General features: G+C 36.1%; 2 protein-coding genes across 4 annotated transcripts; both read left to right on the top strand.

Moving 5' to 3' along the window:
- Positions 1–26,930: 26,930 nt before the first annotated feature.
- On the top strand, positions 26,931–29,406 carry LOC149175710 (LEAF RUST 10 DISEASE-RESISTANCE LOCUS RECEPTOR-LIKE PROTEIN KINASE-like 1.2). The gene is made up of 3 exons (XM_089422937.1): positions 26,931–27,720; positions 27,954–27,983; positions 28,109–29,406. The coding sequence occupies exons 1-3, from the start codon at positions 26,997–26,999 to the stop codon at positions 29,212–29,214; spliced, it is 1,860 nt and encodes a 619-aa protein (XP_089279063.1). The 5' UTR covers positions 26,931–26,996; the 3' UTR covers positions 29,215–29,406.
- A 24,437-nt stretch (positions 29,407–53,843) lies between these two features.
- On the top strand, positions 53,844–56,756 carry LOC149175711 (putative receptor-like protein kinase At5g20050). Of its 3 annotated transcripts, none has more exons than XM_089422940.1 (3): positions 53,844–54,672; positions 54,881–54,931; positions 55,202–56,756. In XM_089422940.1, the coding sequence occupies exons 1-3, from the start codon at positions 53,937–53,939 to the stop codon at positions 56,323–56,325; spliced, it is 1,911 nt and encodes a 636-aa protein (XP_089279066.1). In that variant the 5' UTR covers positions 53,844–53,936; the 3' UTR covers positions 56,326–56,756. The 3 variants fall into 3 exon arrangements, with proteins under 3 accessions (XP_089279066.1, XP_089279065.1, XP_089279064.1); XM_089422939.1 differs by having other exon boundaries at positions 53,883–54,672; positions 54,842–54,931; XM_089422938.1 differs by having other exon boundaries at positions 53,887–54,672; positions 54,836–54,931.
- The last annotated feature ends 15,333 nt before the right edge of the window (positions 56,757–72,089 follow it).

Genomic DNA, 72,089 nt, shown 5'->3' on the forward strand with positions numbered 1-72,089 from the left:
ATTTGTGGATGATATTTGGAAATCATCACTAGTTTTGTTCCACTCACATTCCATAATTATTTCCAAAAATTTCCTAGAAATTATGGATCTTTGTCACTTATTACTATTACTTTAGAAAACTTAGAAGGTCTACGAATTTCCTTCATGAACATTTCTGCCACTTAGATTTCTATGTTTGTACTTTTAATTTCACAAAAATGACATCCCAACCTTCAAATTTTGGTAGCCCTCTAATAAAGTCCACACATATCTCTTCCCATATTTTCTTGGGTATGTGTAATGGCTAAAATAGCATTGAATATTTTACTACCCCTCCTTTGTTTATTTGGAAAACCTAATTTTCTCTTACAAATTTTTTAATATCTTTCTTCATTCCTTCTCCAAAAAAATCTTTTTCGATTCCTTGATATATTTTAAGGAACCCTATATGACGTACCATTGGAGATTCATGGGACTTCCTTAATATTTTTAATTCAACTTTGATTAAGGGTATAAAAATATTCTACCATTGTACCAAAGTATATCTCTCTTCCGCTCAAAATTCATTCCTTCCTCTATACATTGTAATTTTTGTTTACTATTTTTGCCACTTTTGCATTGATGGTAAGCTTCTTATAGTCATAAAAAATAAAAGATGTAATATAATATAAACTTCAGGCTTCTTCTAATCTAAAAATATTATCTTGTCTGACATTTTCCTACCACTTTTGTAGATTACTTCAAAATCAAAGCCTTGCATTTTAGCTACCATTTGTTTTCTCTTCAAATGAAAACATTATTTTCCAAAAAGTACTTTATGCTACAATGGTCTATCTTGACTCTAAAGTGGCTCGCAATGAGATATTTTTTCCATTTTTTTATTGCATGTAAAATCTCTTCCATTTCATTTTCATATGATGATCTCACCAAATCATTTCCCTTCAATTTTTTGTATTTCAAAATCCAAGTGTATAAATTCTTGTGTTAATACCACTCTAATACCTTGTCTTGAAGTATCATATTCTATTATGAATGTTTTACCAAATTTAGGTGTTGCCAGTACCAGTGTAGAGGACATGACATCCTTTTAAGAGAGATAATTCCAAAGTATCCTCGTTATTCCATACAAATCGATTTTGTGTCAAGAGAGATGTGTGTGGTCCTGTAATGTTTGCATAATTCTTAACAAATTTTTGAAAGTATCCCATGAGTACAAAAGTCCTCTATGACTATTGATGTTCTTAGGAATAGACCATTTTGTAATATATTCTATTTTCTGAGGGTCCACCTTCATATCTTCCTTTGAAACAATATCACCAAAACATTCTACGTTTTGTTTCCCAAAAGAAAATTTGTATCTTTTTACATATAATTAATTTTTATCGAGAATTTGTAAAGCTTTACGCGCATGTTTAATGCGGTCTTCCGACGTTTTCCTATACATAAGTATATCATCAATTAAAACCAATACACATTTTCTAAGATAGGGTTGAAAATTACTGTTCAGAGGCTTTGAAAAGTGTAAGGATGAACACTCAATCGAAAACGGATGACCAAAAAATCATAGCACCCTTTGTGTGTTATAAAACTAGTTTTTGCAATGTCTTCTTTTCTTAATGATCTAGTGCCATCATGACTTGAGATGAAGATTTGTAAAATAACCCACCTCATGAAGCTCATATAATAGCTCATAAAAATTTTGAATGGAGAACTTATCCTTAATGGTGATTTTGTTTAGATCTCTATGTTCAGGACACAACCTCTAAGAATTTTCTTTATTTCTCACCATCACTATCAAACGTGAAAATAAACTCCTACTAAGGTGAATAATAATTTAGTCTAACATGTCTCGTACCATTTTCTCAATCGCCCCCTTTTGTTGATGAGGTTATCTATAAGGCCTTTTATTAGGAGGAGTACTTCTAGGTATTATTTTTATTTGATGTTCATGACCTTAAATGGAAATAAATCCTTAGGAATTTCTTTGAATACCCTACAATTATTTTACAAGGTGAAATTTAGTTCCTTTAGAATATTTTCATCTTCCCACTTAAATCCCATAAAATACAATTTAACCATAACTACCTTCTAACATTTTTATGATATTTTCCAATCTTTGAGAGTTGATGACTTACGAATATGTATATTTTAATTCTTTACGTTCATATTGAAAGCATTCCAATTCAAATCTCTTGAATAATTCATCATACTTTGTAGAAATTGTACCTCATGTTCTCAACCATTGAATCCTAAAATAACATTTTCACCTACAATGGAATGACATAAATTGGGGTTTCCATATTCTATTATCACATACTCATTTTAATGTTGTGGATTTCTCCCACAAAATGAATACTCCTTTCATTGCAAAAATAACTTGAAAATTGTTACTCGATACACAAAAAATCGAATTTCTTTTCTTCTATTTTATCAATGATGTTATGGGCACCACCTGAGTCAATAATCACCATGCCCTCTTCCTTCTTAATTTAACCATCATTCTTCATGATTTAAGGTGATGGAAAACCTAACAATGCATAAACAAACATTTCACACCTATCTAAATCAATATTGTGCAAAATTTTGGCCTCTATTTCCCACTTTTTTAAGTTTACAAGTTATTCCTAACTTCTTTATGTAGATGGATTTGTTTCCTCTTCAATGTTATCTTCCATGACATACAATTTTATTTCGATAGATTATGTCATTTTGACCATTTGTTGTTACAACTTAAGGATGGTAGTTATTCTCTTTTTTTCTCCATTTCATTCTATGACATTCAAGCAGGCAAAGATAGGGTTTCCTTATGAACCCTAAATTATATTTTCTTCATGTATATTCTCTAATGACAAACTTGTGTATATTCCTATTCATGGCTTGATTATGATGAGAAAATTACATAGCTTTCTTAATATTTTAGGATATTTTAGGAAAATATCATGTTTATTTTCTTATTATAATCCACCCATATACAAGCTTCCAATAAATAAACATCACTTCAGTTAATTACCCTTGTGGCCAATATCTAAAATTATATATTATAATCTTCAATGTCAACAAATTGATTGATTCTTGTCATATGGTTGAACTAGTCATGTTCCCCAATTTTTCCATATTATGCTTCTAAGTCTCTTGTAAATAAACTCCAAAGGTAATTTTAAGAATAGGGTTTCCTTTACCATTAATAGGTTTATATCTAATATTTTTAATTTTCTATGTGAATCCTTTTCTTATCATCCATAATATTATGCAATTCAAAAAAGAAATCTCTATTTGGTTTAGCGAGGTAAATACCTCTATTCCATCAAACATATTTAATTCAACCTTGGGAATTTTCACTTTGTTTGGAAACCATCCATAAGTAACTCCATTATTGGATTTAAATTCCCTCTAAAATATTCTTACTATTGAGAGTTGTTCAAAATTGATATTATCTTTATTTTCATGAGCCCCTTCCTTCATATTATCAATTTTAGGAAGCCTCTCATCTAGGACTTGTATAATATTTTGTTCCAACTATTTCATGTTCTTCTCCATTTCTTACTTATATTTATCCATCTTTTGTTCCATATCCCTTCTAACTAATTCTTGCATCTATGACAATTCAACCTTCACAATATCATTTATTTTCTTAACTTGCTTCTCCAACTCTTGTTTATGATATTGCATGCCCTCTATTTCGTCGATTCATGGAGGAAATTTCTAGAGGTTTGGTTAATGAAGTCAATTTTGGATATTTCTTTAGAGCCATGGTGTTATGCTCTTAACCTGCAAAATGATACCCAAATACAGAATATGCGAAGAAAAGATATCCAGAACACAGAATAGCAATGATTTTATTATTCAGAGAGTAATGTTCACTTGCCTCTTCGAGGGGGCAACCTCCAATAGAGCAGAGCTCGATTACAAAATAAGACACGATGCTCCTCACAGGGAGTCTCTATCCTTTATATATGACTCATACATGCAATACCACGGGCCAATACCGTGGGTTTTATTAATACCATCTATCTAATACTACGGCCCATTTGCAACTAACTGTGGTTCTGCCATTAATTGCAGATTAACCACTTACAATTATTAATATGGGCTTTATTGACTCTTGACTATGACGTGATCCCATTACATAAATAAGGGGGTTAGGGTGGGACCCTAACATGCCCTCCCCCTTAAGACTAGCCTTGTCCTCAAGGCTGAAGCTGCGGAAACTGCTGAAGAATAGTGGCTTGTTCCCAAGTTGCATCTTCAGGAGAGGTGTCTTCCCATTTGACGAGGACTTCCTTAATCATGCGGCCGCGCAGTTGCTTGTCTCGTGTGTCTAGGACCTATTCGAGTTGAAGCCAGATGGACCATTCTTCGTCCAATTCAGGTAGACTGGTCTGAATTCTGCAATTGTTCCCAATCACTTTCTTGAGGCATGAGACATGGAAAACTGGATGGATTTTTGCAGTAGGTGGTAAGGCCAACTTGTAGGCCACTTCTCCAATGCGCTGAAGTACTTGATATGGTCCGTAGAATTTGGGAGAGAGTTTCTGACACCCCTTGTCTTTGAGTGATGTTTTCTTATATGGTTGGAGCCGTAAAAAGACCTGATCCCCTTCTTGAAATTGGCGCTCTGAGCGATGCTGGTCTACCTATTGCTTCATGCGGTTCTGAGCTTGATGAAGATTCTCTCGAAGATGGGCGAGCATGGTTGCGCGGTGTTGTAGGAGTTCATCCACTTCTTGTACTTTTGAGCATCCCTTGAGATATGAAGTAGGTGAAGGCGGGAGTTGACCATATACTGCTTCATAGGGAGTCATTTTGGTGGTGGCATGATAGTTGGTGTTATACCACCATTCAGCCAGAGGTAGCCACTGTACCCAAAGGTGTTGCTTTTCTGAAGTGAAACACCTAAGGTAGGTTTCTAGACATTTGTTGACGGCTTCGATTTGACCATCTGTTTGCGGATGATAGGAAGTACTGAGTTTTAGTTGAGTGCCTTGTATTCTGAAGAGTTCCTGCCAAAAATTACTGGTGAATATCGGGTCGCGGTCAGACACAATAGAAGTGGGCATGCCATGCAATTTGAAGATATGATCCATGAAAGATTGAGCAACCAAAGTTGGTGTAAACGGGTGGGGTAGGGCACAAAAATTAGCATACTTCGACAGTCGGTCCACAACCACCATGATGACTAACTTGTTCCCTGACTTTGGAAGACCTGTAATGAAATCCATAGAAACCTCCGTCCAAATTGATGCCGGAATGGGCAATGGTTGTAATGTGCCTGGTGTGTTAACGTTTTCCGCTTTGTGGCATTGACAGACATCGCATTCTGCTACGAAAGTAAGGATGTCCTTTTTCATGCCTATCCAAAAAAATGATCTTCTAGTGCGAGCATACGTCTTCTGAAAGCCCGAATGTCCTGCAATGGGAGATGAGTGCAATTCTGCCAAAATGCAACTTTTGAGGGTGGATGTTGGTGATATTATGACTCTGTCCTTGTAGCGAAGAATATCATCCTGCCACGAGTAGCCCTTGGTGGAATTTGGATATACCTGCAATTGAGAAATGAGTTGGGAGAGCCCGGGGTGTGAAAACCATTCCCTGCGAGCCTCTTCAATCCATTCTGGAATGGGGAGGGAAATTGCTAGCAGAGTACTTTCCTCCTCAAATTGGCGAGATAATGCATCTGCTACACTATTGTCTTTCCCTTTCTTGTAAATGATCTCATAATCATATCCCAGCATTTTGGCTAGCCATTTATTTTGTTGTGGGGAGGATAGGCGTTGCTCCAAAAAATATTTAAGACTGCGATGATCTGTGCGGATTTGGAAACGTCGCCCCAATAAGTAAGGTCGCCAGGTCTCGACTGCATGTAAGATGGCCATCATTTCCTTCTCGTAGGTAGATTGGCCCAGATTCCTCCCACTGAGTTGTTGGCTTGTGAAGGCCAACGGTCGCCCTTCCTGCATTAAGACTGCCCCAATACCTGTACCTCAAGCATCACATTCAATGACAAAAGATTTGGTGAAGTCAGGTAGTGCTAAGACTGGAGTGGAACACATGGCATTTTTTAGAGCTTTAAAGGCCTATTGTGCTTCCTCATTCCAGAAGAATGAATTTTTCTTTAGGAGTTGGGTGAGGGGCTTCGTTATGCAACCATAGTTGTGGACAAATTTACGATAATAGCCTATGAGACCCAAAAATCCTCTCAAGCTCTTCAAGTTCTTAGGTTGAGGCCATTCCTGCATTGCCTAGATCTTTTTGGGGTCCACCTTCACGCCCCACAATGTGGCCCAAATACTCTACTTCTGCCATGCCAAATGAACACTTGGACATCTTGACAAATAATTTATGCTTGCGGAGTAGTTGCAAGAGTAGATCTACATGCTGAAGATGTGCGGCCCAAGTGCAACTATAGATGAGGATGTCGTCGAAGAAGACAAGGACAAATTTCCTGAGATATGGTTTGAGAATGTGGTTCATAAGGCTCTGAAAAGTAGAGGGGGCATTACAAAGACCAAATGGCATGACCAGGAATTCATAATGGCCTTCATGAGTTCTGAAAGCAGTCTTGGGGATGTCGACTTCCTTCATGCGAATTTGGTGGTAGCCTGAGCGAAGATCCAGCTTAGTGAAGAATTGAGCCCCATTGAGTTCATCCAGCAAATCATCAACCACCGGGATGGGAAATTTATCTTTGACTGTCAACTTATTGAGGGCCCTGAAGTCGGGACACATCCGCCACTCCCCATCTTTCTTGAGCACCATGACCATTGGGGATGAATAAGGACTAATGTTGGGACGAATGACACCTGCTTCCAAAAGTTGATGATTTTTTTCAATTTCATTCTTTTTGGTGAACGGATATCTTTATGGGCGCACATTTGGGGGTTGGGCCCCTGGAACCAAGGTGATGCTATGATCATGTTCCCCTCGCGAGGGTGCAAGCTCATGAGGCTTGTCAAAGACCGACAGATGGTTATTTAAAATCTGTTGCATCTCAGGATGAATTGGCAGAGGCTTGGTTTCGACTGCCTGGATGACATTAAATTGAGCTACAACTCCATGATTGCCCTTTTTTAACAATTTTTTCATCCTATGCGAGCTGATTATAGAGGGGGCTCCCGCCTGGAGTCCACGGAGGGTTTGTGTGTAGTTGTTCTGCTTAAAACTCATATATAACTCCTAGAAATCCATTGTGATTGGCCCAAGAGTGCGGAGCCATTCAGCGCCGAGGACAATGTCGCAACCCCCCATGTGTATGGCAAACATGTGAGTTTTCAACTAATAATCCCCCATTTGATGTTTGACATTTTCACAGCGGCCTTCACATTTCATTGTGCCTCCATCCGCAATTTGAACTTGGAAGTTAGAAACTGCTCGTACAAAACAATGCACTGCACCTGCGACTTTTTGATGGATGAAATTATGTGTAATTCCACTATCAATCAAGACTACTACTGGGCGATGTTTAATAAAACCTCTGATTTTGAGAGTTTGAGGGGAAGAAATCCCTGCCAAAGCATGAAACAAAATAACTGGTTCGTCAGAGACATTGTCCTTTTGGTTGTCTTCTTCTAGCAGCTCATGTTCCTCCAGTGGTGGATCTTCCTCTGTTGAGCTGTAGTCAGTGGCATCAATTTGAAAAAATTTGGGCTCCTTCCATTTATGACCTGGGGAGTATTTTTCATCACAGTAGTAACATAGGCCTTGCTTTCTTCTTTCGGCCATTTTCGCAGGTGACACCTTTTGGACCTTAAGTGTTTGAGTCGTGTTGTGAGCCTGTGGGGGGCGACCTTTAGCGGAGAAATTTGGGCGACTGTATTGGGCTGCTAATGCACGTTCCACGTTACGAGCTACCTTGCAAGCCTCCGTCCATGTGGGAGGGTGGTGCAGTAGGACTTGGGCTTTGATAGCTTCTTTAAGACTGCTGATAAAACATTCCGTGTAGAACACATCTGAGAGACCCCAAGTGCGGAAGGCTAAGGCTTCAAAAGCTGTAATATATTCGTCCACTGTACCAGTCTGTCGGAGCTTAGTAAGACGACCCAAAAACGATGATTCCTGGTCAAAGCGGTCTTGAAGAGCTTTGGCGAATTTGGTCCAAGTCTTAAAAGGTCCAGTGCAACGTTGATGCCATTCCCACCATTTCCACCTCTCATTGTCCAAGTACATGCTCCCCAACATAAGCTGAGTCTCATCATCGAAGATGCGATTCAGTTTGAAACACTGCTCCATTTGTGCTATCCATGACGACGGGTGAGAACCGTCAAATTTATGCATATCCAACTTGGGAGGTCGTTGAATGGGTTGTGGGTGGGTGTGCCAGACGTGAGGAGAGTGGCTAGACTCACCCTCATTGTGTTCATTGCCATTATATGCCTCCTCGTGGGCTTGCTCCTTGCCCTTCGGGCCTATTTTCTCGACCATGCTACATAGTCCGGTAAGCTGAATGTGGAGGTTTTGCAATGATTCTTCAAGTTTGTCCATCCTTTCATTGGCCATCGCTTGAGCTCTAGTTTCTACCATACACCAACCAGATTTTTTGAAAATTGGGACCGCCTAAAAAAAAAAATTCACTAAGAAGTGAATGGTACCACCGTGCTCAGCTCGTCGTCCTGATTTTGATGGGCTAGATCACCAATAAGCGCCCCGAAAGATCTCAATACTGCAGTGGCCAAATCCTCAAAATGTCAATGCGGCCAAAAGTCCTACGAAAATTATACCCCGGTATAGGAACCCTTCACAACGACTCCGATCTGGTGGATCTAAGAGATCTGAATGGCGGATCTGATAGCTCTGGGTGGAGGAACAGACTGGTTCTGCGGATCTGATGGATCTAATAGATCGGAATGGCTGATCTGCGGGACTGATGTCTGCTGCTGTTGCACCCCTTTGCACAAGCGGATCTGGAAGAGATGATGTGTGATCCCCCGATAGAAAAGGGAACTATGGTCTTGAGGAGTGTCAGGTGCTACAGATCGCAATATACATAAGGGTTTGGTAGTAGTACTCGGCCCAATGTTTCAAGGCTCTAACTAAGGAGGATCGACCGTACCCTTAGCCGTACAGCCCGACTACCCTATCGTATGGGCGAGTAATCTCTCCGAGTGCTGTTCTCGGTGTACTGTAGCCGCGAGACGACCGATGGTTTATCTATGGCGAGGTTTCAAGGGAGCCTAGGGGGCTTCTGATATACCCAGAGGGTACGTGGAAGACAGTCCGTGCGCGGTTCTGTCTAATGCGCTACTACTCGAAGGGGTACCCACAGGGGTTACAAGGGAGTCCAACAGACGTGACCACCTCTTGTATTTCCTGCATGCATGCCTCCCCAAATCCGCAGGTTTATGCGCTCAACGACAGATCCCGTGGTTTAAAGACGCCAGAACACGTCTCTAGCCAAAAAAAAAAAATTGCTAAGAAATGGAGATCCCACCGGCCCTGGAAAGTGCTCTGATACCACTTGTTATGCTCTTAACCTGCAAAATGATACCCAAATACAGAATAGCAATGATTTTATTATTCAGAGAGTAATGTTCACTTGCCTCTTCGAGGGGGAAACCTCCAATAGAGCAGAGCTCGATTACAAAATAAGACACGATGCTCCTCGCAGGGAGTCTCTATCCTTTATATATGACTCATACATGCAATACCACGGGCCAATACCGTGGGTTTTATTAATACCATCTATCTAATACTACGGCCCATTTGCAACTAACTGTGGTTCCGTCATTAATTGCGGATTAACCACTTACAATTATTAATATGGGCTTTATTGACTCTTGACTATGACGTGATCCCATTACATAAATAAGGGGGTTAGGGTGGGACCCTAACACATGGAATAAAAATATTGATTCCTTAGCTCAAGGGAGTTCTAGGTTTTATGCATCTATGGTATATGTGTGGGATCCAACAATAGTGCTCGCTCCAATATCTCAGGGAACTAACTAAGAAATATATACCATTACCTTAGCCCTAGCACTCAACTACCTAGGTACTATACTATGGTATCATTGGGTGTTGTTCCCAATGTACTATAGAAAAAATATAGCTAAATTGATTATCTAATGTTGGTTTTATGTATACCTACGGGACTTACTAAATAACCAAAGGTATGTGGAGGTTAAACTCCATGTACAAGTATTATCTAATGCAATACTACTTGAAGGGGTGCCAAAAATTATTTCAAAATCGGTGAAATCATATGTAGTTCCTACGTGTATTATTCCCTAATCATAGTTTTCCCTGCTAAAATAAAAATCCTATTTTATTTAAAGGCATTGAAACACATCATTAAAAAATAAAACAAGAGATTATTAAGCCCCAAAAAGGCTCTTAAAATCATCTAAAGTTGTGGAAGATATACATCATAAATCATAACGATTAAAAATCTAAAATAAATTCCACATGTAATTCGCTACATTTCCTCAAGATCCTAAAAATTTTAGAGTTTGAAACCTCATTGGACAAAAAAAATATAGTGAAAACTCCAAGATCATTGTTTTAAAATAACTCGTCACAAAGTCTACCTTCCGTACAATATATCTATGAAATTATAATGGATCAAAATATAAAATTTTGACCATATTATTTTAATATTTCTACTTATTCTCCATAAAATTTCACTATTTGAAACTTCCTAGAAAGGAAATTGTACTGAAAATAAAAAAATGACTCGTTTGAGACTAATTTCAAGATTAGTCACTAACCTTAATTTCCCTTAGCCATATATCCTAATTTTTAGTGAAATGAAGCTTGAAATTTTGACCTTGTGTAAATAGATATTTATATTAAATTTTCTTAAAACTCTATCTATCTAAAACTTCACAAAAAAATTATAATGAAATTCCAAGATGGCTTGCTTGAAACTAATTTGAGGACCAAACACAAATCCTAACTTCCAATGGATATATATTTGAAAGTATATTGTAACATAATATGAAATTTTTACCACTTATACATATAAATTTTTCCTCAAACTTCTCAAAATTTCTCTAACTTAAGATTATAAAAAAACACTTGTAGTGAAAATACCAACATGACTTTATTGAAGTAGAAAAAACCTACCCTAGGACCATAGTTTTGATACCAAATTTTTTGAACCATGGACCTTAAAAATGATAATAAGTCAATGAATATAATGAAATGTGGTGGGAAAACATTCCTTTACAATGAATTCAATACAAAACTCAAGATACTATCCCCTGAGACTAAGCCAACTTGGTGTGTGTGTGTGTGTGTGTGTGTATATATATATATATATATATAGGAGACAAGTGGTACAATTATAATGAATGGATATAATGATAGGTTTGAGCTAACATACTATCGTAAAAATAAAATAATAATGAATGTTTATTAGGGCCTTAATATATGATAATATCACTAAAATTAAGCCAAACTTTTCCACATACTATAATCAATGATTTCCAACCAATGTGAATCAAATTCAACTACACACTATAGTCAGTCCTAGTTAACAACATTTAACCTAAGTCAATGTATAGTCAATAATAGTTAACCACTAACAATCAACCATAGTTAAACTATAGCAAGATTCAGAGACCAAACGCCACAAAAAAACACACAATACTAAGAAAATGAGAAAGAAAATTAACACCTGCAACCCCTAACACTAGCACAATCCTTATTAGAGACATAGTATAATCCAAATGTGAACAACATCCTTGCTAATGTTTGGAACTCTTAAAACCCCTACAACACTACAAAATCAGCAAGCCCAAGAAGACATCCAAAAGAACAATAATAGAACGCTAATGAACATAAGCTGAATACAAATTGAACAATGTCGAAAATTCAAAGTTGTAGGCCCATTTACCTTAGTGGAAGTCAGACATTTTTATGGACCTCAAAATTAGGCATGTGAGAGACCTCTCTAATCCAAAACAAAATTTGTTGAAAAGAATGCTTCAGATGTGCGAAAAGGGAAAATTGGAGTTTCTCTAGTGGTAAGATGGAAAGGTATACCATTCCAAGGGAAACTGGGATGATTTTTGAACTTCTAAAGAAAGTATATGTTCCACCTCACCAATCCTTTAGATGTCAAGAACTCTTATGCTACCAGGGAATCATTAAGCCCAAACCTTTAGAGATAATATAAATAAAAAAATACAATGGAACCATAGAAGTGAAATCATATCACAACTCTACATTAGCAATATTTGATAAGAATTTTCCACACATGTAGACATATGCACACTAAAGAATAGACAATAAAAAATAAAAGGATGGTAATCTACTTTATTCATTTAATGTATTCAGGTTAGGATTTACGGTGATAATTTAAGTGAAACATCTTCCTAGATAAACCCAAATATGAGATCAAGAAATTCACCAAATGAAGAACAGTTATAGACCACCCACTTGCCTTGTACACCACCTAAACTCATAAACAAGGCCATTTCAACACCACATTCTAGGATCACAAGTCAAACATTAAGTTGATAAATATTACATTCTAATATGATAGGATAAAGACTGTAAAGTTGATAGTATATATCCCTACACTAAGGGACATAATAACAAGATGTAATCATTTCATTTTGTTTTTATATATAAATCAACACAACATATATGTATGAAACTTGTTTATTACTTAGGAAAATCTTATTAGGTGGATAGGCATATCTATTTTGGAAAAGGGATTTCAGAATTTTAATTTAATTAATAATTAATAAATGGATTGTAGGGATTCAAAATATGATTATCCACTTAATAGTGGTAGTCAATATAGTAGGTGGTTCTTTATATCACAAATATTTATGCCCTTTGTGCTTTTCAATTAAAAAAAAAAAAAAAGTTATAAAAACTTTTAATTTAAATTAAATTTACCTTTTTTTTAGTATGTGATATTGATAGATCATGGTATGGCTCATGATCTTGTAATAAAACCTATTTAAGAGGGAATGAATCTTAGTGGTTAAGAATAACAATAATAAGATAATTTAAAATAAAGTTATAATTTAGTCAATTTTTATTAAAAAAAAATAAAAAAAATTAGCAAATACAAGATGTATAGTAAAATAATTATTTTTATATTTATTATAAATTGATGTCTATCTAAACTTACCATTCATTTAATACATATAACTAAACTACTCTCTCAATTTTCATCTATAAACATGAATAAGGTATTTTTTCTCGTGTTTTACCAAAATCTTATTTCTCTCTTTAATCTAATTTGCAAGGGATTCATTGTTTAGTCTTTGGTTTATTTGCATTGTTTTTCGGTACAAACAACAAATTCTTCCCACATACATGTGGTATGCATGTGCTTTTGAAAAAAGAAATATTGGCATAACAGTTAAAATTAGCCTTAATATCAATTCACCCTCCCCCCTCTCGATATTAAACATTGTTTCCAACATGAACGTTGAACAATAGTTTTGGATATCATGCATACATGTCCCAAGAATACAGGACTAACACTATGATGGCCAATAAAAAATTCAATGAAAACACATAATGTGTGACAACTATTATTATTTTCATTCTCAAAACTTTCTAGTTCTATTTACTCTAAAGTTCGAAAATATTATATGTATTAATCTTTTAATGTTGTAAGGAGTGCGGAGATGTGGAAAATGCTTTCTTTGTGCTTCTTCCACACCTATGCAAGATTGCACAAATCCACATAGTGTCCGGGAAACACCACACTCTGCATAATGAAAGCTTATTTTGCACCTTGGTGTTTTCCTTGCTTCGTTTGAATCAAATTACTTAATATGAATTTTAGATGTTAATACTTTGACTAAGTCGTGAAGATTTATTTTTACCGCAATCAATATTCTTCACTACAAGTTTTCATAATGGTAAATAAAAAATCCAATGAAAACATACAATTTACAACAAAATTTATTATTGTGATTATCTAATTAAATGTTTTAATTTTAAGAAAAATGAAATCTTCCTTCATACTCCGCGCAATAACAGCTTCCTCCCCACCTTAGCACTTCATACAAAGGAAATGTTCAGCCTATATAAAAAATTTTGATAAGTTCTTCTAAATTTGCAGTTACATTTAAGCATTGTTTTCTTCATCCAAAATGATTAAAGCCTCGAACGTATATAAAATTGTCTACAAAAAAAGTTTTACCTTTGATGTTTTTATTAAATTTATGCATTTCTAAACCTACTTTTATTCATTTTCTATGTCCTTTTCGATGAAACACAAATTTAAAAAATGATATTTGTTATAACGTTGATACATTGTGCAAAGTGAATTCGGGAAACTGTTGTAATGATTGCAAAGTGAGTATATTTCAGGGTTTGGATTTCATTGTGCAACTCATGGAGGCACAAAAGAAGATTTCATTTTGTTTCTTTTGCACATTCGCATTCCTACATCTCCACACTCTACACAATGAAAGCTTCTTCCAATCCTTGGACTGAAATTGAGATATTAATTTTGTGGAACTTAAATTTCCAAGTATGAACTTGCCCATTTTCTCCATTTAATCTAGTTGCTTAATATGAATTTTAGATGTTAATAGTATGAGTAAGTCTTAATTATTTTTCTAATACCAGGTGTGAAGTCCTCTACATCGCAGTCAATATTTGTCACCAAATTATCGAATTATATGTTTTAATTTTTTATTTTTAATTGAGTTATTCACTGAGTTAAGCTTTTTAAACTTTAGTGTAAGAAATAAAGGATTTGTAGAAGAGGCATATGTGCAGGGAGAAGTAGGTGCAGAAGAATCATAATGAAAGTGTTCTCTGTACTCCGCATAGTAAAAGCTTTTTCCCCACCTTCAGACTTCATACAATGAAAGTGTTTTCCGCACCTTTGAACTCCGCATAATGAAAAATTCCTTTGCATCTCAAAATGAATTTGGAGAAAATGCTATTACAATTGCAAAGTGTGCATATCTCAGGTTTTGGTTTTCATTCTGCTCCTTCTGCACCTGAGTGCTCTTGCATTTCCGTAGTCCGCACAATGAAAGCTTCTTCCTCTCCTTGTAGTGAAATTGATATATTAATTTTGTGGGACTTGAATTTCTACTTACGAACTTGATCCTTGCTTCCATTTAATACAATTTCTTACTATGAATTGTATATGCTAATAGTATGACTAAGCCTTAATTATTTTTTAATTCTAGGTGTGGAAACTATGTTTGAAAAATTTGATTTGTCACTCGAATTATATGTTTTAATCTTTTGTTTTTAATTGAGTTAATTTCGTTGTGTGGAGTGCAGAGGAAGAACAATGAGAGCTTGAGAGCTTCGTCTGCACTCCACACTCTCCACAATAAAAACTTCCTCTCCACCTCTACTTCGTACAATGAAAGCATTGGTCGTAGTTCCACACTTCACACAATGTTAAATTCTCAAAATGAAATTGATATATTAATTTTGTGGGACTTCCATTTCCGCGTATGAACTTGTTCCTCACTTCCATTTAATCTAGTTTCTTAATATGAATTTTAGATGTTAATAGTAGGACTAAGCCTTAATTAATTAAACTTGCTCCTCAACTCCATTTAATATAGTTGCTTAATATGAATTTCAGATGTTAGTAGTATGACTAAACCTTAATAAATTTCTTCATACTAGCTGTGGACATTGATGATCTAATGAGGGATTTTCAAAACTAAGTTCAAATTTGATCTTTTATTTTAGTTGAGTTAATTTCATTCAGCGGAGTGTGGATCAAGGACAATGCAAAGGTGTGAAATGTAGAGGTGCGGAAAAAGCTTTCAGAGTGTGGAAACACAACTTTCTCAAATAATGACATACTCTGGACAAACGAGGTTTAGGTTTCATTGTGTGAAATGTGAAGGTGCAGGGAAAGCTTTCATTATGTGGAGTGTGAAAACAAAATGTTCTTAAATAACAAAAAAACGCAATCCCCACACAAAGAGGCAGGGACTATACGCTATCACCCTTGTTATGTATTGATGTGTATCTACAATCTCAAATTAAAAGAAATCATCTCTAAACATGGAAGAAACAAATAGCATTTTCTAATGTTTAATTTATATAACTAGAGTACCATCTCAAGTTTATAGAGGTTTCATCTAGAAACATGAACAAGGAAGCTTTTGACCAAATCTCAATAATGTGATTAATTGCAAAGACAATTCTTTTATCAATATGGATCAAAAAAGTCTAAGATCTAAGCTTTAATGGTGTTTTACCAAAATACTATTTCTATTATTAATCTTCATATTCGTGTTGTGTTTAATTGTGTCATGTAATTTCTCATAAATTAGTTAGCATATTTTTTTCATTTTCATGTTCTACTTAATTGTGTCATGTAATTGCTCATAAATTAGTTAGCATATTTTGTGTAGATTCATAATTCTATCATCATAATTAGCATTATAAGTTAGTAAGGTAACTTATAATTAAATTAGAAATATGTTGGCCATATAATAATATATTCATTAAGAAATTCCAATAAAAATTAAGCTCATGCATGTAGATCCCCACTTTTCTAGTTTTTATTCATTAGTTTTTTTTTTTTTACATGTTTACCTATAAATTCTCTTGATAGATTTAACATTTCTTTGTTCAGTCTTTGGCTTATTTACTTTGTTTCTCTTGATAGATTAAAACCCACACAATACTAAGCGAGTGAGAAACAAAATTAAAACCCACAACCCCTAACACTACCACAGTCCTTATTAAAGACATAGTATAACCCAAATGTGAACAACATCCTTTCCAGTGTTTGGAACTCTTAAAACCCCTACAACACTATAGAATCACCAAGCCCAAGAACCCATCTAAAAGAAAAATCATAGAAAGGTAACGAACATAAGTTGAATACAAATTGAACAATGTTTCAAATTCAAAGTTGTAGGTCCATTTACCATAGTGGAAGTCAGAGTTTTTTATGGACCTCAAATTTGGGGATGTGAGAGAACTATCTGTCAGGCCAAGCAGTAACTCCTCAAAGCAAAATTGATTTGTATATCATATTCCTTCAGGTGGCCTTTATTATATACATGAGGGAGAGACTGTTCACTTCATCTCCCGATGACTGTTCATATTAATTATTATTTATTTACATTATATTCACCCAATCCCAATTATTAGGTGTCAACATTCCCCCCTTAATCTGAAGGGATGTTGGTGAGTCCAAGCATCATTCTGAATCGTTCAAGCTTTTCTCTTCCAAGTTCTTTGGTGAAGATGTCAGCAATTTGCTCATTAGTGGAACAATGACGGAGATGGATTGTTTTGGCCTCAACATGATGTCGAATCAGATGATATTTGGTATTAATGTGCTTCGTTCGATCATGGAACTTTGGGTTCTTAGCCAAATTTATTGCAGAGGTATTGTCAATAATGAGTGGAGTTGATTGTACTTGTTTTACCTGCAAATCTTCAAGAATTTTCCTGAGCCACACAATTTCTTTTGTTGCTGCAGCTGCTGCCACGTATTTTGCTTCTGTTGTGGAATCTGCTGGAACTGATTGTTTGTGTGATCTCCAGAATACAGCTCCTGATCCAAGACTCATAGCATATCCTAAAGTAGATACCCCAGTTTCTTTGTCTCCATCGAAGTCTGAATTAGAGTATCCAATCAAGCTGAAGTCGTCCACCTATGTATACTTGATTCCAAAGTCTTGAGTTCCCTTCAAGTACCTTAGAACTCTTTTTGCAACAGACCAATGTCCCTCACAAGGCTTTTGCTTAAACCTGGAGAGCATTCCAACAGCAAACGAAATGTTTTTTCTGGTAGTAGTTAGGTATTTGAGACTTCCTACAAGCTGTCTATACTTTGTTGCATCCTCAAATTCCTTACCTTCAATAGATGTGAGCTTTAAGTTTTGTTCCATTGGAGTAGTAAGAGGATTGCATTTTTTCATGCCAAACCTGTTCAACAGATCTCCAATGTATTTCTTTTGAGAAAGAAATATGGACTTCGGATGTTGGGTTACTTCAATACTAAGATAGTAATGAACATAGCCCAAATCAGTCATTTCAAAACTTTTCCCCAATTCCTTTTTTATGGATGCAATGTAGCTTTCATTGTTCCCTGTCATCAAAATATCATCGACATATACCATAAGATATACAATTGTTTTTCCAACTTTCTTGACAAATAAAGTTGCATCATCAAGATCATAATGTTTGAAATTGAGTTTCAGAAGATGATGAGTTAGTTTTTCATACCAGGCTCGCGGTGCTTGTTTGAGGCCATACAAGGACTTCACAAGTTTGCATACTTTATGTTCATGTCCTTTCATAGCAAATCATTCAGCCTGGAACATAAAACATTCTCTTTTAGATCTCCATTCAAGAAAGCAGTTTTTACATCCATTTGATGGACCTTCCAACCATTCTGAGCTGCTGGGGCAAAGAGTGTCCGGATGGTAGCCCATTTTTCTGTGGGGGAAAAAGTCTCCTGATAATCGACCCCTTCCTTCTGTGCAAAACCTTTTGCCACAAGCCTAGCATTGTGCTTGTCAAGTAAGCCATCAACTTTATACTTGTTCTTGTAGACCCACTTGCAGCCAATTGGTTTGTTTCCTAATGGAGGATCAACCAGCTTCCAAGTGCCATTCTTTATGAGGTCATCATACTCCTTTTGCATCGCTTCTTTCCATTCATCATGAGAAGCAGCTTCTTTGAAGGAAGTTGGTTCAAAATCTGTAGACAAGTTCAATTCACAATCATAAGAAACATCCATATAAACAGGTGAATTAGAGTCATCTACATCACCTCCATTTTTCCGGTTTGAGTTTCTAGTTCCTGTCTTTCCAACCTCATCAGGATTAACACTTTCAAGTGTCTTTGTCAGCCACTTTGGGGGACCTTTCTCATATGGTCCAGGGTGCTCCACTGATTGAGTTGGGACTGAATCAAGGTTGAGTCTCCCAATTCTGTCAATCAAATCACTTAAAGCATCACCGTTGTTGGAGTTTCATGCAGGGGAGAGTGCTCTTCAGAAGAAGATTCCACATGTTGATATAGTATAGGAATCCCCCCTTCAAGATGTGGAATCTGATTATCAAATTCTTGAAATGATTTTGCTTTTGTGAATCTATCCAAGCAATCAAGTTGCCGCTCAACAACATTGTCAGTTTTGGATGATTCAAGAAAAATTACATCTCTAGATACAACAAACTTTTTATTTACTTCATCATAGAGACGATATGCTTTGGAGGTGTTTGAATACCCCAGGAAGATACATTTATGACTTCTAGCACAAAGTTTGTTTCTATGTACCTTTGGTATCAAGGCATAACAGGTGGAACCAAAGACCCTGAGATGCTTTACCGAAGGAACATATCCATACCACATTTCATATGGAGTCTTGTTTCTAATAGCATTAGATGGACATCTATTCTTTATATATGCATCACATAGAACAACATCATCCCAAAGCATTATCTTTACATTTTTGAAGAAGAGCATGGATCGTACCATATTTAAGATTGTCCTATTCATTCCTTCAGCTACACCATTCTGTTGGGGACTATAAGGCACAGTTTTTTGATGTTTGATCCCATGTTGGCGAAGATAGTTTTCAAATTCATTTGATGTGTATTCTTTTCCATTATCAGTGGAATCGACCCAATATGAGATTGTGCATCATTTTCAATCCATTTATGAAAGTTATTGAATGTTTGAAAAGCATTAGATTTGTTCTTCAATAAATAAACCCAACACATTCTATTGTAGTCATCAATAAATGTCATCATATATTTGTTTCCATTTGTAGAAGGAACAGGCATTGTACCACATAAATCTGAATGAATGAGTTCAATTTTTCTATGTGCTCTTGAATGTGAATCATGAAAAGACTGTTTGCTATGCTTTCCTAGAATGTAAGCATCACATTACTTAAATTTCCTAGGATTGTAGGAAAACCAGCAACACCATTTTTCATGAACAAGCGGAGGCTATCATAATTCAAATGTCCAAGTCTAGCATGCCATAATAAAATTGATGGAAGTGTACCTTCTTCATGATGAGAATTGTATGAGAAATGTTGTGCATGAGCAGAGGTACCTTGCAGCTTGAGAAGCCTTTCTTCCTCTATTCCCTTCATGACAAGTGAGTGGTCAGATGCTTTTCTTACCTCAAGCTTGCCATCAAACATATGAATGGAGTGACCTTGCTAGCGGATGTGGACCAAGGACAACAAGTTTCTCTTGAGCCGTGGGAGATATAGAACATGATGCAGAAGAAAGTATGGAAGACCAGGCAGTTTAAGCCTGATTGTCCCAAGCCCTGGTGGCTTGATTTTTTATTGGTCTTCAAAGTATACTGCTCCATCAACATTGTCAGTGAATTCTTCAAAAAAATCTTTTCTATGAGTCATGTGGCAAGTTGCTCTTGAATCAAGCAACCAATCATTTTTCCAAGAAGCAAGTGAAGCATTAAATAAATCTTCATTTACTCCAATATTACATTGTGCCACAACATAGTGAGCAGATTCAGGTGCTTTACCTTTGTCTGTATCATCAATTTTACCTTTCTGTTGGTTTCTTTGCTGCTCAATTTTGTCCCATGGTAACTTCCATGTGGAGGCATCATGTGATCCATTTCTTTTGCAGCATATGCAGTGCAAATCTGCCTTTTCTCCTTAAGAGTGTTTGCCCCCCTGCCTCTGAAATATCTTCCTCTTCCTCTTCGACCACCTCTTCCTCTTGAAGAATCTTGAGCAGGATGCTTTTCTTTATGAGAAAGGCACATAGCCTCTTCAGAAGATTCAAGGGCTATCTTCTTTCCAAAAGCTTTCTCTCTTTCAGCAAACTTTTTCACAAGAGAGTCAAAGGTGATATCTTTGAGATTTCCATTTGCTTGCAATGACTCAAGATAATTGGAGTAAGTAGGATAAAGTGCCTTGAGAATACAATGCTAACACCTAATCATCAAGATTGGGTGAATATAATGTAAATAAATAATAAGTAATATGAACTGTCATCGGGAGATGAAGTGAACAGTCTCTCCCTCATGTATATAATAAAGACCACCTGAAGGAATATGATATACGAATCAATTTTTCTTTGAGGAGTTACTGCCTGGCCTGACATGGTATCGAGCCAGCTCCCAAAATTAGTTGTAACTCCCTTCTGCCTACTATGCTTTTTGTCCTCTACCCCTGTGGAGTTTGCGTACTCTCCACTGTCTATTGTGCCCTCTATCCCCTCTATAGTCGCTGCCACTCTGTAGTCACTGCCACTGTCTAACGCATAACCATTCCGCTATTTTTCTTCATAGCTGCTATGTTGAAGAACCCTCTGTTTAAACTAGGACAAAACCAAAACTATTACACCAAATGGTCTCTTGTTGCATGATCCCAAGAGCCATCGTGAGGCTGTAAAATTGAGCTCTGAGAGTATGGTGCGGCTGCTGGGTACATGAGCTCTGTGTGAAGCATTACCTCAGTTAAAGCAAACCTGCGTTAATGATATCAAAGAACACCTGCTTGCATGAATCAGGTTCCATTGTTGGGATGAAAAAGCACTGGTATCTAATCCAAAACAACATTTGTTGAAAAGCATACTTCAGATGTGCGAAAAGGGAAAATTGGAGTTTCTCTAGTGGTAAGATGGAAAAGTATGTCATTCCTAGGGAAACTAGAATGATTTTTGAACTTCTAAAGCAAGTATATGTGCGACCTCACCAATCCTTTAGATGTCAACGACTCTTACACTACTAGGGAGTTATTAAGCCCAAACCTTTAGAGAGAAGATGAATAACAAAAATAAATTGGAACCATAGAAGTAAAATCATATCACAACACTTCATTAACAATATTTGATAAGAATTTTCCACACATGTAGACACATGCACACTAAAGAATGAGGAATAAAAAATAAAAGGATGGTAATCTACTTTATTCATTTAATGTAATCAAGCTAGGATTTACGTTGATAATTTAAGTGAAACATCTTCCCAGATAAATCAAAATATGAGATCAAGCAATTCACCACATGAAGACCAGTTATAGACCACCCACTTGCCTTGAACACCACCTCAACTCATAAACAAGGCCATTTCACAACCACATTCTAGGATCACAAGTCAAACATTAAGTTGATAAATATTACATTCTAATATGATATGATAAAGATTGTAAAGTTGATAGTATATATCCCTACACTAAGGGACATAATAACAAGTTGTAATCATTTCATTTTGTTTTTGTATATAAATCAACACAATGTATATGTGTGAAAGATGTTTATTACTTAGGAATATCTTATTATGTGGATAGGCATATCTATTTTGGAAAAGGGCTTTCAGAATTTTAATTTAATTATCAATAATTATAAGATGGATTGTAGGGATTTAACCTCTGAGTATTCACTCAATAGTGGTAGTCAATATAGTGGGTGGTACTTGATATCACAAATAGTTATGCCCTTTGTGCTTTCAATTAAATTTAAAAATGTTATAAAAACTTTACATTTAAACTAAATTTGCCTTTTTTTTAGTATGTGATATTGATAGATCATGGTATGGCTCATGATCTTATAATAAAATGTATTTAAAAGGGATTGAATCTTGGTGGTTAAGAATAAAAATGATAATGATAATTTAAAATAAAGTTATAATTTAATTAATATATATATATATATATATATATATAATTTTTACAAATATGAGATGTATAATAAAATAATTATTTTTATCTTTATTATAAATTGATGTCTATCTAAACTTACCCGCAATTTAATTCATATAACGAAACTGCAATCTCAAGTTCCATAACTTTCATCTATAAATATGAATAAGAAAATAAAATTCTCATGTTTAATTTATATAACTAACTATCATCTCAATTTTCTAGAGTTTTCATCTATAAACATGAATAAGGAAGTCTCTAATCTAATTTTCATTGTTTTCACTGTTTAGTCTTTGGTTTATTTACTTCTTTTTTTTTCGGTACAAACAACATATTCTTCCTAGATACATGTGGTATGCCCCTGCTTTTGAAAAAATATATAAATTGGCATAACAGTTAAAATTAGCCTTAATATTGATTCACCCTCCCCCTCTCAGTATTAAACATTGTTTCCAGCTTGAACGTTGAACAATAGTTTTGGATATCATGCATACATCTCCCAAGAATATAAGACTAACAAAGTGACGACCAATAAAAAATTCAATGAAAACACATAATGTATGACAACTATTATCATTTTCATTATCGAAGCTTTGTAGCTCTATTTACACTGAAGTTCGAAAGATGTTATATGTATTAATATTTTAATGTTGTACGGAGTGCGGAGATGTGGAAAATGCTTTCTTTGTGCTTCTTCTGCACCTATACAAGACCACAGAAATCTACATAGTGTTCGGGAACCTCCGCACTTTGCACAATGAAAGCTTCTTTTGCACCTTGGTGTTTTCCTTGCTTCCATTTAATCAAATTGCTTAATATGAATTTTAGATGTTAATACTTTGACTAACCACAGTCACTATTCTACACTACAAGTTTTCATAATGGTAAATAAAAAATCCAATGAAAACACATAATGTACAACAAATTTTATTATTGTGATTATCAAATTACAAATTTTAATTTTAAGCAAAATGAAAGCTTCATCCCCACCTCATCACTTCGTACAATGGAAACATTCAGCCAATATAAAAATTTGTGATAAGTTCTTCGGAATCTGTGGTTAAATTTAAGCATTGCTTTCTTCATCCAAAAGGCTTAAAGCCTCGAACCTATATAAAATTGTCTACAATTTATTTTTTTACCTTTGATGTTGTTATTAAATTTATGCATTTTTAAACCTATTTTTGTTCATTTTCTATGTCTTTTTTGATGGAATACAATTAAAAAAAGATCATATTCAGTATAACATTGATAGATTATGCAGAGTGAATTTTGGAAACTGTTGTAATGATTGTAAAGTGTGTATATTTCAGGGTTTGGATTTTATTGTGCAACTCATGGAGGCACAAAAGAAGCTTTCATTTTCCTTCTTTTGCACATGCGCATTTGTGCCTTTTCACAATCTACACGTTGAAAGCTTCTTCCAGTCCTTGGAGTGAAATTGAGATATTAATTTTGTGGGACTTAAATTTCCAAGTATGAACTTACACCTTTTCTCCATTTAATCCAGATGCTTAATATGAATTTTAGATGTTAATAGTATGAGTAAGTCAGAATTAATCTTTTTAATACTAGGTCAGAAGTCCTCTACACTGCAGTTAGTATTTGTCACTGGATTATCGAATTATATGTTTTTACTTTTTATTTTTAATTGATTTAATTTCACCGAGTTAAGCTTTTAAAATTTTAGTGTGCGAAATAAAGGATTTGTAGAAAAGGCATATGTGTAGGGAGAAGTAGGTGCAGAAAAAGAAGAAGGACTTCATGCAATGTAAGCGTTTGGCGCACCTTCACACTCTGAATAATGAAATCTTCCTTTGCATCTCAAAGTGAATTTGGAGAAAATGCTATTCTGATTGCAAAGTGTTCATATCTTAGGTTTTGGCTTTCATTCTACTCTTTCTGCACCAGTGTGCTCTTGCATTTCCGCAGTCCACACAATGAAAGCTTCTTCCACTCCTTATAGTGAGATTGATATATTAATTTTGTGGGACTTAAATTTCTATTTATGTACTTGCTCCTCACTTGCATTTAATCCAATTGTTTAATATGAATTGTAGATGTTAATAGTATGACTAAGCCTTAATTATCTTTTTAATGTTGGGTGTGGAAACTATGTTTGACAACTTTGATCTGTCACTCGATTGTCGAATTATATGTTTTAATATTTTGCTTTTAATTGAGTTAATTTCATTGTGTGGAGTGCGGAGGAAGCACAATGAGAGCTTGAGAGCTTCATCTGCAGTCCACACTATGCACAATAAAAACTTCCTCTCCACCTCAGCACTTCGTACAATGAAAGCATTGGTCATAGTTCCACACTTCAGGCAATGTTAAATTCTCAAAATGAAATTGATATATTAATTTTGTAGGACTTAAATTTCAACACATGAACTTGTTCTTCACCTCCATTTAATCTAGTTTCTTAATATGAATTTTAGATGTTAATAGTAGGACTAAGCCTTATTTAATTAAACTTGCTCCTCACCTCCATTTAATACAGTTGCTTAACATGAATTTTAGATACTAATAGTACGACTAAACCTTAATTAATTTTTTAATACTAGTTGTGGACGTTGATGATCTAATGAGTGATTTTCAAAACTATGTTTGACTTTTATCTTTTATTTTTAATTCAGTTAATTTTATTCAGCGGAGTGCAAGACAAGCACAATGCAAAGGTGTGAAATGCAAAGGTGCATAAAAAGATTTCAAAGTGTGGAAACACAACGTTCTCAAATAACGACACACTATGCACAAACGAGGTTTAACTTCCATTGTGTGAAATGTGGAGGTGCAGGGAAAGCCTTCATTATGTGGAGCGCGAAAACACAACGTTCTTAAATAACAAAAAAATGTGGTCCCCACACAGAGGCAGGGACTATAAGCTATCACCCTTGTTATATATTGATGTGTATCTAACAATCACAAGTTTCTAAATTTTTCATATCTAAACTTGAAAAAATAATAGCTTTTACTAATGTTTAATTTATATAACTAGAGTACCATCTCAAGTTTCTAGAGTTTTCATCTAGAAACATGAACAAGGAAGCTTTTGACCAAATCTCAATAATGTGATTAATCCGAAAGACAATCATTTTATCAATATGGATCACAAAAGTCTAAGATCTAAGTTTTTATGGTGTTTTACCAAAATCTTATTTCTTATTAATTTGTGTGTTAGTGTTGTGTTTAACTTTGTCATGTAATTGCTCATAAATTAGTTAGCAGATTTTGTTCTTGTTGGTGCTCTCTTTAAGTGTTTCATGTAATTGCTCATAAATTAGTTAGCAGATTTTTTGTTTGTAAGTTATCATAATTAGGACAGCAAATTATTAGATGTAGTTAGTATTACAGTGAGTCATCAGAATTATGACAACAAATTATTAGATGTAATTACTATTAAAGTAAGTTATCAGAATTAGGGCAACAAATTATTAGATATAGTTAGTATCCAAATGAATTATCAAAATTAAGACAGCAAATTATTAGATGTATTCAAAATTATTATTTAGCCAATAGTTAGAGGCAATAGATTCATAATCCTGTTATTATCTTAATTAACCTTAGAAACGTAATTAAATTAAAAATATATTGATTATATAATAATATATTGATTTCTTATAAGAGATTTCAATAATAATAAAAATTGAGCTCATTCAATTAGATCCCCACTTATCTAAATTTTGTCCTTTTTTTTTCATGTTTTCTCATAAATGCTAGTGATATATGTTGCCATATAAATGCTCGGGATAGATTTAACATTTCGCTGTTCAGTCTTCGGTTTATTTTCTTTGTTGTTCCGTACGAACAGCACATTCTTTCCACATACCTTTTAACATTTTTATTTTAGACTTGAGGAAACGTGCATCTTACGTCTTGACATGGACTTTTCATATTCTGCTTATTTCTACGCTCCCAAAAGTCATATACATCGTCTTAGATTAATAGTGTGGATGAGATTACCAGTATTTATAGTTCAAATAGTGTAGCTGCAATCCCATTATCCCAGACTCCAGTCATATCTATGACTTGAAGGGCGTATTGGTTATCGTGTCAGACTTCACCTTGCCGTTAATTTTCCATGAGTATTATCAATAAACATTGTCTTCGTGCCGTGTGATGGCATCTGTTACCCCTCCTCTACGGTATGACCATTGATTAATGGGCCACTGACAAAGCCACTCCTATTTCCAACCCCATAAAAATATTGTCACTCCTATTTCCAACCCCATTATTGTCACTCCTATTTCCAATCCCATTAAAAAATCAACTCTATTATTGTCACTCCTATTTCCAACCCCATTAAAAAATCATATAGATAGAAAAGTAAACGCTGCGTGAGATAAAAGGCTAAAGGAATTACTTTTCTATGAGGTTGGAAATAGGAGTTTCCTGAAATATATATTCGGATACTAAATTAAATTATTCTGTTTCACTTATAATCTTTTGTGTTCCCAACGCTTATGCGATGCCTATCATTTCGTTTTGTCCTCATGGAATTATCTGTTCATCTCAACGCCTTCTTCCTTGCCTGCCTCAATACCTCTTCTCCCTTATCGTTACCTCTCTATTCCTCTGCTCCTTAAGCTTTGACGCGCAATATCAGTATTGTCAAAATAACAATAAATGCGGAAATAAGGAGATACAGTACCCTTTTGGTGTAGGAAATCGTGGATGCGGCGTCCCTAGCTTACAGATCAACTGTGTGCAGAACTCAACTTCTGTTATCCCGATTCGTGGCAGGAATTACAGAGTACTAGCGCTTATCCCTCCTGCTACACTACTTATTAGCAGAGGTCAGGATTGTCAATTTTTGAAGAATCATAGCATTAATGATCCAATACAGTCTTCAGAATTTTCAGACACAGTCTTCACATTAAAGGCTGCAGAGAACCTGACTCTATACGTCTACAAATGTAAGGAACATGATCAACTACATCTCCGGAAATGTAATGCTACTGTCTATTACTCGTACGAGAAGGGCAATTTGACTTCGAGGTGTTCTGTGGAACAACCACCAGTGTATGGGGCATTAATACAAGCAGCTTCAGTTCCCACAGATGATAAGAGCTGTAGCTCATGTGCAGCAAGTCATGGAATATGCGGTTACAACGCTTCGGTTTCAACTGAGACTCCTCCGTTCCTTTGCTATTGCAACGATGGACCCCGTACTGACAAATGCCCCCGCCATGGTATGCTTTATCTTAAATTCCAGCAAAACCACTTGGAACCGCTAGTTTAGTTAAGGTGTTATGAATTTAATGTTTGGGACCAAAGAAATGGGGTTGTTATAGGTAACACTATATGGCTCATCTTCATTCACATTAATATCAATAGGTGTATATTCTGAAGTGAAAGCAATCTTATTAGATGTAGATATGAATACTTCCTTTTATTCCTGATACACGTTACGGTTGTCTTACAGGTCCTCGAAAGAAAGGCATTATAATACTAGGTGAATTTATTATTTCTTCCTCCTATGTTTCTCCGTTTTATCGCTACCGTGAATTGGTTTCTGTTATTCCCCTAGGGGTTTGCCGATAATTGCATTGAGAGATCAGTCTCTTCATTCCACCGCAGGTTGCTTCATTGGAGGAGCTGCTCTTACAGCGGGACTGTTCATGGCATATTATCTAAACAAAAGAAAACCTCCTCCTGATGGCGTTCTTCCTAGAGATTTGAGTGAGCTCGAAATGGGCAATTTACCAATATTCTCTTACGAAGAACTTCGTCAGACTACAAATTGCTTCCACAAGGAGAACGAACTTGGCGTTGGAGGGTTCGGGTCGGTCTATCTGGGTAAACTTTGGGGCGGAAGACTTGTGGCCGTAAAGAGACTTTATCAGGATAACTCTAGGAGACTGGAGCAGTTCATCCACGAGGTGAAGATATTTTCGACGTTGAACCATCCACATGTCGTTCGTCTTTATGGCTGCACTCCTCTAGACAGTCCAGAGCTGCTGCTTGTATACGAATTTGTCTCAAATGGCACCCTGGCCGATCATCTTCATGGCGATCGCAAAAATCCCAAGGGATTGCCATGGAATACTCGTTTGAAGATTGCTATTCAAACTGCCGAGACGCTGGCTTTCCTTCACGCCCTTGATCCGCCTATATTACACAGAGATGTGAAAACCTCTAATATTCTCCTGGACGAGAATTCAGATATCAAATTGTGCGATTTTGGGCTTTGCAGGGTTGTGCCTGTAGATGCCTCACATGTCACTACGATCCCACAAGGCACACCAGGATATGTTGACCCAGAGTACTATCAATGCTATCATCTGACGGAGAAATCCGATGTCTACAGCTTCGGGGTTGTTTTGCTGGAGATTATCTCTGCCAAACTAGCAATGGACATAAATCGGAAGAGAGGAGAAATCAACCTTGCTAACTTGGCTATAACGAAGATTCAGGAAGGAGCTTTGGATGAACTAATCGATCCACAGCTAGAAATTGAAGTAAATCAAGAGGTGAGAATAATGGTAAGCGCAGTTGCAGAGCTGGCCTTCAGATGCGTGGCGTCAGAGAGGGATGACCGGCCGGATATGGAGGAAGTTGTTGATCAGCTTGAGGAAATTCGGCGTTCTTGTGGTACAGATCCACAACATCAGTTTGAGTCCTTTTCTAACATGAAGGAGCCAAACATAACGCCATTGCTTCCCGTCTCTGTGCAAGACACGTGACCGAAGATAAGCTCCACTCCCAACATGATCAGTGCATAAATTTTCTTCTCAGTAGAGTATAAATCTGCAACATTCTCTTTGCTTAAAATTCAAGCATAAGGATATAACTCCCAGATTTAATAATCGCACTTAATTATGATTGGTTTTGTATTTCATAATGTATTTTCGATTTTTGGTATATAAAATTGAAAAAAAAACAAACATTTTACATCTGGATTTATTTTTTTCTCATTAAAACAATGAAAAATGAAATAGCCCAACTTTTTCCAATAAAAACTGAAGTTCTTTCTTTTAATGTTTAATCCGTTCTGTATTTTGTAAACCTTTTCAAATAAAACTATTTTTTCTTTTTTATTTTTATTTTTTTATTTATGTTTTATCATGTAATGTTTCCTTTCGTATCTTGTAAACCTTTTGAAATAATTTTTTTTTTTAATGTTTTATCCCGGGTGTATTTTGTAATGTTTAATAGCTTTTAGCATGGCTGTCAGGTAGACAGGTTATATCGTAATGGACCACTAATCTGGAAGTTTATGCGAATTTTGTTTTATTTTAAGTTATACATATAATTATCTTTCATTTATTTTAAAATTAATTTTTTTAACTATAATTTTAAAGTAATAGAATTTTAAGATAATTAAAAAAAAATACTCTCAAGATTATTTGAAATTACCTTAATGGTCAACATCGACAAAGTTATGTTCAATATATGAAATGTTGACCCATTACATGGGACCCTGATGACAGCTCCGGCCGTTCTATTTTCACAACCATCTTTGAATTAAGCAAAAGGAGGTCTTGCAATGAAACGTATAATTACGGACTATGGTAATATTGGATTTGTTGACTCAAGGTATTGGTGTTATTCTTTTAAAGAGATTATTAAAGATATTATGTTAAAGAATATTTAAGAGAGAGGTTTTTTCGGATATTGCTTGTGTGAAAATATTTGTGGCGTTTTAATCTTTTATTTTGGGAAGAGAATTGATTTTCTTAGTTTTTATAGTCCAATCAAACTGTTTAGCAAATATATTAAACAATTTTATTTATAAATTAGTTGAAGGTGTGTTGATTTATACTGAAAGAAATAAATAAATTATTTTAATGTTTAAGAGGTTAAAGATAGTGTATGGGACAGATTGCTTCTTCATTTGATTGTTGTATTCGGCCCTTTTCGTGTGAAGCCTCACAATACATGCTCTCAGCGTCTCGACAAACCCCTCGTTGAATAGATTATCCCAATAGCTAGCTACTAGAATATCTGCATAATTTTCCATGTTGTCTTTGAAAGCCTCACATTCTAATATGAAATGTTTTTATGTTTCCACTTTTCCGGAAGAACAAAAAATACATACTCCTTCCTCCCACACTTCTTTTGCCCTTTTCTAGCGCCCTGTTGCACAATGGAGTTGATGACAATTAGTCCTTAATTGAGAAATAAGAATTTTGGCTCTCCAAGAAATATTGGCCTCTATGTACGCATTTTGTTGATGATTATGAGTGGGATTAAACACTTCAATATGATTATTAAGCTAAAACTAACACGAAAAAATATGTGGGTGAGTGAGGATTGAGTGGAAAAAAGTTGAGATCAATTTTTAATATTGGAGGGAATGCCATAAGACTCTATGATATTTCCATAATGAATTTGTTTTGCAGATGAATTAGATCATTTTCTAGGTACTTTGAAGGTGGTTCCTATAAGGAATAGTGTTAACAATAAAGGAGGAGGAGTTTATCGATTTGGTTAAGAGACTTTGGAGACCATATGACAAGATGGTGGTGGAGTTAGATTAGCTGCTTTATAGTGTTAAGATAATTTGAAAAGAATTAAAAGGAAAATTAATATTTGATATTATGCAAAAACAAAAAAGATGGGCATAATTTAGTAGATGTGAAAGAATCTTTAGCTAGAATCTATGAATCACATGGAGTGGGATTTTTGTTCAAACAAACTAAATTAGAAATTCCGAATTTGGAAAAAAAGCAGTAATTTATGAGACAAAATGTCTACTTGGAGGCTAAAAGCTAGGATTCCTTAGTTGGAAAATTGTGATGAGAACTTTGATTATTTTTATCAACCTACGAAGGGAAGGAGAGATATTAATACTATGTAAGATTTTGAAGTTAGATGGGGGGATTTAATTGAATTTGAAGAATTGGCTACTATAGGGGTGGAACATTTTCACAATATTTTTAATGTGAGAAGAGGATTTCAATTGCAAAGGTTATCAGACTGACACAATACTTCACTACTTTCATCTTCAAAGAGGATATAATGCCATTGATTGAAGAGGTCTCTAGAGGAATTAAAAGCCACTCTTTGTAATTTTTAGAAGGATAAAATTCCAAGTCGAGACAATTTAACTATGGATTTCTCTATGTATTTTCTAGAATTATTTGAAATTAATTTGCTTCTAGTGGTAGAAGATACAAGGTTGCATGGAAGAATGTTCACAATGCTCTTATTCGAAAATCAAATAATCCATCCTCATTTGAGGATATTTGTCTGATATATTTGTGCAATAATATGTATAAGATAGAGGAAAAGGTTTTAGCAAATAGGTGACAAACTTCTATTCAAGACAATTTGTTTTCCTAGCTAGTCCGTATATTCATGAAGTTATTTCGGTTTCTCAAAGCGACATTCACATCATAAGATTACGGCATTTAAAGGCTATGGTGTTAAAACTTGATTTATCAAAGGCTTATGACAAGGCCAATTGGATTTACCTATGGTTAGGGAGGAAACAATTTGGATTTGAGGTATCTTTAATTAATGATATGAAAATGGAGGAGGAGGTTAATTTCCTCTTCCTAAAAGAAGGGATCTTTCTCTAGCGCTTTGCAAGGAAAAATGGGTCTTAACACAAAACGGGTTTTCCAAAAGGTCTCTTCAAGTTATGAGTTAGTTTTTACATCTAAACTTAAGCATAAGCAACACAACATCACATAACTCATACGAGAATTCATGAAGAGTAGAACAAAGGATTTGGTGACAGAGTTCACCCCTCCTGGGTTATATCTTCGAGCTTGCCAGCATAGCTAGAATGCTCCATATATTGACTGGAAAATGAGTACACAAAATTTTATTGATAAAAAATGTGGTTATTTCCCCTTCAGGGAAATATTCTCCTACAAACAACTCTCACATAAACATCATGACAACCTACATTCAGCCTTGAAAGCATCAACAATACAAGCTGTCTCCTACAAAGACCTCGTACCCCATCAGAAAATAAGCATACATGAGCATATAAGCACTTCAATTCCACATTGAAGGATAAATATAAAACTTTCCTCAACCAGACATAGTGAGAAAATAACAAATGAGATGAACACTGTAAGTAAAAACTACTGGAGTAAACATTTGAAGGTAAGAAAACCCCTACAAGGCCTTATCCATTCTCAAACACCTTCAATAACTCCTCCAAAACACTGATTGATCCATAAACCCATAAACTTGAAGCTGCAAAAGCTTCCTTTAGATGTGCTCAAATCATAAAATAGAGGTCACCATTAGATCCAAAATGACCACAAACCCCTATGTAAACTCTTCTTGAGCTCCAAAAGGATAAATAATCACAAGGATATGGCTCTACAAGCTCTCCATGTAGTTTTTATTGTTATCTGTCCTAAAAATCGGACCAAGAGTTTAATTGTCCTAAAATTCCACCTTGTTTTCTGCTACGAAGGCGAAAAATTCGCCCCCCGAAGGTGCAATTTTTTGGATACTTAAATTGCCCAATAAACCTAGTGTGAAATAATCTAGCCACATGGGCCATGCGACTGGGGGTCGAGGCTAATTGCCCACCCCCATCGGAGTAGCTCCCTAACATTACATCGGTGGTTACCCACAGGACCAGGGAAATTCCTTAACTCCTGCACACTCCAATTTAGAACCTACAGTGATCCACCATTGTTTGATGGGATAGTCATAGGACTTGGGGCTAGGGCCTAGAGCCCCGCCCCCCTCTGTTTGCACCAATGCCTAGTATTGTGGGCTCGTATATGGAAATGCTCTAGGGCCTTTATCCCACCCCCCATGCATCGACTTCTACATCCATAAAATAGGGTCTGGTGTAATACATGTGGCCTTGGGTTAGGGTTAGGCCCAAGCTCTCAGTCGCTACTCCTGTTGAGGTTCTATGTGGTGCTGGTGATGAGGGCCAAGGCTATTAGAGTTGATTATCTTTCCTAGTTTCCTTGCAATACACCTTAATTCAACTTCCTTTCCTTCCCAACAAAATTTCAAGAAAAATGCTTGAAAATTAAAAGCTATCGTACCCAAAGATTGTAACCATTAGACTCCTAGTTCAACATCATCACCACCCATTAGAATGGAAAGAATTGGACTATTCAATTCATATTCTCCCATCGATAGCTTGATATTATGGCACTTTCCAGAGAAATTGATGGTTCCTCCATTTGCGATCATCACTTGACAATTTGGTGTTGGATATAGGAAGCAATTTAATTCCTTTGCTATCTTACAATGAATAAAATTATGGGTACCACCTGAATCAATCAACACTATTACCTTTTTCTTCTTGATATGTCCTTCTATCTTGAGATTCTAAGGAGTGGTAATTCCTGCCAATGCAGTACAAGATATGGTCGGATTCATTTCTTCTTTCGTTGGGGTTGATTCCCAGTGTATAACCTCCTCTTTTGATGTTTCTTTCTCCCTTTTCTTCCTCCTCTTCAAAATCTATGTAAAATAATTTCTTCTTAGCACACTTATGACCTTTACTGTATTTTCTATCACAACTGTAACAAAGCCCTTTTTCTCTTTTTTCCTCCAATTTTTGTGGTGTCAACCTTGTAAATTGTGGAAGACTAGTACCAGTAACACTACCATCTTTATCGTTATGATTGGTAGTCTTCCTTATTGCCATAATTTTTCTTTCAACTTTTCTTGCCACCCTGAATGCCCTCTCCAATGAATCAGGTTCCCAAAGGCAAACCTCATGTTGGATTTTATGTTTCACAGTCCCTATGAAGACATCAATCCTATGCTTCTCTGGAATATCGGTTACCCTAATATTCAATTTTTGGAAGTCTTCAATGTGCTCCGCCATTGAACCCTTTTGTTTGATATTTATCAATTGGCTAAAGAAGGTGTTGCTCTTTGTATCTTCATAATGTGCTATCATTTCCTCCGTAAAAATTGATCAGGTGACAAGTGGTTTACGAGAACAAAGCCATCTATACCATATAAATTGATTTTGTTCTAAATATAAATATGCAATACGTACCTTTTGTGAGGGTTGCACATCCTGTAGATCAAAATATTACTCCATCTCTAGTATATAAGTTACAGGATCCTTGTCATCAAACTTCCTCATCTCTATATTTGAAATGTGGTGGTTCTTAAACCCCATATGGGAATCTCTAAAATCGTGATTGATATTTATTTTATCTTCATCATGATTTTCATGGATTTCCTTATCACCAATGAGACGCCTTTCTTCTAGCAACTTTGCTAAACCTTCTTTCAATCCTTCTACCTTGACATTCATCATTGCTTCCATGTCTAATTTTAAACCATCATTCAAAACTACCATGTCCCTTTTTATACCATCTATCTTAACATTCATAATGGCTTCCACATCATTTTTTGTTACTTTTTGAGAGAGCGAAATTTGTTGCAGTTGATCTTGTAATTTTGATATATCATGTTGCATTTCTTCCTCTTCTTCATGTGTCATAGTGGAGCTTGCAGGTTGCTTACTAGGTGTTTCCATTTTCTTTCTTTGGGGCATCAATTAATGATAATTATGCTTCACTATGCCCTCTGAACTCCTTCAAAATAAATTTTCAAACCAAAGTTATGCAAATTTTTAAAAAGACTACACAACGTTTTTTGGCTTCGTAGAAGCTTTATATTAAATCTATTGTATCTCTGTAATTTTGGATTTCTAAGGTCTAAAATTGCGTCTTATGGTAGCCCTCTCATTTCTCTTTCCATCCCCACAGGTATGATAAGTATTGGCATCTTCAAGAAATAGTTAGGCCAAATATCCCTCCATGACCATATTATAGACTTCTTTGGTAGAGCGAATTTCTACGAAGTTCTACGTATCACTGTTTCAACCTTTGGACCTAAAAACATTACACAAAAAACAATATTATGTCCTCTTTCTATGCCTTCTGATGAAACTTCAATATGATACTCAGAGAGAAAGTTATGACGCTTTTCCCAATGTCACATGTTTGGGATGTAATTCAGGATCCTGCAAAAAGCCTAACTTCCTTGGATCATATCTCCAAAATTGTAGCGAGACAAGATCGTACATTCGAACCCGAGGTCCAACTATATTTCTTCTCAAATAGGTTTTTGTTTTTAGATTCTGAAACATCGTAGAAAAAAATTTATAGTGAAAATTCGACGATGACCTATTTGGAGCAGTGAAACCCTGGAATCCAAAGCTCTGATAACAAATGTTATGCAACCAACTCAAGAAATAGAAGAAAAGATAGATAAACAACTTCAAAATCAGCCTCTTCGAGGGGGAAACCTCTTTTAAATTATACAAATGAACAATTTTTGAATGATTCAAATGACACAACCTCATTTCTATATGTAGGCGTCTAATGGGTCACAATATAGTCAAAGATGACATAACAATAATAATGTAAGGGCACCACAATAACAATAGTGGGCTTCTATGGGGCACAACAATAAAAATAAGGGGGCTACACTAATAACAATGAGGGAATATTGAGCTTCTATGGGGCACAACAATAACAATAAGGGGGCTACAATAATAAAAATGAGGGAATACACTAGTATTATAGGGACCTAACATTGGATATGGTTCATTGTGCATGGTATATATATTACAAATATTTTTTTAAATAAAGTTTGGTGGTGGGGTTTACAGACTCGCCACCCCACACCCATATATTCTATGTAGCATCATTGAACATTAAACGAAATTTGTTAAACCATTGCGGATGGATAAGGGGGGCGCCATACTTGGCGGGAAGCCCAACGCTGTGGCAGAGCTCCCAGGTTTACATTTGTAGGAAAGTTGGTTAAGGTGTGCAGTTTACATTTGACAGGTCTTGGGTTTGAATCATGTTAGGTCCACTTATATCTTAACAAATTTTTGACTTATCCAATGAGGCCACATGTCGCCCTCTGATAGGACCACGTGTCGCCTTGGGATTGGTCCCAACACACCCAACTGCAACCTGCGAGTTGTCAAGGTAACATTGGTCCATTAGTGACATAACTTGCCATTTGTAACCTTCTCATGATGCCATGTGGTGGTCACAACTTGACCTTTGAATACCCATTGACCATTACTTTGACTTTAACTTTTTTGAGTTTGCCCTGAAAATTTTGACTTTGAATAACTTCTTCATACGAAGTCAGTTTTTTCACATTCAGGTTGCGTTGGAATCATTTTTGTGAGCTCTACGTGATGGCACTGATTTTGCTCAAATCTGACAGCTTTGAAATTTTTCCTTTTCTGGATCCTTGATCATCCAATGATCAATTTCAGATCATCAAATGACGCATATGGTCAGATATTTTCTCGGAAAAAATTGTAACATCATCTAAATATATGATCACACTCTAGCTTGTAAATCCTCGGAACACAACTTCTATATCCCATTGGAATGTCACACTAGCCTTGATAAGGTTGAACAACATTCACCTAAAAGTGAATGCAACCTATTTTGTTTTGAACGTTGCCTTTAATCTATCAGGTTATGCTACTATAACTTAATTGTACTTTGAAAATCTATCCAATAGCGAGAAGATTTCAGATCTAGATATCGTTTGAAGAATTTTCTCCATGGATGGCATGGGATAGTTATCTTTTTCAAAAGCCCAGTTTAGATTTTGGAAATCTACACATAAGCGTATTTCACCAAATTTCTTTATGACTAGAAATAAGTTAGATACCCTAGTAGAATGATGAACTTTAAATATTATGTGACCATATATCAACTTCTTCAATTTTTTCTATATCAAGGGTTCAAGTGTAGGATGAACCTTTCTTAATTTTTAGTGGAACGACTTAACCCTTTCGCATATTGATATCACATGTTCGATGATTCATGTATCATAAGTTTCCAAATAATCATAATTCCATGAAAATACATCTCAGTACCATTTAAATAAGGAAATAAAATCTTGTCATTCTTGAGGAGAGAAACATGTGCCAAGATTCACATACATTGGATGTTCTTTAGTTACCAAATTAACCTATTCATGCAACAATGTCACGAAAGTTTGGGTCTTTGTGTTCATTGGTTCCCTGAAACGATTTTGTAAGTCATGGAACTTTTACAAATACAAGACACCCTTAGGCGTGGGATTTTGGCTACGCCCTTCATCTCCATCTTGTAATAACTTCTCATTCTCATCCTCATCGATTGCCACATCTTTGAACACATCAACATTAGCCATGAAATCCAGTATCTATTGGTCATCATTGCATGCACATATCCAATAACAGTTATCCATGACCACATCCTCAATGTGGAACACTACATTGGAACTTTGAGAATATTTGGCCAATTGATTAATGTTATTTTTGAAGAATGGCTTAAAGGACTTGTTACTAGTGGATGCCTCGCGTGACTTCCTTTTGAGCTAAAACACTTTGTTGGTCAATAGCATCAAAGACTTAGTCAATCTCTTCATGTCAAAAGAATCCTTCTCTTTGGTTTTAGCGGAAGAGACTTGATATTTCCTTCCAGTATCTTTAGATTAATTTGAATCTTCTTAGTCAATAATGGGTCCGATAAATCCTAAGTCCCTTTCTATATCAGGTGCAGTGGGTCTACATACATATCACAATCAGCGGATTTAACATGTCATCCCTTTTGAACTTTGTGATTCAACGAATGCGATATTACATTAAGTTATGTCATAGTGGTGCAATCGGGTCCACAACAATATCGCAATCGCAGTTTTAACGTGACAAGGCTTTAAACACTTGTGGTATGGCGGATGCGATATCATATTAAGGCATATGTAATGGAACTATCAGGTCCGTATTACATATCGCAATCGGGGATTTCAGTGTAACAACAACTTCAATACTTGCGATGCAACAGATGCGATATTGTATAGGGTTGTTTCCATAACATGTTTCGGGTCCGTAGTACATATCGCATCAGGGGTTTTGGGTAGTGGCACATAATAGATCTGTCAATGAATATTGCCGATATTGATTTCTCTGATGCATTGTGAACTTTTAAAGGGTTTACACGGTTTGTTCCTTCCTTTGATATTTCTCCTTAATTCCTTCGATATGGCTCTTACTCTTGGGTTCTCGCTCCTGTGACTTTTCTTCACTCTTTCGCTCTTCCGATAGCTCTTCTTTCGATGATGTGTTCCTCTTTTTGGCTCTTTCCTCGCTGCGTGTTCCTCTTTGCTCCTTCCGATATTTCATGCAATATCTCTGATATGGCTCTTACTCTTGGCACATGCGATAGATCTGCTTTGTCTTGGCTTGTCACTCCTATGGCTTCTCTTCACTCCTATGACTTCTAATACACTGCTCTGATAGCTCTATTTATGCTCCTTCACTATTTTCTTCCTATCGGTTCTTCTTGGGCATGTATTACATGCGATACTTCCAATATGGCTCCTCCAATGTTTTCTTCTTTACTCCTCTGATATCGTTGTTGCTCTTTGTTCTTCCGATAGCACTTACCCTTGGGCATATGCGATAACCTACTTCCTTGATGGCTTTTGATGAACTCTTCCTCTTATTCTTTGACTGCTCCTGTTCTTGACTTCCAATGGCTTCCAATGTCTTTCCAATGACTTCCTTGATGGCTTTGCTCCTTGTTTTCTTGCTCCTATTTCTTCATGGATCTACTCTGCTTCTTCTTGGCTTCATATCATCATTTAGTATCCTAGAATATTGCCATATTGACACCAACGGAAATCTAGATCAACACGTTTTATAGTATTCAATAAAAATTTCTTTTGAATGGACTTTTTCTCTAACAAAATGAAACTGAGTATCTATGTGTTTCATGTTGTTATGAAACATTAGGTTGTTCGCTAGCTTAATGGAACTCTGGTTGTCACATTTGATGGTGGTCGCTCTTTTTTCTCTTCTCCTGCATCATGGAGAAGCCTCCTTAACCAGATAGGTTCACATGTCATTGCACATGCTACTTGGTACTCGGCTTTACCTAAAGATAAAGACATAGTGCTCTGCTTTCTACTACTCCATGCTATGACCCCAAATCCAACACTAAATGCATAACATGTGATATATCGTTGGTCATCCAGGTTACTTGCCCAATCAAAGTTTGAAAAACTTCCTAAAGTAACATCGTATGTATCAGTGTATAAAATACCATAATCATAGGTAGCATGAAGATACCTCATTACACTTTTTTCTGCTACCCAATGACTTTCAATAGGTTTAGACATAAATTGGGTCAACACACTAACAGAATATGCTAAGTCTGGTCTAGTTGTAGTTAGATATATCAGACTAGCAACTAGTTGCCTGTACAAAGTAGCATCCACCTCCTTAGAGACATTGTCTTTGCACAATTTCAGGTTCTGCTGCAAAGGTACTGATGTCATCTTACACTATTCCATTCTGGAATTTTTAAGAAGACCTCTGACATACTTCCCTTAAGGAAAGTCTTCCCATAGTCTCTCCACACTTCCAAACCTAGACAATAATGTAAACTTTTGTGGTATTTCATTTCAAAAACACGTGACATCTACAATTTGATTTCTTTGATAATGTATCTACATTACCTGTTACAATCATGTCATCCACATACAAGGAAATCAAAATTATCTGCCCCTGTTCATCATACATGGTATATAGATTTGGATAATTCTTACTCCTTTGAAAACTGAGCTATAAGAAAAATGAATCAATCTTCTCGTACAAAGACCTCAGTGCCTGTTTTAAACCATAAAGGGCCTTTTTCAATCTACAAACTAAATGCTCCTGCCCTTGTTTAACAAACCCTTCAGGATGCATTAAGTAAACCTCTTCCTCTAAATCACCATTCAAAAATGCAGACTTAACATCTCTGGTGTAGCTTCCACTTACGTTTTGTAGCTATGACAATTAACATTCTAATAGTATTCAGCTTGGCTACAGAAGCAAAGGTTTCTTCATAGTCAATTCCCTGTTTCTGTGAATAACCCTTTTATACTAGTCTAGCTTTAAACTTTTCTATACTCCCATCTACATTAAATTTAGGTTTGTAAAGCCACTTGTAACCTATGTGTATTTTTCCTTCAGGAAATTCAACTAGTTTGCAAGTATTATTTCTAGTAATAGATTCAAATTCTTCATTCATTGTAGCCCTCCACTCATGAGATTGACTACCTACTTTATAATTTGTGGGCTCTATAACATTTAAAATATTTGACATTAAAGCATAGTCTTTCAATCTATCTCGTAGTTGAGTCTGCCAACTTGATCTTCTCGGTAAGGGATTCACCTCAAATCTTTCTTCTTCAGACCTTAGCGGGCTTGAATTACTGATTGCAACACCTACCTCTTCCGCTTTCTGTTGTTGTTGTTGTTTTTGTTGCTACTGCTGATTGTCCTCACTGTTTTATTCCATCAACAATGGAATGTGCCACTCTTCAAGGTTTTTCTCCTTATTTCCTTCCTCAACCTGCTCATGAAATAACACATCTCGACTTGCAAAAACTTTATGAGTCAAAGGATTAAACAACTTATAAGCTTTAAACTTAGTGCAGTATCCTACAAAGATGCATTTCATGGCCTTATGGTCTAACTTCTTCCTATCATCCTTGGGAATATGGGCAAAGGCTTTTGACCCAAAAACCCTTAAATAATTCACTGCAGGCTTATATCCATAAAATGCTTCAAAATGAGTTTTAAAATTGAGACATTTAGTTGGACTCCTATTTTTCAAGTATACTGTAATGTTGATGGCTTCAGCCCAAAAAAACATTGGATAGACCCTTACCTTGAAGCATACTTTGTGCACACTCCACAAGGGCTCTATTCTTTCGTTATGCAACTCCATTTTGCTGCGGAGTGTGAGGTACTATGAACTGTTGAATAATCCCATGATTCCTGGAAAATTTCATGAACTCTCCAAACTTGTATTCTCCCCTTTGATCAGAGCAGAGAATCTTAATGAATTTCCCTATCTGCTTCTCCACCATATTCTTAAATTATTTAAAGCATTGAAATGTCTGACTCTTTTTTCTGATAAAGTATACCCAGGAGAATCTAGTGCAATCATCAATAAAGAGTAGAAAATAATATGCACCACCTAGCAACCTAGTCTGCATAGGTCTGCATATATCTATATGCACAAGCTCTAGAATATCTCTATTCTTCGTATAAGCATTCAAAGGAAACTGTTCCCTATGAATTTTCCCTAATGCAAATCCATCACAATCTAAATGAACATTTTGAAAAGCAGGAAAGCCATCAACCATAGCTTTTCTTTGTAGCAACATGAAAACTTATAGGTTAAGATGACCGAACCTGTGATGCCAAAGATTCTCGGTTGTAAATCCTGTTGAAGCCAGAGCTTGGTGTGGCATGCTCTTGATGTTCCACCTATACAGGCCTCCCACATGCACTCCTAATGCAACTGGTTCCTTCTTGCTATCCTTTATGGCACAGTATGTTTTGAAGAATTTGACTTGCAGGTCCTGTTAGCTCTGCTACAAACTTCAGTATTTGGAGGACCAATGTTCAGATCGGCCATGTGTTTATGCTCAGAGGGGGAGATTGCAGCAGTATTTTTCTCCATTTTCCTTCATCTTCTCTTTTCCCATAGCTCTGCCATCTTTGTTTTCCTCTTAAAGCCTCCTCATTTCCCGTGTACAACCCCGAAATCCACTAAAGACCCATATTTCCTTAGCCCCAGGCACCAAGTTCAAACGGTCATATGACCGTGACCGTGTGACCGCGCACTCTTCTTGAGCCCCTTTTCCTTCATCGCAATCGCAACTTTCCGCAGGTCTCTCATAAGCCGTGTCCTTAATAATCATCGATTGTCGATCACCGATTGCCCCTTCGGATGCGACATGACTTTAAGTTGCAGCTAATTCTTTTATCGGGTCCGAAGTCTCGTCGCTATCGGCGATCGCATCTGTAAAAAGGCTTTCGCTCCCCTTGTCTTCCCGATGTGATGTTGGAATCATTTCTCTGCCATCCGATCAGTCCTGACAATCCAACGGCCCGCGCCCAATCACTGATCGCAATCACATCTTTGTGTAAAGGTCTCCCCTCTATGACTTCCTCCGATGCGATATTGCGTTAGCCGTCGGATCCGGCTGCCCGAGATCTAACGGCCCATGTCTGTTCGCGCCCACTTCCAAACTGCCGATGTGATATTCATCGGTGATCGCAAGTCGCAGGGTCAGGGCTTGTTGTTAACGTAAACCACTCCACTCCGCCGATGCGATATCAGGTTCCGGACCCGATTCAACTCGCTGCTCCCTTGTATAAAATTTCAAGTCCGCTTTTCCGCCTCCGACAGTGTATTTGCGTGTAACTCAATCTTTCTGCCTTTTGCGCTTCCCGATAGTGTATCCCTTCATCCACCGATCATTCATTTTATCCAACGATAATCGCTGATCCCACTTCCACCTGTTTCCTCCCGCTGAGCTATATCTGTCGTCCGTCTGTTTCATCCAACGGCTCAGTTTCGTTGTTCCCGTTTCTTCCCGGTAGCCATTGCAAAGCGCTCTCCGTCGTCGATCCACGATATTCAACGGTGGATCTTCCTCCATGCTGCCCGTGTCCATAGCCTGTCCTGTGCTCCCGAAGGCGGCCAACGTTTACCACTCAACGCAGTTATTTTGCAACCACCGCATTTAACTAACAGAGTGGCCGAAGATTGAAAAGGATAGCCTCGAGCAGATCACTGCATTTATCAGTTATGGGGCGTCTTTCAGTTAATACTCCAGCTGCCAGAGGGGGTCAAATCCATTTACAACACGGCCATATTTGTATCAGTGGCCCATATCTAATTGTAAATGTGGTTGGTGATCATTTATTGACTCCTCCACGCATAGCTTAGCAGAGCAATTTTGTAAACAAATTGTATATATACCCAGAACAGAGATGTAATCAGATGAGATGAGTGTTAGATGAAGAGAACCCTGTTGTAAGGTTCAACTTCTGGAGACTGTAACTACTTTGTAACCTGCAACGTCTGGTCTTCATTTCCAGCTAATACAAGCTTCTTTTGTTGTTTATTGCTCACTTTCCACTTCTCTTTCTTGTTCCAGGCTGTGCCTGTTTGCATTTGTTCTATTGCTGTGAATGTTTAGCATCAGAGGGGCTGTCATCCCACCTTCGTGTTAGGATTTAGCATGTATCATAGAACATGTGTGCAGGTTTCTGTTGTTTAATGCATAGAGAGCTGTCATCCCGTCTGTGCATTAGAAACTAGATTTACAGACCTCTTAACTGGTTGCAGTCGGCCATCACAGGGTCCTGTGCATCTGCTAGTGTGGTCAGACTTCTCCATTATCACCTTATCCTCAAACTGTGAGTAATACGTGGTTAAAAGCCTTGTAGTCTGGGGGTGTTCACCCATGTCTGGGGTCAATCATAGTAGAAGTGGTTATCTGGCTTGAATATGCAGCATTTGTTCCATTCATCCACCATTTATCCAACTATATTTGGTTGAATTTGTAATGTTCCCGAGCATCACCGATATGCAACCTAGGTGAGTTTCTTGGGGTGATAACATTAAATGGCGTCGTTGCCGGGGAGAGGAGAATCGAAGCTCAGCTTCCCTGGGAGACGACACAGCTTCAAGCTTTGATGACAGAAAAGGCTTGAACACAGATTTTGGTTGTAATCATCTGTCTAGCGACTCCACTGGAGGAAGGCCATCATTTGGCGACTCCACATTGAAGTTCTAGCACAGTTCGTGAAGCTTGCTCGGAGAAATCTTCAGAAATCACTAGCTGGCCAGTGCCTGATCCTGAGAAGATCGTTAATCGAAGAAAATATTGCAGAAGGAGCATCAGGATGAGGTAAGCCTTAAAGAATTTTTATTTGTCTCTGTTAGTGAAGTTCACCTTTAGAGATTCATAGAGCTCCCGTTTATTCATTTCCCTTCGGATCTCTGTCCAAAAAAGAATTCCGTGTTGTTCATCATTTTCCTCTTTCTCTGCTATCCTTTTCATTGATTCACACCACTCCGCCTACCAGTACCCTTTCATTTAGGCTCAGTCATGGCAGGCCAGCAAGCTCTCACAAAGATAGAACGAATAGTTGCTGCCAGGTATGGACCTTTGGTCTTGCCTTCTCCTTTAAATGCCATGCCTGCAGGAGATTATCGAGAATACATGCCTAAGTTTACTGGTGCAGAGGGAATATCAGCTGAAGAACATTTAGAGTCCTTTTATAGCTATGCTGATAACCTGGACATCTATGAAGAGGATGTGTGGATGAGGGTTTTTGTCCAAAGCCTAGATGGGGAGGCTAGAAATTGGTTCAGACAATTACCCCCTAGGTCCATTGCACACATTGAGGCCCTAGATGATGTGTTCCTAAAGCACTGGGGGAATAACTCAGTGATCAGTAAGGGAGAGGAAAGCTCTCCATCATCTTTTGTTTCTTTGTATGCTCAAGTGACAAGCCCTCTAAGTTGCCCCATGAACACTGAGGCAGGAAATAACCCAATGCCCAAGGCTAAGATTGATCACCTTAGTCTTAATATTCTGATGCCTACTAAGGAGGTCTCCACACAGATCGAAGGGGCACCCTGCCAGATGACAGAAGAAGCGGATGTGCAGTCTTGGAATTCCTCCTTGGATGAGGATTGTCCAAGGAAATATTCAGGAGCAGAAGACGTTTCTGTGTCCCCTGCATATGAACATATTGGTACACCATCCATATTTATTGTGCAGGCCACAGAAAACAAATACAGGTACACGGCAGCCATGATTATTCAGCAGGTGTACAGAAGCTCCTGTAAAGAGCATCCAAGGAGGAAAATACACAGAGGGGAAATGAGATTTGATCCCTGTCTACCTGATGAGCTTAAATGTCCTAAGCTGTTTGAGGTGGAGGATCAAATCAATCCTGTCCTGCTGATATATGATGAACCAGGCTGAGAGCAGGAGAAACAATTTTGGTGGCCCAGCAAATGGGCAAATTTTGAAGTTTGCATTTTTAGGCTTTTATGTTTGTAATTAAGTTCTTTTACAGTTTTATGTTGTATGCTTAGTTGACTCCATGCCCAATGGACACTAGGCAAATGTTTTTAAAGCTTGTTTTGTAGGAAGGCATTGGTCTGCAGTTCTTGAGACCTCGCAGGGAGGATCTCATCCCCAGAAGGAGCCAGTGTTAGCTCTGCTACAAACTTCAGTATTTGGAGGACCAATGTTCAGATCGGCCATGTGTTTACGCTCAGAGGGGGAGATCGCAGCAGTCTTTTTCTCCATTTTCCTTCATCTTCTCTTTTCCCATAGCCCTGCCATCTTTGTTTTCCTCTTAAAGCCTCCTCATTTCCCGTGTACAACCCCGAAATCCACTAAAGACCCATATTTCCTTAGCCCCAGGCACCAAGTTCAAACGGTCATATGACCGTGACCGTGTGACCGCGCACTCTTCTTAAGCCCCTTTTCCTTCATCGCAATCGCAACTTTCCGCAGGTCTCTCATAAGCCGTGTCCTTAATAATCATCGATTGCCGATCACCGATTGCCCCTTCGGACGCGACATGACTTTAAGCTGCGGCTAATTCTTTTATCGGGTCCGCAGTCTCGTCGCTATCGGCGATCGCATCTGTAAAAAGGCTTCCGCTCCCCTTGTCTTCCCGATGCGATGTTGGAATCATTTCTCCGCCGTCCGATCAGTCCTGACAATCCAACGGCCCGCGCCCAATCACTGATCGCAATCGCATCTTTGTGTAAAGGGCTCCCCTCTATGACTTCCTCCGATGCGATATTGCGTTAGCCGTCGGATCCGGCTGCCCGAGATCTAACGGCCCATGTCTGTTCGCGCCCGCTTCCGAACTGCCGATGCGATATTCATCGGCGATCGCAAGTCGCAGGGTCAGGGCTTGTTGTTAACGTAAACCACTCCACTCCGCCGATGCGATATCAGGTTCCGGACCCGATTCAACTCGCTGCTCCCTTGTATAAAATTTCAAGTCCGCTTTTCCGCCTCCGATAGTGTATTTGCGTGTAACTCAATCTTTCTGCCTTTTGCGCTTCCCGATAGTGTATCCCTTCATCTGCCGATCATTCATTTTATCCAACGATAATCGCTGATCCCACTTCCACCTGTTTCCTCCCGCTGAGCTATATCTGTCGTCCGTCTGTTTCATCCAACGGCTCAGTTTCGTTGTTCCCGTTTCTTCCCGGTAGCCATTGCAAAGTGCTCTCCGCCGTCGATCCACGATATTCAACGGTGGATCTTCCTCCATGCTGCCCGTGTCCATAGCCTGTCCTGTGCTCCCGAAGGCGGCCAGCGTTTACCACTCAACGCAGTTATTTTGCAACCACCGCATTTAACTAACAGAGTGGCCGAAGATTGAAAAGGATAGCCTCGAGCAGATCACTGCATTTATCAGTTATGGGGCGTCTTTTAGTTAATACTCCAGCTGCCAGAGGGGGTCAAATCCATTTACAACACAGTCATATTTGTATCAGTGGCCCATATCTAATTGTAAATGTGGTTGGTGATCATTTATTGACTCCTCCACGCATAACTTAGCAGAGCAATTTTGTAAACAAATTGTATATATACCCAGAACAGAGATGTAATCAGATGAGATGAGTGTTAGATGAAGAGAACCCTGTTGTAAGGTTCCACTTCTGGAGACTGTAACTACCTTGTAACCTGCAGCGTCGGTCTTCATTTCCAGCTAATACAAGCTTCTTTTGCTGTTTATTGCTCACTTTCCACTTCTCTTTCTTGTTCCAGGCTGTGCCTGTTGCATTTGTTCTATTGTTGTGAATGTTTAGAATCAGAGGGGCTGTCATCCCACCTCTGTGTTAGGATTTAGCATGTATCATAGAACATGTGTGCAGGTTTCTGTTGTTTAATGCATAGAGAGATGTCATCATGTTTGTGCATTAGAAACTAGATTTACAGACCTCTTAACTGGTTGCAGCCGGCCATCACAGGGTCCTGTGCATCTGCTGGTGTGGTCAGACTTCTCCATTATCACCTTATCGTCAAACTGTGAGTAATAGGTGGTTAAAAGCCTTGTAGTCTGGGGGTGTTCACCCATGTCTGGGGTAAATCATAGTAGAAGTGGTTATCTGGCTTGAATATGCAGCATTTGTTCCATTCATCCACCATTTATCCAACTATATTTGGTTGAATTTGTAATGTTCCCGAGCATCACCGATATGCAACCTAGGTGAGTTTCTTGGGGTGATAACAGGTCCTGATCTGCCATCATTGAAACAAAGATCCATTTCTTCTTGATCCCGGGTATGTACATCACATTTTTAATATATATGATACTACCATAAGGAAACATCACCAAAATATCATCATACCCCTTAATCTGATAACCTTTGTCATCACCTAGATAAATTTTAGCTCCACAAGTAGTTTCTTCAAAAAATTTGAACCAATGTCTATTACCTGTCATATGTGATGACGCACCTGAATCTACAAACCATGTTTCGGCCTCATCATCCTCAAGAGCTGAGAGAGCATAATCAACTACAAATAATTAAAGATCGTGACTGTGACCTTCATCGGCAAAGTTCCCTGTGTGATTTCTCTATTTATTTATAGCCTCATTTGTCTCTCTCTTAAAACAAAAATTAGCTAAATGACCCATTTTCCCACAATAAAAATATTTAATGTTAGATTTGTTACCATTGTTACTCAGAGACATACCTCTAAATGGTATCTTCTAAAAAACACCACCGCCTTTTTGTCCCTGTGGTTGTTTCCCTTTGTATGGTTTCTTCTTCACCATCAGAGCAAGATCGACACTTTTTGGTCTCATATTCTACCATGTTCTTCTTCCTGTATCAAGATTCCTATTAGCTCTTCAAATGCATGGGCTTCGTCCCTTGCAAAAAAGCCTATGATGAACATCTGGTATTCATCCTTCGTCTCGTTAAATGTAATTGTGACAAGATCAGAATTAGACACTTTCTCCTCGAATTCACCCAATATGTCCTTTAGGTCCTTGACCCGTGTAATGAATCTAGAAACAGATTCATTCTTCTCCATCCTCATGGAAAACAACTTGCCTTTGAGTGACAAGACATGATTGGTGTTATGCGTCTGGTAAAGGTTCTTGAGTGTAGTCCATATCTCATTGGATGATTTACAGTCTCTGATATGTGGGATAATGTTGTCTTTAATAGACATCTTCAATAAGACTTTCGCCTTATTCTCCCTTTTATCCCAATCATGTATTAGTGTTGTCGTACCACCTGCCGAAATGGTCAGCTTCTACTCATCGTCGCTGTCGATCGACCATGCGCTTGATCCCTAAAGCAAAATTTCTAGCTTGAATTTCCAATTGGTATAATTGGTCCCATCGAGTTTGTTAGTCTTGTTGAGATAAGCTTCTATGAAATTGTTCATTTTCGACTAATCGGATTCCAGATCCCCGATCTTCAGTCGATTCTAACCAAGTGAACAATTACAAGCTACAGTAAAAAAAATAATCTCAACACATACCAGAACTTTTGAATCAATCACAGATCTTCCACCAATCTACCACAATCTATGTGTCTGCAACTCAGATCCACCACTGAACTAGCAAGATCTCATGCACAGAACCATAAAAACACATCAGCACTCCTTCACACTAAAAAACCACGATTTTTGGGCACGATGATCAAAATTGCTCTAAGGAAAGGCCGATCATTGCGGGTTTGACCCAGAAATCTGCGATGACCATGGCTTCTGTTACGCCAAAATCTTGATGATCGCCTTGTGCTCAGTTGGAGATACGCTGAGACTTGTGAGAAAGAAAATTTCTCCTGTGAGTGAGGTATGTCACTCCCGACCACCTAGACCCTGAAACTGTGAGCACTGAGGCTCCTATGTTGCCATTGGGGCACTATATCCATGAAGGCTCTATAGCCACTAGGTCCCTAATGTAGCCAATAAGGCTTTGTAGGTAAATCGGGCTCACCAGATCTCCGCTTTGATACCATGTTAGAAAACTGGAAAGAAAATAAATGATTTGAATTAACTAGTAGCTCACAAGTGAGCACATTGCACCTGGAGGTTGCACAAACTGGAGTGTACACACTCTCATCAATTAACCAAAGATGATTCAATATATACATCACAAAGGAATAGGGAGGTGAGAAAACACTCCTACAACCTAGGAAATAATCCTAACTTAAGGAGTTATGTTACAACATGTAAACATTTCTCCATTAATACAATAAAATATTAATTATTTTCAACTTTAAATTAATAGTCAGATGTAGAATCTCTAGTGATAAATTCAAGATGGTTTTGGAAATGTCTCATTTTCTAAGAATTCATCTTTACAAAGACAAATATTTCAGTGAATATATGTATGTTTTGATGTGTTTCTTCTATGTTATGGATAATGACATCTTTCTTGTCATTATATGTGACTTTTTACTTTGTTTTGATTCTCCCCATGTGATGTGATTGTGGGGCCATCATCATTAACACATTTGATTATAAATTTTGGTGTTGGTTTGTGAGGTGATTATAGGGTCATCAACATTAACACATTTGTTTAATAATTTTAGGGTTGGTTTGTCAAAATCTTCATAACAAGGATTGTTATTAAATTTTTAATGAATCTAAATCAAATATTAATTAGTTTTAACCTAGATTGAATTGAATTAGTCACCAGTAAAATTTAATTATATTGTGTAAGATAACATTTTTATTTTTGCTATTGAGCCTTGTTCCCCATTTTATTAGGCACTATGTTTCTTTAACCTAATTTTCTCTAGGGTTTCGTTGCATTGATCTAGAGAAATAATTGTTTGATGATTTGACCTGAAGTTCTTAAGATTGGAGTTGTGTTTGTAGATACATATAATAAACATTTATGAATTCAAATTTGTAGATTAGTTTAAGACAAAGGTCCAAATCTTAAAAAGTTACCCAACAACAACAATGATTTCTCTTTCACTCAAATTGGGCTACATTTACATTTACATCAAGTAACATATCACATTTTTCTTCATCTATGTCCGCCATTTCTTTGCAATATGTGGTGCAATTACTAGCTATATATTATAATAATAAAATAATATTGTTTTATAAATTTAAGGAAACCATTATATTGATATACAACTAACATCCATATTTTATATATAAGCCTTGATATAGTCTAAAACATAAGGGTTGTCTAGTTTATTTGAAATAGAAATGAAGTTTGATAAAAGATTAATTTAATTGAATGTATATGTCAATAGAAATACCATGGTATAAATCCATTTTATACATAATTTGTCATAAGAATTTCACCTTCACTCATTTGATAAGTGACACCAAACATCCATAACCCACCACTTTTCTTAGGGATTTCATGCATTGATCTACATGCTCGCATGAAGTGTTGGTCCATGTAAATGCATTGATTTACATACTCACATGAAGTGTTGGTCCATATCCATGCATGGAACTACATGCTTGCGACAAGTGTTGGACAAGTGCACAAAAGTAATGGAAATGCATACTAATACATGGCCATGTTCCTAACAAGGTTGGGAGTTAAGAAGGCATACACTATTGGAAGAATGTTGGGAAGAATGGAGGGGATGATTGTTGCAAAGGCGTTAAATGGAGGAGAAGTTTGCAAATATGCTCTAAGAATGTTGGTAGGTACAAATTTAGGAGCTAGGAATGCTAGTGGGCATTGCAAATTTGAACACCAATATTGTACCTTCTTTCTAATTGTTATCTTAGTGTATTCAAACAATAATGACCCTATGGTTATAATACTCTAACTATTGTAATGGAGTTGAGATGACAAGATCATCTCTTGAGTTCCTTAAGAAAGGGAAAATGAATAGGAACAATGTGATTGTTGTGTAGTAATTGTGTATTCCTCCAAACTCTTAGGTTTTCCAGTTTTATGTTCAAAACTTTCCATTGAGCTTTCCATAGTAATGTTGTGTTGTAGATTCTATTTCTTTGATTTGATACTAATTGTTCCAAGATTTGGGAAGATACAATTTAAGGTGATAACTTAAGCAAAATACTTTTTGACTCAAATCCAAATTTGAGATCAAGAAACCCACCACCTGAGGACTGGTTATAGACCACCCCACCTGTGTAGTACACTACTTCAACCCATACAAAATGTCATCTCACTACCACAACCTAATATCACACGTCAAATTTTAAGTTCAAATGAATTATAGAATTTGAATATGTGGCATTGATAAACCATGATATTGGCCCATGGTATTGTAGCAAAACCTATTAACATGTTAAGAATTTTCATGGTATAATAAGAATGAATCTAGCAATGTCATGTCAAATATTAGCGAATTATGGCCTTTTGAGTATATGATATTGATAAAGCATGATTTTGGTATTGTTACAAAAACTATTAAAACGTTAATAATTTTCACGGTAAAATAAGAATGAATAAGGACTATTGTAACCATATAAGCTAAATAGCTTGTAAATGCCAATAGGCATGAGTTCATGATAAGAATTACAACACTTACCTTGATATATTTCACATTGTCCACATTATTAAAAAAATCATAAAAAATAACTAAATCATAACTTTATTTTAAGTTATTATTATTAACTATAAAAACAATTAATATGAGTTAAACAAAATTCTTAACCATGGATATTCACTCTTACTTTACACTTTTAAATAGTTTTTGTTACAATACTATGGCTTATCAATGCCACATACCCAATATGACGTGTTGAGATGACATTTTCTTTAATTAGTTAATTTGAGATAAATTAATTAAAAGTGCATAACTAATTTGGACATAACTATTAACCCTTGATTGTGAGTATTATTATGAATATTTAGACATATTCCATGGAGATTAAATATTTACATCCGTATAATTAAATTAAATTTTTTGAAAAGCCTATTATGAAATAAACATGCCTATTAACATAATTAATAATAAAAATAATCTGAAATAAAATTCTAATTGTTGAGGCTTCAAATTTGATTAGAAAACTATGGAGGCTTCCCCATTTTCTAGGAAATTTTTGTAAATTCAATTTAGAGTGGTAAAGCTTCAAGATTTTCTGTGCCCTAATCATTTTTCATGGCATTAAATCCATTTCCACCCTCAAGACTAGTTTCAACGCTCCTACCAAATTCCTTAGAAAAAATATTACCAGATTCCAGCCAATTATGACTATGGTGGCTATTATAATTTAGTCCATTTTTACTTATTATTACGTTATTTTTTTTAATTTTGATAAAGTAAAATATATCATAAAATAAATTTATTATGGATTAATATATATCTAATTATATCCACTTTTTACTGGATACAATAAATCTCTTTTTTCTAAAAGTTTCATCTATAGACTTGAATAAGGAAGCCTTTTCTCAGAATCTCATGGTTTACCAAAATCTTATTTCTTTGTTTCTAATCTGCACTCTTTTCGCTGTTTAGTCTTTGGTTTATTTACTTTCTTTTTACAGGACAAACAGCTTAGGATGTCTACATCCATGTGGCGTGCAGCTACTTTTCAACATTTTGATATTCGATTGAGGAAACGTGATTCTTACGTCCTAACTTAGACTTTTCATATTTTGAATATTTGGACGTATTAGCAAAGTCTACCGATATTTATACTCTACTGTTATCCACAGGTAGGTGGATGAGAAAGCCGGAGGCCAGGATCTACCATTCATATTCACTGGCGACTCCATGATCACCAAGTCGTTACATTCACGGAAACTGCTGTTCACGACCTCAAAGTCTTCGCCTTGATGTTAATTTTCCAAAAATTTCCGAATCCGTCCCGCCGTGTGAGCCCCCCGAAATGCATATACTTGGACGGGGAAGGGACAGGAGAAGCGATGGAACTAGATTAAATTATTTGATGTTTTGCTAAAAACTAATTTAAAGTCTGAACTTGATTCCTTCAATTTAAGAGACGTTCTTGAATTCTTTAAGAATTACTATCATCTAAGAATACCTAGCTCACTCTGTTGCAGTTCGTGATCATTTTTGTCTTCCGAACGCGTATTCGATGCCTATCATCTCGTTTTCTGCTCATCGAATCATCTGTTCATCTCAACGCCTTCTTCATTCACTGCCTCAATACCTCTTCTTCCTTATCGCTACTCTCGGCTGTGCCTCTCTATTCCCCTGCTCCTTAAGCTTGGACGCGCAATATCAGTATTGTCTAAATACTAGTAAATGCGGGACTGCGCATATACATTATCCTTTCGGTGTAGGAAGCCGTGGATGCGGCCACCCTAGCTTCCAGATCAACTGTGTGCAGAACTCTAGTTTTGTTATCCCGATTCGTGGCTGGAATTACACAATACTAATGTTTCTCCCTCCTATATTAGTTATTACCAGAGGTCAGAATTGTCAATTCTTGAATGATAGCAAAAATAGTCGGATAAGGGACAGGAAGGGACAGGAGAAGCGATGGAACTAGATTAAATTATTTGATGTTTTGCTAAAAACTAATTTAAAGTCTGAACTTGATTCCTTCAATTTAAGAGACGTTCTTGAATTCTTTAAGAATTACTATCATCTAAGAATACCTAGCTCACTCTGTTGCAGTTCGTGATCATTTTTGTCTTCCGAACGCGTATTCGATGCCTATCATCTCGTTTTCTGCTCATCGAATCATCTGTTCATCTCAAGGCCTTCTTCATTCACTGCCTCAATACCTCTTCTTCCTTATCGCTACTCTCGGCTGTGCCTCTCTATTCCCCTGCTCCTTAAGCTTGGACGCGCAATATCAGTATTGTCTAAATACTAGTAAATGCGGGACTGCGCATATACATTATCCTTTCGGTGTAGGAAGCCGTGGATGCGGCCACCCTAGCTTCCAGATCAACTGTGTGCAGAACTCTAGTTTTGTTATCCCGATTCGTGGCTGGAATTACACAATACTAATGTTTCTCCCTCCTATATTAGTTATTACCAGAGGTCAGAATTGTCAATTCTTGAATGATAGCAAAAATAGTCGGATACAGTCTTTAGAATTTGCAGGCACGGTCTTCACATTTAAGGCTACAGTGAACCTTACCCTATACGTGTACAAATGTAAGGAACAAGATCACTTATCTCTCCCGAAATGTAATGCTAGTAGTAGTGTCTATTACTCGTACAAGAAGGAGAATTCGACTTCGGCGTGTTCTATGGAACAAGTACCAGTTTATGCGGTAGTAATACAACCAGTTGCAGTTCGACTCCAACATGAAAGCTGTACGTCATGTCAGGCGAGTGATGGAATATGCGGTTACAACACTTCGGTTTCAACTGCGCCTCCTCCGTTCGTTTGCTATTGCAACGATGGACCCCGTACTGACAAATGCCCTGGCCATGGTATGCTTTATCTTAAATTTCCGCAAAACCACTTACAACCGCTAGTTTAGTTAAAGTGTTATGAATTTAAGGTGTTATAGGGCTCATCTTCATTCCCGTCATTTTAAAGATTTCAACATTAATATCAATAGATGTACATCTGAACTGGAAGCAATCTTATTAGATGCAGATATGAATCCTTCTAGTTATGGTCCTCGAAACAAAGCAGATATGAATTCTTCCAGTAATGGTCCTCGAAACAAAGCCATTAAAATAATAGGTAAATTTATTATTTCTTCCTCTTCTGTTTCTCCGCTTTATCGCTACCCAGAATTGGTTTCTGTTATTCTCTTGGGCATTTGCCGATAATCGCATTGATAGATCAATATCTTCATTCCAAAGCAGGTTGCTTCATTGGATTAGCTGCGCTTAATTTCCACTCTTAAAACTATGATTTCTTCAAATTGAAAATCACTCTTAAGTTGTATCTTGTTAATTTCTACTATTCTCATGGGGTCAAATTCATACCAATCTCTCCATTCTACTGCAGGTTGCATCTTTGATGGAGTTGGGCTGATAGCAATAGTATCGCTGTTCTTAACGTCTTATGCCAAGAAGAGAAGCCATCCTCCTGATAGCTCTACTACAAAGGTTGAGAAATTCCTACAGGATTATGCTTATGAAGCGCCGATGCCAACAAGATATTCACTCTTAGACCTTAAGAAGATCACGAACAATTTTGCAGAAAAGTTGGGAGAAGGAGGTTATGGGGTGGTGTACAAGGGAAAGCTTTGGAACGGCGCTTTAATGGCTGTTAAGCTTCTTGATAGTCATAGGCACAGCCAAACAGAATTCATGAATGAAGTCACCACAATTGGACGGGTCCATCACATCAATTTGGTTCGGTTGTTGGGATACTGCTTCGAAAGCCGTGCAAGCGCACTGGTCTATGAATACATGGTTAATGGATCTCTAGAGAAGTTTATATTTGCCAAAAGAGAGAATGGGGAAATTTTAAGGTGGGAGCAATTGTATTCAATTGCTTTGGGTGTGGCTCGTGGAATTGCTTATTTACATCACGATTGCGAAAAACGCATCATACACTTCGACATCAAACCTCAAAATATATTGCTCGATGCCGACTTCACCCCTAAAGTTGCTGATTTTGGTCTAGCAAAACTGTGTGGGAAGGGAGAAGATCATATTTCGATCACGGTGCCGAGAGGGACGCCCGGATATGTTGCGCCAGAGGTGTGGTCGAGAGATATGGGTCCTGTTACTGATAAATCAGATGTCTATAGTTTCGGCATGTTGTTGCTAGAGATTGTTGGCGGCAGAAAGAATATCGATGTCCAGGTAAATCGGTCCAGTCAGTTATACTTCCCCGAGTGGGCCTTCAAGCTGATTGAGAGCGGCGAGTTGGGGATGAGATTGAGAGGTGGGGAAATAGAAGGTGCAGATGAGGAGAAGGCGAGGAGACTTGCAAAAGTTGGATTGTGGTGCATTCAGTACAACTCCAGAGATCGTCCTTGTATGACGAGGGTTGTCCAAATGTTAGAAGGAAATGGAGAGGACGTTCTTAATCCTCCGTTACCCTTCAATTCCTCGGCTACGCCTGAAAATCCTATGCTCTCTTCCATTGTAAATTCTTCTTCGGTTGAATTTATATCGTAGCTTTCCATATTTGATCGTCTTTTGCAAACCAGTCTTCGCACTGTTGCGAAATCGATCCCCGGAAAACCATGGAGAAAGCTAATGACCTCCAACAATGTGCAGTGACAGTCCCCAAGCCATGATTTGTTTCCTGACAACATGCAGTGAGTATGTTCGCTTCCTGAAAGCCTGTAGAGCAAGCTATTTCAAAGTCTTCGCATTGTTGCGAAATCGATCCTCTCACTCCATGCCATACTTTGTGAGAGTGATTCGGTGACAATTATAGGGAAAGTTGAATACGCAGTGACAGCCCCCGAGGTTTGATTTGTTTCCTGAGAACATGCAGTGAGTATGCTCGCTTCCTGAAAACATGCAGTGAGTATGGTCGCTTCCTAAAAAGATGCAGTAAGGATATACACCTCAGACCGTGCATATTGTAATATTGTCTACAATCGCCTGAATACAATAATCGTTTTCATAACTTTTTGTTTGAAATCGCCTGAATAGAATAATCGTTTTTATAATTTGTTTGTTTGTTCTTCATCGAAGACGTGGCACACGTATATTGTTGGAATTTGAATGTCATGTGGCCACATAAATGGTTAGTTGCACAGATGTGTAGCAAAGGAATTTACGTCTATATTCCCCAATGGGATCAGGAATAAATCCGTCGTAGGGTTGGGGGTGAGACAAACTGTATTGTACGAGTTGTTTAAGCTCAAAACCGAAGGTCATATTTCCATCGCATATTAATTTGGAGCCCGCATATCATTAAAGAAACAAAAATAGGAAAGGGTACGTTGTTCACGCATAACATTATTCCACATATTTATACATTAAGCTTAACTTAAGATAGATTGAATATCTCAACTACCGAGAAAATGCAAAATATATCTCAACCACCTATTTAAATGGAATCTAAAAGCTCTGGCAGATTTAACAAACTTCTAACAAACAAATATGAGTTAATTATTTTTATTTTGTGAAATTAAAATTTATCAAAAAATAATTTACCATAAAAATTATAAATATATTATTAAATATATAATTAAAATAATATGAATAATATAATAATTAAATTACTCATTATATCTATATAATGATTGGATGACTAGAATAATAATAATTTTGATTTGAAAAAGTGTATCAAATAAAATAAATTGTAATTATATTGTATATTTTTAAAAGAAATTTTATATATTTTAAAAAAATCATGTATTTTATATAGATTTCCTTTATATATTAAAAGAAGTTATTCATTACTTCGATGGGTAGAGGACCTCGACTTGTGTGAATGATAGACAACGACTTCAAGGGAGGTGATCACCTTGACTTGTGTGAATGATAGACAGTGAGTATAAGGGAGGTGATTTGGACAACTCGCAAGTGTGGCTAATAATCTTTGAGAAGGCCACAAGAAGTTTTAAAGAGTGTTGGTATGTTTGGTTTTTTTTCTTTTTCTTTTAGGATATCAGAGATATGGAGGGTGGTGTAAACATCGTGGAGTATGTATATACCAACTTGTGCATGATCACTCTCTCGAAAAACTTACTATGGGTAGTTACTATTGGTGCTAGGGTTCTCAATGTTCCTCTAATAGTGGAATTTGTCGTTACATTTAAGACCCTCGTGATAAGGCACCTTAAGCCTCTCTTGGTGGTTGGCTATCAAAACTGAGTGGAGTTGAAGCACTCTTTTTGCCTGTGGTGATAGTTCTAGAAATGCTTTGAAGGTTGCTAGTAAGGTTTCTTATTGGTTCCCCTACTTATACTTGGTTCCTTCTGGCCCTTTCTGTGGTGGTGTGTTTCAATTGTGCTTTATATATTTGTTTTGTAGTGAATTCTGTTCGGCATGAGCATAACAAGCCAAGACAATTTTGGCTTTGGGTTTCTAGTGGCTGGAGTTTCTTTGGGGTTTGCAGAAGTGCAAGGGTGCACTCTAGAATAGGTTGTCTCCGCTTGGGTGTGACCCTGGAGCACTTGTTAAGCGGGGGTATTTTACCTGGCTCAAGGTGGCATTGGTGTATTTTGGTGTGACTGATAATGCAATCCTTGAAATTGGGCTTCAAGAGGTAGAGCCTAGGTAAAAAATCATGGAGTATAATTAGTGTGGTAGCCCTATGGTTCGGGTTGTTATGCCATGGTAGAGAGGCCAGGCTTGGAGGGTGATGGGGCCTCATGGCCCACGAAGGGGAAGAGGTGATCAAGTAAGAGTAGAAGAAGCCATGGGGATCGACCAAGTAGAGCTAGGTGAATACTTGGAGCATGACTCGGTCCAATCCCTATGCCGTGTCGTTTAGACATTTTCTTTGGATTGTTTGACATGCAAATTCATCTTATCTTGACCACGCTTGAGGACATGCATCGACAATGCCATGAAAACAAGAATGAAGTGATTGCCTTTCTTAATGATATGCAACAAAATCATTGGGACATTCAAGATCATCAAAATTCCCTACTTAGAGGCCAGAGCTGAACCAATGACAATTTAGATGATTTGAAGGCATGTCTGACCCATGTTGAGTTCGAGGCCCATCAAGATTTTGATCATCCTGGTCCTAGTGTTAGTAATGCACCAAATGTACCTCCAGTTTTGTGAAGTCGATTGGTTGTATATTCATTTCATGTGTCTTATGGGCTATCTAGCTGGTTAGTTTATGGTCTTTATGTGAAGCATGGGAGGTTTTCCTTAAATTTTGCATTCTTTTCCTTGCCAACAAATCTGGTTGGACCGAGGCTTGGGGAGCAAAGGTTTTTCTAAGTATCAAATGTAATATTTTGCAGAATTAATAGAACTTTTTTTACTCACAAAAAAATCATAAGCTATTCATTGTTTAGTTTATATTATAAATTTACAATTAGTTATGTTGTGCCGAAAAATTTATCAATAATTTAATAAAAAAATTGTATTTTATTAGACATTTCCTTTGTTACTCATTCTTTATTTTACATTATAAATTTGAAATAAGCCTATTGATTTTGGATTAATAAATCATTATTTTATTATATAAATGATAAATATTTTATAATTTTAATAATTTTAATTTTAATTTTAAAATATAGAAAAAAATAGCAATAAAGTATTTATAATAACATTTTTCATTAATTGAGATTTAGAAGAAACTTAATATTTGGAGCTAGTGTTCAACTTAGAAAAATAAATGGGGTTTAAATGTTAACATGGTCATATGTCATATGGGGTTTCAAAAAAACAACATTAGTCATGTGTATGCAAACGTTCTGCTAAATACTAAACATAATTCTACTATATTCATGTAATGTGGTAATGGTACAAAAAATTATGCTATTCTGGTGTTATTGTGTCTCAACTAAGAAGCATTGTTATTACAGTACAACATTGTATATCATTCCATTATACAATTTCTAGTTGTACTCTTGCAAATAATTGCCCTACAATCTTACTCACTACTTTTGTTGCATACAATTCCTACATGCAATTAACAGTTAAAATTAGAGAAGTTTTGACGAAAAATGGGCCCCAAAACAAAAACGTAAAGCCAAAAAAATCTTTATAACAACTAATAGGGTTGAAGATGATGATGTCAACCATGGGGGATGATTGGCATTTTTTGGAGTAAAAAAGTAAAAAGATTAAAAAAGAAAACATTTTTTTCAACTTGTATTTCCAACTTATATCCCTATAGTTTTACCCAAATTTCAAGCAAGACCACTTGTTTGATGCATAATTTAATTCCTCATCCAAAGAGTACCCATATTCCATACTTTTGGACCCTTCTGTGTAAAAAATGAGAAATACATGAGAAACGTGACTGCAATCACATCTTTTCATTTATTTCTCATTTTGGTGAGCGCTCGTTTGATACATAATTTAATTCCTCATCCAAAGAGTGTGCATGTTCCATGCTTTCGATGGACACTACTACATGAAAAATCAGAAATAAATTAAAAATGTGTTTGCAATCACGTTTTTCCATGTATTACTCATTTTTCGTGTAGCAGGGTCCATAAGAAATATGCAACATGAGTACTCCTTTGATGAGAAATTAAATTCTACATCCAACAAGTGCTCCCACTCAAAATTTGTGTAAAACCATAGTGAGATAAGCTGAAATACAAGTTGAAAAAAGTAGTTTTTGTTTTTTCCCCTCTAAAATTTGATGATGTAATATAGTCTTATTTTATTATTTCCACTAAAATTTTAAAATATTCCTTAGGAGACCCATTATAGACTCCAAAATTTCTCTAATGCATGCTCAAATGACATAATTGTTGTAGATGTTTTCCTATCATTTGATTTTGTAGTCTGTTAAAAGTATTTCAAGCTTCTCCTTGCTCTAATTCTTTGCATTTCTATTCAATTTTAATCATTTTCCTCTCCAAATCTACACTAACTTGACTATTTTCTTTATGACAGTGATTAATCATAGCTTGAACTTCTAGTAAAACTTTAATCAAATTTGTTTCCGAAGTTGTACCAAACCTATTATGACCTATGGTATAACCTTTCCCCAAACTATCAATAATTGTTTCATACTTCTGCATGGTCCTATGACTTGTCAAGGCCTCTTAGAAGTCTAGTAACGACTTGCATAGAAAACCTATCATGACATGTCAAAGGTTTGTCTTAACCTATGACATACCCATTACCATCCTGCGATAACACTTGTTATAATCTTGTATAACAATTTGTAACACCTATTACAAAATGTATTGTAGTCTTGCTACAAACTATGCCCAGTTTACTAGGGAGACTAATTGGCACATGTACTAGTATATTTAGTTACTAGCCAACAATAATTTTTCTACCCATTAAATCAATAATCTATCCATAATATTGTATTATTACATATTTTAACACATAATCATATATCTTCAGTATGAAAGAATAGAGTATGCAACAAAATTTCTACATGTCTTTCAAGAGTCAATGGAATGATGACTCCACAACTATTCAAGCCCTAAACCTGAGCCACCAAGCTCCCAAAATTACTTATGAGCTTACATAAATAGGAAGCGTCCAATTTAGCATGGGTAACTAAATGACTTCGCTTCAGTCAGTTATAGATTCCATTCACAGGGTTCACTGGCTAATTAGTCAGTTATAGAGTCTAAACTGAGGACTCATTGACTCTCATCAAATTAAGTCCATGTTAGAACTCCATAGTTACCATAGCTATAAAGCAAATTCCCAAGCTCTCAATCACCTAGGCTCTCAAAAAAGATGCATCAAATCAAGTATGATTAGTTGAATAATCACACTTCTGTTACTTTTAGAGTTCAAACCCATAACTCACTGCCTAATCCACTACTAAGTACTTCACTTAATTCAGGTGCTCCAGGTCTTATTCCCTTAACATATACCCACATGACTCAACAAACACACCATCACATTATTTTCATGTCTGCACCAAGAATATTGTATCCTTATAATAATTTTGATTCATAAATAAAGCACATATATACTAATACAATAGGTTGAAACCAAGAATTATCCGTAAGGGATGATATGCTACTAACTTCATGGGTATCTATTTTCCCATTACTAAATGCATATTTAGTATTCTTCACTCGCCAGGGTACCAAGCCATAATAGCCTCCAACTACTCCTTTTCTTAGGCCATCCAGATAGGCCTCTAGGTACCGTTCAAGCCCTTAAATAATCCTCTTTGCATTCCAACATATTAATCATGTTGTCAAGTTTCACTCGCCCTTCCAGGCTAAGGCATCCCCTTCTTTGAATAATAGTCCCTTGGGTGATCCACCTTGCTAAGTACTTCATGATCATAGACCCAAAAGGCCTATGTCACGTATGATTGTTGCTCTGAAAGCAACATAATCAACACCATAACAACCTTGATTAGATTCCTATATTAACTATTTCACATATATTGTAGCAATTAGTTGTCAAACAACATGCAACAAACATGCACATGCTTACTAATTGACATCAAAATATTTTCGCATATATATATATATATATATATATATATATATATATATATATATATATATATATATATATAAAATAGCCATGTCGGACCTTGTCATGCATGGCTCTAACCACGCACGCACCATTATCAAATCATCAAACTTTAAACAAAAATAATGTGTGGGCCTACCCTTCGCCATATGCTTAATTATTTCAATACATACATTGAAATAAGTACTTTTAAAATAGAATGGGCCCACAGCAACCCCTCCATAAGCATGATACTCAACCACATGCTCCATGTGACCATAGGTTAACTCTTATATGTATATAACATGACCCATATAGCATACCAATATAACGCACAATTACATATATGTTCCCATATATTATATTATAAATATATATTTAATTAATTAATACTTATGGCATATAAACATATTATACATATTATATGGTATTCCAACATTATATATCTATAATATGATAAACAAATAAATTGGCCCATTATTATTCATGTCACTCGAAGGATATAATGCAATTGAATTGCGTTGACTCTTTAATTAATTGCTAGTTGACCAAAAATTAAAGAGAAAATTTATAAAGTGAACATTAGAAAGCAAAAACAATTTATTTCTTAAATTTTTTTGAACTATATTTATTTACATTCTCATTAGTTGAGATCCCTTGAGTCTTATTTCGTAATGATGTTCAATGTATGATGAGCAGGGTAGACCACCACCGAATCATCTATTTGTAGGGAAATAAAGATAATGTAATGTACGATTATGAGCATAATATTAACAGTGACATTTACTATCTCACAGTTCAATAAATAAACTTGTGTTAGCCTGCGTACCTTGAATGTTTAGTTGGACGTCTTATTCCAAGTTAACACCATATTATGTGTACGAAGTTCTACCCAGAAGAAGTTTTTACTGTATTAAAAGTCAGAGACAACTATGGTCTACCTATGTGGAATTAGCTTTATTCTGAATGATTGACTATTGACTATGTGATGGTGTCACGATCATTTGACCTGTTTCAACCATTATATCAAGTTGGTCTACATGTTTGAAACTTCTTTATGTTCACTAATGCATTGTTCGTCGTCTATGGCCGGTCTTCCTGTTGTACAAGACGTTTACTCTGCGTCCTAACTGACCTATGATTAATGAAAAAGACACAATGTGCCATGTGGCATGATAGAATTGTAAGAATATTGTTCATGGTTCATGTGGTAGTAGTTCAGTGGCCCAGGTGGCATTAGTTAGCTGAAGGACTAGTCAAAGTTGGCACTATCCAAGAGGGCTCTCAGTTTCATTATTTCTATGGCTAATACAAATGGGGCCAAAATACGATGACTATTAGTCGGATATGCAAATTATTGGAATCGGATATCCGACACATAGGTTCTCATCAAACCGTTGCTGGAATTGGGTCGAGTAGTCGAAATTTTAGTAACCATCAGATATTCGATGACACAGATGTCTATTATCTGACACATAAAAAGGCCAAAATGGTCATTAAAGAAGTATTGGATTTGTTCCTTAAAGAAGTCACATTTTTTGTATTTGGCATACAGTTGGTGCTCTCTTAAGACCTGCAGAACAATACAGAGATTCTCCTTATGTTCTTCCTTGCTTTGAGAGTAGATTAGTATGTCATCAATAAAGATTAATATAAACTTATCTAAGTATTGATGAAATATGTTATTCATGAGACACATGAAGGTTGCTAGGGAATTAGTTAGTCCAAAAGGTAGCACTACAAACTCATAATGTCCATAACGAGTTCTAAATGTTTTTTTATCTTTATCCTCCTCCTTTATCCAGATCTGATGATATCCTGAGCGGAGATTGATCTTTGAAAAGACCATTGCACCCTTTACTTGATCAAATAACTCATCAATTATGGGTAAAGGGTATTTATTTTTAATGGTCAGTGTCTTTAACTGACTGTAGTCCATACACATCCTCAATGTTCCATCCTTCTTCTTAAGAAAGAGCACTGGAGCTCCCCAAGGGGACACATTGGGTCGAATATACCCTTTATCAAGCAACTTTTGTAGCTGCATTTTCAATTTAGTTAGCTCTGGTATGCTTCTGTAGTAAGGGGCTCGAGAGACTAGGGAAGCTCCTAAAATTAACTCAATGGTAAAATCTATGTCTCTTTTTGGGGGTAGGCCTAGGATTTCCTTAGGAAAACCATTCAGGAAGTTTTGTATCACTGGAATACTTTCTATAGAAACAAATTTATCTTTAGAATCAGCGTACCCCACTTGTATTGCATAGACTTGGCAGCCTTTTCTGATGCATTTTTCTAATTAGGAGGCTGTTACAGGTCTTATATGCAGAGGTTTTTGAATACCTTGAATTCCCTGCCTTCCTCCTTGCTCATCCTGGTAATTAATGGTTTTGGTCTTACAGTTAATAAGGGACTAGTGCTTTTCCAACCAGTCCATACGTATAAGGACATCGTAGGACCCCAGGGGTAACACATTAAGATCTACCATAATAGAATGGTTAGCTAAACTTAGAGGGCAATTACTGACCTTGGACAAAACTCTTCTTTTTTCTCCTATGGCTAGTTGTACTAATCATGGATTTTTAAATTTGGCAGATTGCAGTTTACATTGTTCTACAATTTTGGGGCTAACATAACTCAAGGTAGCCCGTGGATCGATTAAAATAGATATAGATCTGCCAAAAACTTTACCTTCAAATTCCACCATGGTTGGCTGAAATTCTGCCTGATGGTATTCAAGGGCGACATTAATTTTAGGAATGCTCCTTTCCACCTCTCCCACGATAGATGCTTCTTGTATTTGCGAAATATCATAAGCTCCTCTGCGTTGTGGGAAATTTTTGACATAATGTGGGCCTCTGCACCCCCAACACTGTACATGTGGTCTGTTATTTAATTCTATTTCATATCTACCAGCTTGTTCATTCATCATGTTTCCATCTAGTACCTTAAATTTGGGTTGATTTCCATTCGTTTTCCGATTAATTTGACCTTTAAATGATCCTTTGTCGCATGTATCCTTGTTCCCTTTGTGGTTGGGAACAAATTTACTCCCCTTTTTATCAATCCACCTCTTGCTCAAATCTCCCTTTGGTTTGTTTTGCTGGTAATAGATCCATGGCTTACGAATAACTTCATCCATGGTTTTTGGGTTGTCAAACTTCGGTCATTCTTTCATGAATAGTTGGTAGACTGCTGATGAACCGCTGCACCTTTGTTTTTTCTTCTCGTATGTAAGGGACATACCGAAGTAGTGACGTGAACTTGGTTATGAATTCATCCATGGTCTTTTGATCCAATCGAAGATCGTGAAACTCCTTCGCTTTTTCATCATAAAATCTTTCTGTTAGATATTTCTCCTAAAATATCTGTGAAAATTTTCATAGGTTATGTTTTGTTCATTAACTCCTTAGACTGTTTTTACTTCCTACCACCATAATGTAGCTTTTCCTTGTAGTTGAAAACTGGCTAATCGAGCCTTTAGATTATGGTCATACTCCTATAGCTGGAAATACTTATTCATGTCGATGAGCCATGCCTCTGTTGCCTCTTCCTATTCACCATCGTAGAGAGGAGGTTTTATTTTTCGAAATTCTCCTTGAAGTTCTGATTTCTATCTTTTCTGTGGCTTGTGATTTGACACATTATTTGATTCTTCTTCATGATTTTATTCACCTCCTTCTGTCTCCATATTCTCAGTTCGATACTCTTGTTCTCCTGTCATATTTACGTGCTCAGGCCTAGGGGCTAGTGGCTGATAGTTCAGTTAATCTGATAGACCTTTCATAATTTTATCTTCCTCCTGCATCAATCATTCATTATCTGTCCGTAGCCAGGCAATCTCATCTTTTAGTTCTTGTACAGTTTCCAGGATAGTTGTATTAGTATTTCGTGGCTCATCCCCTAATTGTACCCATACTTTAGGATTACCTTATTGAAATGATGTTGGTCCTGTTCCCATCACTGTCTGGTGTGGAGGGTTCCCAGCTCTCCTCATGCTAACTGCTACCTACTTCCTAACTGCATATCACCAAAGTTGTTATTTCGTTATTCCAAAGGCCTCAGTTTAGCAACCTGAGCACTCTGATACCATATTTCACACATCTATTAGTCAATTTACATATATATAAGAAAAAAGTATCTTATTCCCTAAGACAACCTTAGAATTCCTATTTAGCTCATGAGCATTAACATTCCAAGGAAATCTTTTACACATAAATTGATGCATATCGAACTTTATTATGAATAAGATCTATTATCCAGAATTGCATTAATGTTACCTCTCTAGCTTTAATCTAAATATTTACACAGAGATTATGAAGTCAAGATGAGGACAGCTGTCTGACTCTCGTGGTGGCTCAGCTTACTAAGTCCACTTGTTTGTTTCGCGATTTTTCTAATTAAATGAACCTGGCACTATATGCTAACATCATCGTTGATGGAGGTACGGGTTCTGTCCTACAATTAATTATTACCTCATGGTTCTCCATCTTGCATTGACTTTGGCTGACCGTTGATCGACCTAGGTGGATGTGGTGCTTCGCTGGAATCATTACTGAAGTACCTTGTTCATTATAACTTTGGTATCCACTCCGGATCAGCGACATCAGTTTCCCCACTGGATCAAACAGAGGAGAGGGTTCTTGGGGTTTCTAACCTCCGAATGGGTATGCTCACCACTCATTTTTCCTTTTCGGTTAATGTTTCTAGAATCTTTTGGGATGGTTTGTATTCAAGGTTTGAGAACCCCTTGCAAGATGTTTACTGAGCTCTGAGACTTCTTACTACCCGTGTTTGTTGCTAGGAATACTTGAATGTCTGGGTTTCACTATTCAACCATTGGGGTCTGCTGGAAAACATGGTGTGAATTTATCAATAGATGATTTGCCCTTTTGAGTTAACCAAGTAATTTAATTGAGTTTTTGTTTTTTGTTTCGTCCTCTGTCGATATAAATTGCTAGAGAAGCTTATTAATCTTTTTTCCCCACCCAGTCGGGGTGGAGGGTTTTGCAGAGACAACGCGATGGACAAGATGCTGGTCAAGACTATTGTTCGGCTCCCTGGTCGACTTGAAAACCAGTTTATTTACATTTAGGGTATGCAAGGTTTTTGGCTTGATTCTAGAAGTTAAGGTTATGACTCCATAGGGAGCTTGGCACTTATTTTTGTGGTGACCGCAATATCGAATACCCTCTGTAATTTTAATTTGGTTTAAGTTTATGAAGTCGTTCGGCCATGAACATCCTTCAAGGTAATACAGCTTGTTGACTGGGTTTAGTTATTTGTAGATTTATACTTAAGGCCAATGGTGAAGTGATTCGAACCCTAGCTGGAATGGTTATAATTTTGGTTATGAGATTGTTGAATGAATATATATACTCCTCTTTATGTCTTTAAGCAATTTTTGTAATGCAATATTCGTCATTGTTATTTGCTTTTCTTATGGAATTTATCCCTACATCATTTCTGTGTGTTTTTGTTATCTTTCCGCTTGCGTTCAATGGTCGAGTGGTTCCACATTATTGTGTATTTAACTGTTTAGAGGATTTATACATATATTATGTCGTCTCCAGCAGTAAGGGTTTGAAGTTTAGAAAGGATAAGACCTCGGTTTATATTTTTCAATGTAATTTAATGTTTTTAAGAGAACTCAGAGATTATATTTCATGTCTTATATGTATATTGGGGAATCTTAGTCGAGCTCTTCGTTTTTTCTCTCGATTGGAAGTTCTTGTTGTAAAATTTTCCTTACTTATTTAACTAATTCCTAAATATTTCAAAATGGACCTTCATTTCTATCTTTCTGGGCTCTTAGTATGAGTTATGGTTTAGGGCATGTCTGTGGCTCGAATATCCTGTTTTCCTCCGAGTTTCTGAAAGGTTTGCTCAGTTGTATATTTTAAGGAGTACCTATCAAAATAGATTTCTTTATAGTGAAAAATCTATTCTTTGTTTTCCTAACAGAGGGTTTAGTAATCTCGTCTTAACATGTTGGTATATTCTGTTGAGAAAATTCCAACTATGAAATGAAGTTTTGTTCTTTGGTTAATAATTATGTTTAGATTCATATCTATGTTTAACTTTATAGCATAACTTGTTCGGTTTCTATGAAAACCATGAGATTTACTAATATTAGCGTATCTTCCCTTTGCATGAATTTATCTATACAGATACTATCATAATAAATTTAACATAATAGTTTACCATCATTAATTGAGCTATCTCATCCTAAATCAATTAGAATGATCATTGTATTTTCATCATAAACATAACAGAATCTATTCTAATAAGCAACAGATAATATTGCTTATCTGAACCGTTGTCTAGCTTGAAATTTCCCTATTTCAACCTTGCAACCAAACCTGAAATTCTCTGAATATTTGCCTCCCAACCTTGAGACTACTTCAGTAGTCTCCCCCTGAGTTGTTCCTGATCACAGGAACTCTCTATTTTTCCTGAGACTTACAGTCTCACCGCCCTCTGGTCCAAACCAGGCATGGCCTTATAAGTTTGCTTGACATTTCAGAACAACATGTTTCTTAGTTACTTTTTATTTTCTTTTCCTTGATCTCAGATACCTCTATCCTCTTGATCTCTTGAATAAATCCTCAAGAAATTAGTTCCAAGAACTTAGTTAGGAACATGTCATTGTTTCACTAACTCATTATTAAGTAAAAATAATATTTACTTAACTGTTGTCTTCATTCAAAAAAGAATTAACTTCCTATTTTTTTAAATTAAGAAAATAAATAGTTTGTTTAAATTGAAGTAAATAAAATATTTACATGGTCCGGGGGATATCACATGAAATAAATAGATGAAGAGAACAACTAGTTTGACTAAAAAACTAAAATAAATAATTAAGCTAACTAGCCGTTAGAAAATAATAGCTAGTTTGACTAAAAATGAAATAAATAGATGAAGAGAACAACTAGTTTGACTAAAAAACTAAAATAAATAATTAAGCTAACTAGCCGTTAGAAAATAATAGCTAGTTTGACTAAAAAAGTGACATAAATAATTAAGCTTGACCAAGAATTAAAAAGAATTTTAATTAATAATTAATATTATTTTTTAATTAAGTTAATTTTTTTTATATAAATAAAATCAATTTAAGCTATAAAACTATATGAAAAAAAAATACATTTCTAAAAATCTCAATTTGAATATTATTTATTACTAATATTGTTAAATTAAATTCTATTTGTATTATAAAAAAAAAATCAATTTGAAAAAATATATTATTATAGAGATACTATTAATTAGAATTGGTATTCTAATAAATAATTTAAAATAGAGTTGTTAATATATATATATATATATATGAACTAATAATAAGGAAAGAGTAAGAAGATAAACATGAAAACTTTAGGAGAAAGGGTATGGATCCAACACGTGCTCATATTCCAGCGATCAACTATCCTACGACCTTTTTTCAATTTCTAAGGCCTCTCTAAGTTTACAATGATGAAAATAGTCAATCCTAGCGATAACCCTAGCCTCTTCTATGCAAATGTGATCTTTCATACTTTCAATTCATATAAATGTTGTTTGTCCAAATTCATTCCTTGGAAACGTCATTGATAGATAATCTAATAACTTTGACTAAATAATTTAGTAAAGAATTTATGCTTTGTTAGTTGGTGGTTAAAAAAATAACTATTAACAGTAATATAATTTTAATGTTTATAAAAAATAATCATTTAATATTATATTAATATTTTTAAATTAAATTTGAAAATAATATTAAAAGAGATGATGATGTTGTTTAATTTCCATTGTATTTCAAATTCATTATAGTTCAGCGAAAAATAGTTTGAAAATTAGATTCAATATTTTAAATATTAATATCAATTGTGAGATGCAATTCATTTTCAATATTTTGATATTCGCTGGACATCACTTAGCTTTCGTATTCTGGTTATTTCTACGCTGCCACTCGTCATATACATCGTATTAACAAGCTCTACCGATATTTATACTTCAAATAGTGTTATCCACATTTGTGTGGATGAGAATGCCGGAAAATTCCGTTCTCCCATTCATATCTATGACTGGTCTTCAAATAGTGTTATCCACATTTGTGTGGATGAGATGGTTCTCGTGTCAGCCTACCAGCCCCGTTATATTCATTCGTGACTCCATGATCACGGAAGTTGACATTGTCAGAAGGACCATTCTCCCATTCATATTGGAGTCGTCTATCCGGATGGTTAAAAGTGGCTCGAATTTGGGCAAAACAAATTTAAAAAATCTTGTAAAGGCAGTGTTTGAATCTTGTTTTTGACGGTAGAAATAGATTCAGCACCATCAAAAATGTTTAAGACACCTAAAATTTTGAAGTTTAACAATTATAATTTGGATTTACAAAAATAATTATCTGATTTTCTCTAAATATGACCAAAATTTCCTAACTTTCTGGACAATTCCTCCAGCTAGTTAGACTACGGCATTCATATCTATGATTTGAAAAGTGTATTAGTTATTGTGTCAGCCCACAATAACTGTTATATTCACTCTTGACTCCACTATTATGAAGTAGTTACATTCACATTGTCGATTTACAAAAATCCTTACCAAATTTTCTGACCAAAATTTCCTAACCTTTTGAGCCATTCCTCCATTCATATCTATGACTTGAAAAGTGTATTGGTTATCGTGTCAGCCCACAATAGCTGTTATATTCACTCTTGACTCCACGATCACAAAGTCGTTATATTCACGGAAACTGCTGTTGTCGACCTCAAAGACTTCCACAAGTATTAGGTCTCAATAACAATTGTCTTCGTGCTGAAAATTTCTCAATCTGTCCCACCGTGTGATGGCATATCTTACGCCTTCTTTACGGCATCAAATATAGATTGATGTGCCATTGACAAGAATTTCAATTATTATTATTTTTATTTTTTTTATATATTTAGATCCAATTTTAAAAAATTGCTCAATCATTTTAATTTTACGAATTACAAAACTTAAATTTACAATTACAATTTTTCAAACAAACTTAGAAAAATTGACAAAATGTGTCATAATTAAACTATGCTATCTAGAAGATGGTCGACTGCAAATTATATTCTGAAGAGTATTTTCTCAGAATTGGAGAGAGCGGTTTAATGCGTTCGGTCAAGATTCTATACAGTGTTGACCACTGGACATAAAGTCGTGTTCTATGAAAATTCCTTCGAGCAATGTTTCATAAAATTTTAACAAAAAGAGATAAAGATGGAAAAATAGTGTCGCGTATCAATGGGAATGGTTGACTAATTATTGATCAAAAAGAGATAAAGCGGAATATTTTAATTATTTTGGAATTTCAAAAATAATCATCAATGATTAAAGGTGTTAGGGCTCAACGTAGGATTTAAGTTATGGAAATTTAATTATGAAATAGAATTTATCATTAGAGATAAGAAAGAAGGATGACAATCTAATACTAATAGTTTTTTTAAATAAAAAATAATTCAATTAAATGGTTAAAAAGTAATAAAATAAGATATTAAGAATTAATTAAATCAAACTAATGAGAATAAAAAAATTATTAAAAGATTTAAAAGGATAAAGGAGTAAACAAAAAAAATCAAGGATTAAGAAATTTGTATAATATGAAAAATAATTAAAAATAAAAGAAAATATAAAATGATATAACAAAACATAAATGAGGAAAAAATGTGAGAAGAAAAAGGGATAAGGGAAATTAATGAGCGTAAGAATTAAATTAAATAAAAACAAAAAATGCTCATATAAGATAATACCTTGGAATAAGAAATCAAAGACAGAAAGGAAATTAATAATGAGAGATTGACCATGATTAATTATAGTCAATCATGGTAAACTATAGTCAAGCATGG

Source organism: Pinus tabuliformis, chromosome 4_1, assembly GCF_031772625.1.
Source record: "Pinus tabuliformis cultivar Carrire ecotype Pingquan chromosome 4_1, CPIR1, whole genome shotgun sequence".
NCBI lineage: Eukaryota > Viridiplantae > Streptophyta > Pinopsida > Pinales > Pinaceae > Pinus > Pinus tabuliformis.

Coding starts and splice junctions, on each gene's coding strand:
- LOC149175711 (XM_089422938.1), top strand. CDS start 53,937: ATGCCTATCATCTCGTTTTCTGCTCATCGAATCATCTGTTCATCTCAA. Junction 54,673..54,835: donor TGACAAATGCCCTGGCCATG/GTATGCTTTATC, acceptor CAATCTTATTAG/ATGCAGATATGAATCCTTCT. Junction 54,932..55,201: donor CAAAGCCATTAAAATAATAG/GTAAATTTATTA, acceptor ATTCTACTGCAG/GTTGCATCTTTGATGGAGTT.
- LOC149175710 (XM_089422937.1), top strand. CDS start 26,997: ATGCCTATCATTTCGTTTTGTCCTCATGGAATTATCTGTTCATCTCAA. Junction 27,721..27,953: donor TGACAAATGCCCCCGCCATG/GTATGCTTTATC, acceptor GTTGTCTTACAG/GTCCTCGAAAGAAAGGCATT. Junction 27,984..28,108: donor GAAAGGCATTATAATACTAG/GTGAATTTATTA, acceptor ATTCCACCGCAG/GTTGCTTCATTGGAGGAGCT.